Source organism: Manacus candei, unplaced genomic scaffold (genome assembly GCF_025592945.1).
Source record: "Manacus candei isolate 608988 ecotype Guabito, Panama unplaced genomic scaffold, ASM2559294v1 h1tg000034l, whole genome shotgun sequence".
Taxonomy (NCBI): Eukaryota; Metazoa; Chordata; class Aves; order Passeriformes; family Pipridae; genus Manacus; species Manacus candei.
The window spans coordinates 12,000,745-12,072,833 of record NW_026138082.1 but is presented as its reverse complement, the minus strand read 5'-3'; the positions used below and the strand labels follow the sequence as shown (position 1 = coordinate 12,072,833).

At 39.1% G+C, this 72,089-nt stretch overlaps 1 long non-coding RNA gene across 1 annotated transcript; it reads right to left on the bottom strand.

The window, feature by feature from the left end:
- Window positions 1–17,980: 17,980 nt before the first annotated feature.
- On the bottom strand, window positions 17,981–57,298 carry LOC127473091 (uncharacterized). Its single transcript, XR_007905270.1, has 6 exons — window positions 57,242–57,298; window positions 54,762–54,968; window positions 32,800–32,856; window positions 24,746–24,783; window positions 24,574–24,632; window positions 17,981–18,757 (listed from the first exon to the last, which is right to left on the bottom strand). It is a non-coding gene; the product is annotated as an uncharacterized LOC127473091 (long non-coding RNA).
- Window positions 57,299–72,089: the final 14,791 nt, after the last annotated feature.

Here is a 72,089-nt window from a genome sequence, read left to right as displayed (position 1 = left end):
TCCTTATTTGCCTTGCTACCATTGTCATCTCCTTGGACCCAAGGGGGAAACGATCACTGTGGCAGAGTGGCAAGCAAGCCTGAACGGGGAATCCAGAAGTGTCCATGTAGGTCTTAGATAATGCCAGCATATTCTTTCAGTTTACCCGGAGGCCAACATGAAAGCCTGTGGGATCAAATCACAGAGAGCTGAAAAACAGAGTGACGTCACTCGGTCAGCTGAAGATCAAAGCAGTGCAGGACAGCATCTCTTGCATCTATGTTTCCCATGCTGAGCTGCACACTTCTCAAACACTGGCTGGGTTGCTGTGTCCAGCAGTTGCCATAACCTCTGCCCAAACTCTTGACTTTGCCCCACCTCACCCAGGGAGAGCTCAGCTGACTCCAACTGCATTAGCTCCAACTAAGTTTTTTTTTGGGAAACTGCTTTCTCCCAGTATTTCCATTTGAACGCAGCTCATTTTCTCCACCCATATGGATGACTTCAGACATTTTCTTATTAGGTCTTCTCTTTATTGTTACATGACTATGGTGGAGTTTTTCCCTTAATCATCTATCTTTTTGAATATTGTCAGGTGTTCACGTTAGGACAAGTTTCCCTTCATATTCCTCAGAGCCTTTCCAATTGGTTCCTTTTCTACTTAACACAGAGCTGTAGCAGCTGGTTGCCAAAGCACTCCATCACCTTTGTTAATAATCAGATTTCACTGCCTCAGTAAAGAACAGACAAGAATGAGGATTTAAAAGAGATTAGCCTTTAACTGAACTAGAGGGGACTACAAATATCTTTAGTTTATGTGAAAGATTCAAAAGCTTTTTTGTCTCGAGAGTATCAGCATTTTCTTCTAATGACTTTATTAAACAAACATATTTAAGTTCCTGTACCATCTTTCTGATATTTTTCCTTAATCCCTGGGATTCTATTACATAGTATGATTGTCAAAAATTATGTTTGTTACAACACAACACGATGTTTAACTAAGAGCACTTGATATTTTTAGTAGAATTTTCTTTTGTTTTACTCTATTTAGGTAGTCATCTCACAAAATGTGCACAACTAAAGAGAAAAAGTGACAAATCAGCATACAGTATCAGGACTAATAATGTATTAATAATCTATTTGAGTTCTTGCTTTATGGTGAACGGTGAACTTGTCTCCAGATGCCGCAAGAGAGGAGCCCCGAAGAAAAGATACAAGGAAACCTTAAACAACATCTCAGCCTTGGCCATATTGATCACCATAGCTGGTCTACTCTGGCCTCAAATAAGGAGGCCTGGAGACACACCATCTACAACGCTGACATTTCCTTTGAGAACACACCCAGGATCACTCTCGAGGAGAAAAGACAACGCAGAAAGAATCGTATCCTGCTGAATACACCACCTAAGGAGTCTTTCTGCTGCACCTTTTGCAATCAGATGTGTCTGTCTCATATTGGCCTCATGTCACCAGCGTGCCTGTAACAAACATGGATAGAGCCTTCCTAAATCTTCGTTCACGAAGCCTAGCCATGAACCTATTTGAGTGGGATGTCACAGATATCACTGCACTCATGGCAAACAAGTCTCCCCAACCTTACTACTTCAAATTTAAACCATCTTCAATGTGGCAAAAGCCAGATAATGAAATAGCTCCACCTTCTCCTTCAGAACTGACTTCAAGAGGTGCAAGTAATTGATTTATTTATTTGCATTATTTATTTATTCACTTTTCTCTTAAATGGAAGATGCTGGTTTCAATCAGAATAAAGGGGAAACCTACACCCTCCAGCTCCAGGCAGTGCCCAAGGCAGAGGGCCTTAGATAAGGAGCTGCCAAACCCATAAGCGTTCATTAGTCTTGCTCTGCTGATGAAGATGTGGCCCAGCTAAGTGCCTGCAGATGCTGCTGCAGGAAGGAGACCCAGTTTCTCTTGGCCAGTAAAGAGCCAGGAACCAAAACCACTGACGTCTGCCACCTATCGCAGCCTGGTACAGGCAGTCTTGACTGTTCCCACTGCAGGTTCAGCAGGATCCAGCAGCATGGTAGGTAGCTCAGGGTGTGAGTCAGGAGGCCTTGGCTCTCAGGGTTTGTCCGTGGGATATGGGAGGCCTGCTGAAGTGCTCAGGAGCTCAGGTTTGCTCAGTTGTGTAAGGCAGTGATGTGCTTTTTTTCCATTACTGCATGCAGTAGCACAAGGCCTGTTGCCAGTCTTACCTTGGCTGCTATGGTGGATCATGTGTGGAGTGCCTGGTCCTATTACTTTAATAATTGAAGTTTGGGGAAAGGAACAAATGAAATTGCTCCCACAATCCCTCTCCTAACACACACGTGAACTGCCAGGGTTAGTTACCAATGCCTGCTCCAGTTACTTCAGATTTTTGGTGTTTAATTTGCTTTTTTTCCCCATTGAGGGCTGAAACCATTGTGCCAGGGAGGGATGTGCCCTTCCATTTATGCAATACCCTGTTAACCTATGTGCATCTGCTCTGCAAAGCCTAGATTGTGACTTATGCCTCATTTTTGATGAAAGCAAATAAAATTTAGGGTTAAATATTTCAAGCACTATTTCAGTGACCTGGATCCTCTCTTCCAGTTACGGTTCTAATTCCTTTTACATTTAATCCACCAAAAAAAGCACAGATGATGCTGGAAAGAAATCTCATTCTGTGCAGGCAGAAAAGACTAGAAATGCTGCAGGTGCCCTTGCTGCAAATTTCTAAAAAAGCTCACACATAAGGCCACTGAAGAAAAAGGCAATACTACTCCGAAAGATATTCATGGTCTTAAAAGAGAGAATGATGTAGTGCACTTGAAGTGCCCCAAATGTACTGCATCTAGAGTAGGACTCAAAGTTGTGAACCCCAGTATCCCACTGATGCTTAAACTGTCCATGACCGCATGTTGCCAGAGACTGCATAGTTGTTTTACAATACATGTTGAATGAAAATGAAGGACTAAACACATCAGTAGAGAATTTAGCTTCCACCAAATGATAGGATGTTTCCTGTTATATTAACAAGATCTGGGGCCCTGAAAGAACAATTTAAAAGGCACATTATCAGGTTTGTTTCAGGCTCTTACTGCTTCTTCAAATCCTACCTTTGGGTATCTCATCTCAAGGATAAAATTACTTTCAGAACGTTATCTGTCATTATCACTATTATGAGACATAATGTGCTTCATATTCTCACTAAAATTAAAGAGAAGATGGAAGTCAGATAGTAAAATGTAGTTCAACATCACTAAGAGATGAAATGGTATATATATGGGTACATGGGGAGAGTTTTGGCTAAATTTGTTTTTTGTTCATAGTACCCTGTAGACCAATCTATGAAATTGCATCTTTTACTGGCCCAGTGTAGTGCCAAGCAATTCTCTTTTCTGTTATCTTTACCTCATTTCCTAATGATTCCTCAAGTGTTCTCCTGAAATAAAGTCTAATACTCTATTCTTTTGTTAAATCTTTTTACAAAGCACATTTATAATATAAATCAATGAAATGAAACCAATGAATAATGAAGGCACAATATATAAAACTAGAGATTCACTTTTAAGTTCTGCAAATTCAAACAAAGAAAAGAAATGCAAATAAGGCTGTGGGTAGTCTTGTCTTTTATCTATGTGTATCTCACATATCTTCCTTTTATTTTCAGAGTATCTCATAGTGCTCAGTTTTTGGGTTTGCTTTTTTTCCGTCCTAAATTCAATCAAGCACATTGTGTTAAGAACAGGACTATCAGCAGATGATATTTAACTAGATCAGGGAAGATTTCTGATTTTTCCTGTTCTCCATGTAAGATTAATAGACTTAATTCAGATTATTTTTCTATGTTAAAAGTATGAAAGAAAGAGAAACAGCTATAAAATATTCAGAAAAGGCAACAGAAGAAAGATCTGATAAACTTGTGCAAGACACTGTAAGTGGAACAGAAGAGCAGAATCAAACACATTTTTTTATAAAAGAAAAAAAATAACAAGAAAAAAACCAGCACAGAAATCTAATGAAAAAATAAATTAACAAAGGTATCAGTAGACACTATGTAATTTATCTAAAAAAATAGATAAGTTTTATTTGGCTGTTTTGCAGCTGGAGGCTTTTGGAAGCAGAATGCAGATAGTCAGGCTGTTTATTTGGAGATCTAATAAACCATGCATTCAGGTCATGTATCTTCTTCAGCTCTATCATATTCTCAGTGGTTGTTGCCAATTCATTGAACTTTGTCACACATCCCATTATAATTAATATTTTTCTTAAACCTGATCTTCCTTGACCACCTGAAAAAAATCTCTTTTTAAAAAAAGAAATTTTCGAGCCTAAATGCTTCAAAAACAAATATTCAAAAGTTTTCAAATTGAATCTTATGGCTTTTACTGTAATTCTGTGGGATTTTTCAGAATTATTTTGGAACACGCGGCTTTGCCCATGCAATCTGTGTAAAATATGTAGAATACATATCACCAGTGGAGAATATATAAAAAGTTCTGTGAACTTAGATTCTCCATGGAGAGCCTCAGCTATATCGCAACAGCTTTCTGACTGGAGGACCTTCTATTCCAAGCCCACCTCTGTCCTACAGAGAACCTTCTACAACCCAAAGCTGCAAGAGCTATGTACTATAGAGCCCACAGTGTGCACACAGTATTTGGAGTGTCCTCATCTCCTTCTCAATTTCCATCATGATGAAACAGGAAGAAGTTTATAGCAATACCATATTTTTGGTTGGTTTACTCTACTTTTCTGTCTGAGATTAAGATAAGATTAATATAAATAATATTCTTTGATAAAGAAAACTGATTTTTTTTTTTAATCCCTGAAAGTTGCCTTGGTCTCTAGAGCTTTCTCTCATAATGTCACCTGTAACATTCCCTCTTTTCCATGACTGATGAATCATCTTTCCTCTGTGATGCTTTATGAATGTGTATCCAGTGTACTGTAGCAGTATATATGTACATGTTCCCACATCTCTAAAGGTAAAATGAAAATAACTGTAGTTAAAGCTGTCATATCAACTACAGAAAACATGTACTTAGAAAGTGAAAGAGATTTATTTTGTAAAGGAATGAAAGTCATTCCCTTACATATCAATTATGATTTCAGTGCTGGGTAACACATTAATAAGTCTTCCTTGGTGGAGACGAGCTGCCAGGAAGAGTTCAAGTCACCAGACATTAACAAGTATGCCTCAGGCTGTTAGAGCAGCAAAATTCTCCAAGCTACCAAGAATATGTTTACCACTGTTCAGGATTAAGACTAACAGTGTTAAAAATAATGTCTCAATTAAAGCAGGTCTCAGAAGATGAGAAAGACCCTCTGCAAAGCTGGGGATACATTTCTGCTTCATCATCCTCTGTGAGAAGTAAATCCTTCCCAAGGACAGCACTGACCCCCAGCTCCCCTTATTGAAATCCAGCTCAAAAATAATGATGCTGAAAAACTTATTTCTGAAAACAGCCATATCTAAACTAGAACTTTTCCCTTCTTTGTATTTATATCTTAAAATTACCAAAGGATAAATGTACTAGATAGTGTTTTTTAGGAAATCCCCAAAAGAAAAGCATAGTCCAAATATTTAAAGAATATCTGGTCAAACCATAAGCTGAATATAATTTCCTCCTTACTAGTATCAGGTGGACATAAAATTAAACTGGTTTGATTCTTATTTTACCTATAAAACTTGCCCCTCTGAATACATACATCATGAAAATTAATTTACTGGTAGATACTGATAAGCCAAAGTTAGATGTGAGTTTCTGAAAAACTGGAATGAGCATGTGTAGCAAAATGTGTGCATCACTGTACATAAGTTACTCAGATGGGTGTTCATAGGAAAGTGGTTCTTTTGCATGACAAGCGGTTAGACAATTTTATCTAGCTAGTTGTCTCTCAAGGGTGTATATACCAAATAGAATTAACGTGAGTTCTCATATGTTTAAAGTGCTACTTTAATCTACTCAAACTTCTGATAGGCAATGATTCTAAGAATTAACAATGGATAGCAGCAAGACAGGATTAGAATGGATATCTAAAGCTCAGCCTCCTCTTAGACAAAACATTATGTACTCTTGTTCATAAACCTGTAAAACTCCATCTTTTTTATCTCTGATAGTCTCTTGGAAGGCTGTTTCAAAAGGTCGCTTATTCTTTTGATGGCTGGAACTATCTTCACTTCACAGATAAATTTATTAACAGGAAGCTTATACTGAATTATTTTTGACTCAGTGCACAAAAATTTTATCTCTCAGATATTTCATCACCCTCCTCTTGCATCTATTGAGTTGTGAAGTATCCGCTTAACCTGAATTTTCTTAAACAAATAAAGATGACTTTTTGAGGACTTATTTAGTAAGTAAAGTGTAAATAGGTTCCTGATGTAGTAATTCATCTGCAGAGCAAGTAGACAATATTATGTTTCTTCATTATGCTTTTCATGTTGATAACTCTGAAAAGTGATTAGGAGACATTGAATACTTCAGCATGCTTCATAAAAACGAAGACACTGAAAACTCGTTTTTCTGTGTTATCAATAAATACGCTTCTCCAGCAGCAGGAAAAGGGCTGATGTTACTAATATTCATCAATGGCAATCTGAGTGGGTGAGATCTGTAGGTGAAATTGATTTCAATGAATGTAGATATCCTCAATACAGATACACAGATATGGGCTGGTTATTTCAGTTCCCATCACAGGACCCTATGATAAGTAAACCCTTTAGGGTTTGTCTTCTAGTTATTTCGTAAGTCTACTCGGAATTAAATGGTTTGCTCCTTAGAAGAACTTATGTTTCCTTATAGACCATAAAGGTAACCTTAGAAAGAAGTTGTCACCCGTTAACTGACACTCTTCTATCTATAGTATATAAGAATGACTTAAAACAGGGGAATTTCATCATTTCCACCTGATGTTGTCCTACAGACCTTTTATGCTCCCAATCTAATAAATGGAAGGGACAGGCACTTCCAAAGAACAATAATTGCACAAAGACCTGCCTCAACCTCTGTGAGTGTTAACTGTTCACCCTCAGTTGAAGAAAGAGGCTATATAGAATGCCTATGCATCTCACTTAGTCACCTTAGTTTACTGTTTAAAGTTACAAGGGACAAGTACGGGCCAGAAAATGTAAACACTTATCAGTTCATTTTACAAAGACAACCAAAGAGCATACCTCTGTTGTTCATGAATCTCTAGGATTAAAAATGTCAGTCAGCCCATCAGTGTACTGAAAAACTACCATAAAATTATTTACTATATGGTGGTGTATTCACACATTGTAAGTCAAGAAATGTGGTAACCTAAATAATAGTATTTGAGAGATTCAGCAAATCTTGGACCCATATAAAAATACATCAATATAAACCACTTGCCAAATGCTCACAGAGATGAGGACTGCATTGCAGACAACTCCTGAAAAGGAGGTGGGGCAGTGGGAGCGTAAATTCGTAACACAGATTATTTGCAATGAATAATTCAACTAGTTCTTTTTACAACACACTTCCACCAGCTGGCTTTTGTGTAAGAACTTCAAAGTATTTCAGTCTGAATTGATTAAGACTCTACACTACATTGATCTGGGCATTAGAAAAATTTGCTGTTCTCCAAAAAGCACTGCCACTTGAGCAATGCAGTTTTGTTCTACTTCTCTTGACAAGTTCATGAAAATATATCTTTGAAAATTTGAACATCTTTATTGATCTCAGATGCAGAAGTATTTTCATTTTGGCTTTCCTTTACAAGGAAAGTACTTGTTGAATCACAGAATTGCTGATATTTCCCTTATAATAGTTTCACCTTGGATCACTGAAATCTATCAGTTTTGTTTCTAGCTGCAGATGTGGACATTTCACAGCTAATGAAAAAAAGTTATGTGTGAGGAAAGTTCAACAAAAGCAGTCTTTTTTTTCTCCTCTCTTATTGAAAGCCCTTGTTAAGAAAAGTAAATCCCGTTTTTTCCCCCTTGGCACTAACATGCTGTAAGCAAGGACTATATTGATGCTAAATATTAGCAGCTGAGTTCCAGAGTGATGTATAAACAGAGTTCAAAGGCAGAAATAAATTTACATACGCATTGCTAACATAGTTTCTTTTACCACTGCAGTATTCTATACATTAATTTGAGTGCTGGAAAGCACTCTTTCTGTGGTTTGAATTTTAAAAACAAACTAAAACAGAAGAAATAATTTCTGAGGCCACAAATGGGACTTCGTGGAGACAGTACACGTTAGGACTGCGGGCCTGGAAACTGCTTCTTATTTCTTCCCTTATTTTACTGCTTATTTAGTCATCCTGTACTTGGGGGTCTGGCAATTTTTTTTCTGTTTTGTGAAAGCAGCTGGGGCATTACGTAATGCACCTCAGTGGGTACTTCACCGTACTCAAAAACACAAACATTCTTTTATCACCGTGGGAAAATTATGTCTCATCCTCACTCATATGAATAAATATCTAGCCCGCTTTATCATCATCATGACAAAGAATGCTATCCATTTTTTTGGATAAACATATATCAGTTCCACATAAAAAACAAGAATACCACATGTAATCATGATGGACTGAGAAATATCAAAATTTTAATTTGGTTTAGGTCATCATTTGAAAGCTTAGATATAGCTGGAATATCCCAGTTTCAAATCTTTCCAAATGCAGACAGTAAAGATATGTGTGAGACCTTTCCACTGTCTTCTACTTCTTCCCAGAAAAAGACTTATACATATTGGATTTTTAACTACTGATTTCCAGTAAAGCTGTGGCAAATTATGCTACCACCAGATGAGTACCCCTCTGGTTTGTAAAATGACGGTAACTGCAAGAGGTCACAGTGGCAGCTCCAAGAGTAAAGCAAAATGAAAATGAAAGAAATGTTTGGAGAATATAGTTGAATATTATACTCAGAAAATGAAGGAAAAAACTTAGAACCTCAAAGGAGTTTCTTTTTAGGCCTGAGTAAGGCTGATATATTGCATTCACATGAGCCTTGTGCCATTCCTGAAACTGTATAAACAAACCAAACATTTACAGTACAATCAATTTGTGCAAATTCTAGCTGAGAACTGGCCTTACTTCTGGTCACACGAATCTAGAAAATACCTGCTCAGGATGGAGCTATCCCTTATCCAATATGTTTAAAATTGTAAGTTCCTTATGAAGCCTTTCAATATTAGAGGCCAAAACCTCAGTTACTGTCTTTAGATACAGGGGAAGCCTTTTTGGAGCCTTGTAGAGAGTATGTAGATTTTTTCAATGCCAGAATGATGCCTGGGATGCTAACATATAGTCCTGGAAAGGAGGGAGTGCTCTTTCCAGCTCTTACTTCAAGTAGAAGCGATAGGGAGGAAGATCACAGCAACCACATTAGGAATACTGCGACTCTGCCTCTGCTGGCATCCCATGAAAAGCCTTGATGCTCAGACTGTACACAAGTATTGAGATCTGTGGTGTGTTTTATAAGGATATTTTGATAAAAGAGCAAGAACATTGCAAGCTGACAGCAATAGAGAACTCTCCCATTTAGAGGAAGACAGCAAATGATGATATTCAGTCTGGTGCAGGCACCAAATATAAATCCCTGACATTTAGTAGAACTTCTCTGTCTGCATGTGATTTCCATGTGCTCCTTTTGTAGGCAGTACTACAGAATGCCTTAGAAAAGAGTTAAGAAAATTGGAAAATTCCCCATGCCTATGCTTCAGAAGACCTTGGAATGGGTGAACAGCCTTGGGGGTAAGGTTTGATTTCAATAAATTCAGATTCCTGCCCCAGATTTAAATACCAGTAAAAAACTCCAGCGTACACTTGCACACCAAAGGTTAGTCCTTTGTACTGGTGCCAAAAACTATTCTGAAATTACTTTAAATATAGAGGATTTAGTTCTTTTCTGTATGTTCTCTCATAAGGTTAGATCATTTAAAATATTTATCCATATATGATTTAAGTTCTCTACAGGAAAAACTGATTTCTTAAAAGTTTCTTCCTCTTAATAAGGTATGTCATGTCATAAAAATTGCAAGTTTTTGCAAAGTATTTATGCTCCTTTGGGAGATTAAAAAATACAAGTGCAAGGAGCTGTTATTGTACATACACAAACACAGTCTCTGTGGAGGCATTACCCACTTATTAACATGGCATTTTAATGACATGCCCTCTTTCATCTGTTTCTCCCAGACATTTTCCTCAGACCCAGACCCAGACCCTCTGAGAGATGTTTTTTACCAGATGCTGTTGTTTTTCTCCAGATCCAGCTGTTTTGTGCCTTTTCTGTAAATGCCAAGTGTCTCCTGATTCAAGATCAGCCTTTGCACTTCTGGAAGAGTCTCCATGTTAAGTTTCAAATTCACAGCAGCTAGAAGAGGTAGAAACAAAAAATGCATCCCATTGCAAAAAGGAGTTTGATAGCTTTCCCACAGCACTTTCTTCTCCTAAACGTAAAAGCTACAAGATATCAGACTTAAAGCTAGTTGAAGTCATGTTTTGAAACATTCAGGAGTGCAGTAGCACTTCTGAGCCTTCATCTTTGCAGGCAGGAGGAGAAACGTACTAGACCAGCAACCTTCCATAAACTCTCTGAAACTTTGCCAAGATAAAAGGGGGAGTTGTCTGGATTTAAAGGTGGAGGGAACGAGAGGCAAAGGGCTACAAAATTTGGAGGCTGCAGAGAACATATGTTGATAGCTGCTCTCAGAATCCCCTCTGCTCTGATCCATGGCTTTTTGGCCAGATTTTCTTATTTGAGTCGACCTATAGAACAGAGTCTATGGCATGGACCCCTTGCACAGCAAGGAATAAATGACGCTCTTCGTGCGGTGGTGAGACAAGAAGAAAATTTATTCAAAATTCCCACTCTTAAATCCCTGTGTACCATGTGACTTCTTCAGCCAATAGAGTTATATGTGACTGCGCATGTCCCCTCGGGCCCATCGCCCTGGCACATCCCCTGTGCATCCAGACACGCCTCCCACATATCCCCTCTCTCTAATATCTTAAAGAAGTCACAAAAGACAGTAAAAAAAAAAAACAGTGCAAACAACCAGAACATTGTAAACTACCAAGCTTCGCAGTGACCCAGCGCATTGCTTCGCTTAGCTTCTTAACTCTAACATAAACCTTTTAAAACCTTATATTCCTATAGGGTAGTGCAACTTGGATAATTATTTTATTAACTTGGGGCCTTCAGCCCAACTGTGTATAAACTATAACCTTTATTAATCTGAGGGTTTTTTAATAACTGGGGATTTCAAACTTTATTCAAGAAACAGGGTAAGCATATCAAAACTCAATTCTTCCAAGGTGACCTTGTGGTGTAGGTAATGTGGTCTTGTGAGGTATTCTGTGTTTTTATGTTTTCCAATCACACAACTCTCTTATTCATTCACTCATCTCACACACGACGGCCGTCATCATTCACGCATACACATACACACACCAATATTTGCAGTTTGCTTGTCACCACATTGGTCATTAATATAAACTGAAACATAACAACTGTTTTTAAACTCCTGAGTTATCTGGTTCCTGCAGTTGTGATTGTGTATCCAAATAGGGTTTTACACACCTGGAGGGAATCCACTTTAGTTCTTTTCCTGTTGCCACACAAGCGTAACCTCTCCCCCAAGTCAGAAGATCTAAAGGTCCTGTCCATTGTCCCGAGATCAAATCTTTTACCATGACTAATGGCCTGGGAGAGGTAAAGGCCTGAGATTTGTGCTGCTTCTCATATCTGCTTCTTTCAGCACTGTCACAATTTAAAAAATTGATAACATATGTGGCTTTCCACAAACGTTCTTGCGGACTGTATAGCTTCTCCCCCCCCCTTTGTTTTATTAGCATCTCTTTCAGTGTGCGGTGTGCCCTTTCTACAATTGCTTGTCCCGTAGGTGAGTGTGGGATCCCTGTGATATGTGAAATTCCCCATTCTGATAGGAAATTCCTTACCTTTTCAGAGACGTATGCTGGTCCGTTATCGGTCTTAATCTGTTGTGGAGTGCCAAGGGTAGCAAAACAGCTTAGCCAGTGTCTTATTACATCCTTGGCTTTCTCACCTGTGTGTGCTGTAGCAGTGATGTACTGTGAATGTGTGTCTACAGTTACATGTACATATTTCAAGGAGCCAAATTCTGGGATGTGTGTAACATCTGTTTGCCATATCTGATTGGATAATAACCCTCTGGGGTTAACACCTTCCTGAGATGGCATGGGGGTAATTTTTTGACAGTCTGGACAAGTCAATATGATATCTCGGGCCTGATTGATAGTAATTTTGAATTGTCTCTTTAGAGAGCGTGCATTCTGGTGGAAAAACGAATGGGACAATTTTGCTTGCTCAAGGGTCCTAGGTACTGTGTTGAACATTGCTGCTTTGTCAGCTTCTCGGTTCCCTTCAGCTATTGGCCCTGGCATGTCAGTGTGAGACCTGATGTGCATTATATAAAAATCAAACCTTCTGTGATTGACAAGGAACCAAATACAACGCATTTCAAACAACAAATGAGGGTTAGAAACATCCCGAAGAAATGAACATTCTAGACGTGAAACTAGCCCTGCAGCATAACAAGAATCAGTGATAATATTAACAGGTTGTTCAGAAAACTTTTCCAAGGCAATACGAATGGCAGCCAGTTCCAGAACCTGCACAGAGCATTGGTTCATGGTCTGTACCTTTTGTTCCCATTGTCCGGTATCAGGATTTATCCAAGTTACTGCAGCTTTCTGTGATCGCCCAGATGCATCTGTAAAAACTGTGAGGCCTTTTACTGGCTCACTTCTGCATCTAGTCGTGGTTCTTAAAGGTAAATTACCGATTTCTGCCCAAAGTTTGTGCTTAGGGAGATTAACTGAAATGTTACCATCAAAACCTGCTAAGGCAGCTTGGAACTCGGTGTCCTCAGCCAGCATCCAAGCTAAATTGTCCTTCGTGGCTGGAATGTAGATGACCGCTGGATCTCTTCCATCTAGTTCCTGTAATCGAACTCTGCCTTTAATAACAAGCTTAGCAAACATTTCATTAATTGTCCATACTGTTTTAGGTGGGGTGTGGGGCAGAAATAGCCATTCTAGAACCAGCAGTGGGTCCTTTTCAGTCTGGTCCCACTGGAATAAGACTGCAAATGGCTGATACCTGCTGGGAATTAAGGCTAGGCAGATTTGCAGTTCAGGATCTCTCCTTCTGCTCTGCCTAGATTCTATCGCCTTGGCACAAATGTCTAACGCCTGTTTGGCCTCTGCTGTCAGAGCCCTATTAGACGTCAGATCAGAGTCCCCCTTTAGTAACACAAAGAGAGGGTGTAGCTCCTCTGTGGTTAAGCCTAGAACAGGCCTTAACCAATTAATAGCTCCCAGAAGTTTTTGCAACTCATGTAAGGTTAAAGTGTCTTTTACCTCGAGCTGCAGCGGTTGTGGGGAAATCTGTTGTTGCGTGATTCTCCATCCAAGATAGTTCCAGGGCTGCGATCGCTGGATTTTCTCTGCTGCAACCTGTAAGCCTGCTTCTTGGACAGCATCAGTTAAAGCAGTAACAACAATTTGCAGTTCATTTTCTGTGGCCATGCTTATTAAAATATCATCTATGTATTGGTAGATTATTGCAGAAGGAAAACGTTTTCTGACGGGTTGAATAGCATTTGCAACTACTGTTTGGCATATGGTTGGACTGTTCTTCATCCCCTGAGGGAGAACAACCCAATGATACCTTTGCATAGGCTGTGAGTTGTTTAATGCTGGAATGGAAAATGCAAACCTTGGGGCATCCTCGGGGTGCAGGAATATGGTGAAAAAGCAATCCTTTAAATCAATTATTGTCAGAGGCCAGTTTGCTGGGAGCATAGCAGGTGAGGGTAATCCTGGTTGCAATGCCCCCATAGATTCAATGACTGCGTTTACTGCTCTGAGATCCTGAATCATCCTCCATTTGCCAGTTTTTTTTTGGAATGCAAAATACAGGAGTGTTCCAGGGACTATTTGTTGGCACAATGTGTCCCGCTTCCAATTGTTCTTCTACAAGCATCTTTAAATGTTCAAGCCTTTCTTTTTTCATGGGCCATTGGTCTACCCAGACCGGCTGGTCACTTTTCCAGACCAGCTTAATCGGTGCTTGGGACAGCTGACCAATGGCCCCTATTGAAAAACCTGGTTGCTTGCAGGAGGAATTTGCATTACTGTGCCAAACTGTGAAAGTATATCACGTCCCCACAGAGAGCAAGGGATTGGGGCTATGAATGGAGCTACCTTTGCTACTTGCCCCTCTGGTCCCAAGACAGTGAGTACTTGAGCACTCTGTCTGGGTCTTTGTGTGCCTCCCACCCCTTGAATGGTTGCAGCTGGGCAAACAGTAGGCCAGTCAAGTGGCCATTCGGAGTCCTTTATTATGGAAACATCGGCTCCCGAATCCAAAAGGCCTGTAAATCGGTGCCCATTAACCTGGCACGTCATGAGCGGCTGTGCTGCTGTGATGGCTGCTGCCCAGTAAACCTGTGGTTGTCCCGTGCTGCCAAAGGCCCCTGAACCCCGCTCCCTCCCCCCCTCCCCTGCAGGCGACGCACTGTAGAAGGGGATTAACTGAGCAAGCTTCTGTCCTTTCGGAATGAAGCAGGGGGGTGAAGGGGTCCATGCCATTATCAGAATCTCGCTATGAGAATCCGAGTCTATTACACCTGGCAGCACAAACAAACCCATTCTGGTGGTAGAGGACCTTCCAATCAGCAGTGCATGTACCCCTGGATTAAGGGGACCCCGATGTCCAGTCGGGATTAGCACCACCTCAGTGGAAGTTATGAGAACTGTGTCCCTGTTGGATAAGTCCAGCCCAGCGCTGGCTGATGTGGCGGGGCACAGATCGCTGGCTGGGGTGCAGGGGCACAGAGCGCTGGCTGAGCTGGGGGGGCACAAATCGCCAGCCTGTTCCCCTGTGTCGCATGTGATTGCTGTACCGGGGCGTGCGACAGCGCCCCTCGCCTCCAGTTTTTTGGCATCCTCCTTGCTTTGGGTTGTTTTCGAGGTGCCAATGCTAGAGGTTTCTGAGGGCAGTCCCTTCGGAAATGGTCAGGGGCCCCACAAATGAAACAACCATCTTTGGGTCTGGCTCCCTGTTGTGTCCTTAACTGAGTACTCAGTGCTACTGCTAGCAAATCTGATTGATGTGTTAAAGAACCCACCTCTTGGCAGGCACGAACTAATTCTGAGATACTGCAAGTTTCCCTCTTAGGAAGGGTTTGCAGAACTCTTTTACAATCCACATTAGCATTTTCGAAAGCCAGTCTTCTGCTAAGGATCTCTCTGGCTTCCTCATTTTCAATCTGCCTATCCAGAGCAGATTGCAGCCGATCTAAGAATTTTGTGTAGGGTTCTGTTGGGCCCTGTATTATTTTGGTGAATGACAAGTTTGCATCTCTGTCTGATGTAGGCAATTTTCTTATTGCCCGCATGGCATGTTTTGCTATTACCTCGTATACCTCTCTAGTGTAACCGGTTTGAGCATCTATGGAACGATAGTTCCCATCCCCTGTGAGTTGGTGTGCTGATACCCCTGCTTGCGGGTCATTAGCGTAAGCAGAACAGATTTCTCTAAAATCGTTCAGCCATACATTGTATTGTGTGTTAGAAAGGCTTATTTGTAACAAGGTTCTCCAGTCATGAGGCATGAAGATGTATGTGGAACTTAGTGACTCTAAAAATGCAAGCGTGTTAGGGGATGATATGCCAGTTTCTCTCATTAACTGTCTTAGTTCTTTGGTTAGTTCATGTGGTAATGGTTGGAACCTGCGGCTTTGACGTGGACCAATAATTACTGGACATGCTTGTATAACTTGTAAGTCCCCAGTACGCAATGCCTCTTCTCTGCATAAAGCCCACCTATCAATTGTACCTTCTCGGTATGTTGCTTCATCCCTTGCCGGCGGAGCTATCCCGAAATCCCCCTCCTCCTCCCCCCATTCCTCCCATTCCCTCCCCCCCGCAGCTCCTGCGAAAGCGGCTGTCTGTGGGTGGGTGGTGGTGGTGGTTGGGGAGTACGGCGCGGGGGCGGGGAAGGACGGGTCGGTGTCCGAACCGCGTGGCAGGCGAGATGGTGGTGCCCGCTCCTGGGCGCGTACTCGGCGTTCATGCGCGGGATGGGTTGGCGAGTAAGCTGGGCTAGCCCCCCCACTCCCGTCACGGGACCCCCTGCTGCTGTCCCACTGACTGGAACCTCGCATCTGGGGCCCCGCTCCCTCCCGCCGGTCCGTGTCCCTTGGGCTCCCGGTTCCCTTCCCCGTATTAGAATCGTGAACGGCTCCACCCCCTCCTCCCGCCGAGCTTTGTGAGTTCAAACTGCGGCGCGTAAAAGTGGGGCTGCTGCTTGCAGCCTGAGTGGGGGTGTATGTGTTCGTCGTTCTTTGGTGGGATCTGCTTAATGCAGTCATTATAGCTTGCCAGGCTGGGTAAGCATTGTTTGCCTGGGAATCCCCTCCCTGAGCCTTGAGTTTGATAAGATTGCCTATTTTGTCCCATATGTGAATGTTGAGGGCTTCAACTAGAGGTAGTTCTGGTACGGCTGCTTTAATGAGCCGCACCAACTCTGATAGTTCAGCCCTTGTAACCTGAACATAGTAAGGATTCAGCAGAGCAGCCAGTGCTTCTGTGTCCCGTGATACTTCAGTAGGGAAAAAGTTCCCCATGTTACCTTTGTGTCTCGGCGCTGCTGGGGTGCGCTGCTGAAGAGGGTCTGTCGGTTTGTTGATTTGTGTTGGCTCACTGTCGGTTGGGCTGTGGTGTCCCGTCGGCGGCGGCTGATGTCCCGGTGCAGGCAGCAAGCGGCAAGCGGCGGCGGCAGGCACGGGCAGCTGTAGCGACAGACGTGGGGGCTGGCTGTAGAGGCGGCGGCTTGGGGCTGCGGCGATCGGCGTGTGCGGGCTGCGAAGCGGCGAACGAAGCGGCGGCGCTGGCGGCGGCGTCTCAGTCACGTGGCGGCGGCTCGGCGTGGTCCCGGCTCCGTCTCCGGTGAACGCGGCGTTCGCAGCGGCGGCAGCGGCGGCTCCGGGGCTCCCGCGGTTCGCTGGGCGGCGCGGGGGTCGGGGGTGCGCTGTGTCGGAAGGCGCGGCGCGGCGCCTCGGTGAAGCCCGCGCGGTCTGAATACGGTGCAGGGGCTTTTTGCTGGCAGTGCTTTTTAAGCACGCCGCAGGGTCAGTCTGCAGCGGTGAGCAGGCGGGGAGCCGCGGCCAGTTTCTGCTGGACAGAAAACTGGATCGGGGGCTCCGCGGGGGTCAGCGGTGGCTGGGGTTGCTAGGACGCGGCAGCGGCAAGCCGCTTTTTGCACGTGGTCCACACAGTCGGTAGCGAAGAGTCGCTTTACCAGATGACCGACCCTCAGGGGACTAACAGGCCTTTCCCTGACGATCTTAAGGTGCTCCGCGGCTCGTTCTCCGAGCTGCAGGCACGCTTTCGCCCAGGGAGCAGTCTTAGACGTGCGGGGTGCGTCCCAGTCACTCACCGCTTTCGATGTTGCGTTGACCCCCTCCGCTCTCTCCGGTGGCTGCTTTGACCTCTCGGTTTCTTCCTTAACTCTTTCTTCTCTTCTTCCGTGCACTATCTTACTATTATTGAGCTCACTAAACTAACTGTCCGTCTCTTAGATCCCACTAAGACCACGGGTTATTGACGTCAAAGTTTTTTGTGGTGAAGTCTCCCTTCTTCGAAAATGAAGAAGATCCCGGAGACACCAGCTGATCTCCTGATCCAGGATAGATATCTCACTTAATATAAGCTAAAGATGTCCCTGTTCGGGCGCCACTTATGGCATGGACCCCTTGCACAGCAAGGAATAAATGACGCTCTTCGTGCGGTGGTGAGACAAGAAGAAAATTTATTCAAAATTCCCACTCTTAAATCCCTGTGTACCATGTGACTTCTTCAGCCAATAGAGTTATATGTGACTGCGCATGTCCCCTCGGGCCCATCGCCCTGGCACATCCCCTGTGCATCCAGACACGCCTCCCACAAGAGTCTTTCTTTTACCATCATCATTGAATAACTTGTCGGTTCTTAGCCTCTCCATTCAGGAAGGCTATTGAGGTGCTGAAGAGAGTCCAAAGAAGGAAAATGAAGCTGGTGAAGGGTCTGGAGCACAAATCCTGTGAGGAGTGGCTAAGTGAATTGGAGTTGTTTAGCCTGGAGAAGAGGAGGGTCAGGTTCATGTCTCTCTACAGCTACCTGAAAGGAGATTGTAACAAGATGAACTTCTCCCAGGCAACTAGCAGTAGGATAAGAGGGCATAGTCTTAAGCTGTGTTAGGGGTGGTAGAAATGAGGAAGAAATTCTTCACAGAAAGGGATGATTACACATTGGAATGGACTGCCCAGGGAGCTGGTGGAGTCATCATCCCTGGAGGTGTTTAAGGAGAGACAGATTGTGGTACATATTGATCATCATCATTGGTCTGCTCTGGCCACCAATCAAGACACATGGAGACACACTATCTATGACGCTGTTGCTTCTTTTGAGAACACACACAGACTCATTCTTGAGAAGAAAAGACAACACAGAAAGAACCGTGTCCTGCCAATACCACCCAAGGAGACTTTCTGCTGTGCCTTTTGCAACCGGACTTGTCTATCTCGCATTGGCCTTTTTAACCATTAGCGTGTTTGTAGTAAGCATGGATAGAATCCTTCTCAAATCTTCATTCACGAAGCCTAGCCATGATGATGATGATGATTGTGGCACTTAGTGCCATGGTCTAGTTGATGTGGTGGTGTTTGGTCATAGACTGGACTCAATAATCTCAGAGGTCTTTTCCAACCAAGTTGATTCTGTGATTCTGTAACAAATGCATAAAAAAAAAAAAAGTCGCATTTCATGTTTCAAATGCAGAACTCAACCCCATTTTTAGACATCATCTGCTGGTAGCTATCCTGTATCCTACATTCATTATATTTAATAATTCTGAATTAATATAAAATAAAGGATTTTAAGGTTCTGAGAGGGAGAGAAACCAAACATATATTTTAGAAGAGAACAGTCATCAGGCAGGGGAAGTAAAGAATAATATTCTGATTTTGTTTTGAGGAACGTCCTTCCATAAATAACACTGCTACATGAGTATAAAACAGAAGTGCCATAATTCTGATGAAACCCCAGGAAACTTAAGCTCTCTGCTCATGGGAAATTAATCTCAATTAACTCAGTAACTCATGGATAGCTTACATGCTTTTCATTCAGAGAGGTACCCTGACTGCTGAAGGTTGATGTTCTCTCAGAAATGAAGATAATTAATGAATGAACTTCTGTTAAAATCCTAGTTGAAGTCCAGTTTGCACACCAGAGGATCTAATATTGTTCACTTATTCTGTGATTCTGTGGCCTATTTTCATCTGCAAGCTTCACTATAAACCATTTTTTCATGAAATATTTATTTCCTATTCAATATAATGTTTCACTTTTTAATCAAAGGAAGTGCTGGAATAATGGAAAGGCACTATATTTTAATTCATAAGAATGTTGAAGATTTATTTAAAATAAAGTGTTATTTTTGAATTTCTTTCTTTTAAATCTAGGGTATATTTTGGGAGATTTGGGAATTTTTTTTTTAGTTATTTCAGATAACAAAATATAAATGTTTGTGTGCCTTTTTTCATCCCCTGAACTCTTTCACAACGGACTGTGGTTCATGGAAAATAATGTAATGGTCTTCCCACAGGCAGAACTAGACCCAAGTAGCAGACAATAACTTCTTCTCTGCATGGAAAAAGGGACGGTAGAGGTTTAGTTTAAAGACAGGTTCTGTCCCACAGTGGAATCTGAAACTGTTGCCCTCCCTTTATTCTCACCAGAAAGGAGAAAGTAAAAGAAAAAAAAAAACGTAGAAAGAATAAAAGAAGACAGGGAAATAGTACATAAGACATATGTTTCAGAAAGAAATTGTTAAAGACAAAAGTCATGCGGTTAAATATGAGAATATAGTAGAGTGATCAGTCTTGTGTTTAGCACTGTGAACACAGGGCTTTACAAGCATAAAGGCTGTTTTGTTTTAAGAAAAAAGACCCAATTTTAGATATCTGGTGGAGAGGCTGGGGGATGGGATCTCACCATTAACTGGAACAACTGTTCAAAGCAAAGAAATGAAAAAGGGAACAGCAGAGGAATTTCTCTCCAAGTTGTCTACTGAAGCAGTTTCGGGTTTAATTTTCATGTCTGTTTTGCAATCCCTTGATAGTCAAAACTGGCTGACACAACACATGAGATATGCCAGTGCCAGTCCTCAGTATTTTGGGTTCCTGGAAACAGCACAAAGATCTGCGTTGACAAAAACTTTGCAGATGTGCCAGATTTTTTATTCAGAGTGAGAAGCAGAGGCCCCTCAAATAGGAATGCTGCTTCTACCAGGAGCAGACCTCTGAGATGCTGACTGGGCTGGGCCCTGGGTCACCCACATAGAGGGCATGTCACTGATGGACATCCAGTATGTCCTGTCTGACTGAAGCTAGGAAGGAGGGGTCATGAGAACAAGCTAACTTGTCAGGTGCAATACTACTTTCACAAGCATTCAACAAATATGAATAAGGTTCCCAGTTTACTGAATATCACCTTAAACCAGTTTTTAATAGTTTAAACAATAAATGGGAGCTTCTTTCACTCGCTTCTGTTGTGGGCTGATTTGAGATGTCCACAAACCACATTCTCAGTGAGAAGCCTCAAGGGGAATTCAGTTGAATTCTCACTGAGAATCATATACTGAAGCCTGTTTCTGGAACTATAGAGGGATTTTTTGTTTTATTGTTTGTTTGTTTTGATAATAAGATACTTGGCAGATGATGAGCTCTTGGAAAATACCCAAAACTTTGAGCAACCTATGACAACATTGCAGGACCTGGCAAGAAAGTTCAAGTAGGGAAGAAGAAGCAGAATTTGAAGCTTAGGATCCAAAAGAAGGGAAAGGAATCTGTGAAAGAACTGTGTCTGTTTGTTGTGGGAGAGGGTCAGAGAGGGTCGGAGAGGGTCAGAGAGGAGAGGATCAGAGAGGAGAGGATTTTTGGCTTCACTCCATAAAATCAGTATACATAAAGCCAAGATCTTAATTTCCAAGTGTTTTGGGTTGTTGATATTGGTCAGGTTTTCGAACTTTGAAAAGAATGTCCAGATGCAACTGGATAATTTTTCTGATTGTAAACTTCTGGTCAATTTAAGATATATATTTGTGGTCCTTGATATATATAACCCAGGAGACTTTTGTATTTAGTGTCCTCCATACTGCCTTAGCTCTGTAAAGTAAGGAGACACATCAGGATGCAGTACAGCTGAAGTCTTTAAATCTGAAGTCTTAAATCTAAATCTAAAGCCCTTAAATCTAAACAATAAATGCAACTCAGCACAGATAAAATGTATTGTTTACATATCAGAAAGCTGTGTCAAAGCTTGTGCAAAAAAAGTGTATTATGAAATACAAAAAAAAATTAATATAATCTTGAGGTAATTTGCATTGATTTTTGAATAATATTTAACAAAATGTCCTTTAAACATATTAAATTAACCAAGAAAATGTTATCTATTATCCACAACCCAAAATTTATTTGTTTTTATTCTAAATTCAATTGCACAGTCTTGCTCAAAAGAAAGGAAGTAAACTTAATTCAATACAAAAGAAACACAACTAAGAGAAAGATGTCTTATATTTCACCAGGTTAGTAAACAATTTCCTAAACTTTAGTGATGAAATCCTTTTATTTTACTAAGGGAATCTGACACACAAATGTTACATTTTGCTATATATGATTATAGTATTTAAACAAATATTGTGTTTTCTTTCCAGAGCATTTTATCTAGCAATTCAAATGTTTATATTGTGATTTCTTTTTGTCAATTGAACAGGATTATCACTAAAAAAAGTAAATCTTTCAAAAAAGATTTCTTTAAAAATGCTACTTCTTTATAGTGTTTTTATAAAGATAGTATTTTATGCAACAGTGAAGTCTTCAAATAATACACCTTCTCTAGATGCCTGTAATAAAATTACATCTTATGCCTTATGTGTTGACAACAACAGTGACATTCTCAGATGTCCCATGAGCATGGCACAAACCAAAGGAAAATTATTTACAGACCAGACCAAAGGTTATTTACTAGTATTAATACTGTAAGATGCTTTTGGCTTTTTTCTGTTTCTGGTGTTCTTCTGGGACATTGCACAGAGGCACCACAGTTAAAGACATCTTTAAGGCAAAACAAGACAAATCCTCAAGCCTTTCTGTAATATGTGCAGTAAAGAAAAGTTAGGTGACAGCTAACCAGCAATCCACAGTCCCAAAGGTAGGCTGTGTGTCAAAGTAACTGTCAGCACTCTCAGGATAAGGCCCACATCAAGACCAAGACATTTCTTTCATTCAGATTGAGTGTTTTGAGCAAATTTAGCAATCTTCTGAAGTGTATCTCCAAATCCAAGCACCAAGGTACTCGCTTTGAAGCTAATGTTCTTACAGATTAAAGTACTTAAAAAGCTTGTAGAATCAGCTCTGTTATTGCACAGGTGAAGAGATTGCTTTAGAAACTAATATGCATCTGCAGTGCTGAAAGACGTCAGGAAGAAAAGACTCTCTAAGACTTGGAGCACTCCTACACAGGTCTGACACAGGTAGAAAGCTGTAGAATTAAGCACTTCTGACTGAGGAGCAAATAAAACCAGAATCAAACACAGTTGGCTTCAGGTGAAACAGTGGAAATTGAGCTGGTGGCACTCAGCTGGTGGCAGATAAATATTATTTCAATGTTTATATTCTGTATTTCATTTCTTTTTTATTTTATTTTATTTTTTACATGGAACAAGAGAGAGCCAGAGAATTTCACCTTGCATTACAGAACCATACTCCATGAGTTAGGTCCCATGTTGGCCTCACTTTGGTGTTCTAGGGATGCTGCCTTACGCTTTGGTGGAGTGGAAAAAAAAGTCTTTTGTTTTCCTTTTATTAGAACACAGATTTCTTTACTTTCTGCATATGCTGTCTGTATACTTCTCAAGTGTCCCCGTTGAATCTCCATTTATTGTACTGCTTTCACCATCTGGATTACATTTGGCAACTCATGTTTTCAGAATACATTGCACTTTGAGTGTGTTTTCCTTGCACCCCTTTTCAAAGATGTTTCTTTCAGAATAAATACCTCTTTGAACAGACTTTGAATCAGCCATAAGAATTTCTCTTCCCAGCTGTTTGCCCTCAGGTTGCCTGCCCCAAGGACTTATATTCATAGAGGTTTAACTTTCATGATCCTATTAGCAAGAATGTGCTTCCTCATTGTAAGGTCCTACACCTTTGCAAAGTCCACACAAACTATGCTGCCTATCATTAAACTACTGTTGAAGTGGAAAAATATGTTATTCTGGAGTTGTTTCTTTAGGTAACATACAAGTGTTAGCTTGAGATCTAGTTCAGAGTAAAACCTGGGTCTCTGAAGAGAGATTTTTTTTTAGAGACTCATCAGTGAACATAGGTTCTTCTCTCAAATTTTGATCCATAAAGAAAGTTTTAATACTCATGGTTACTTTACAAAGCTTTAAATTTAAACCAGACCTTGTAGAGTACATCAGGTGGCATAGAAACATAAGTGGTAGAAGAAATAGGCCTCTCCAATCTCTTTGTGGTGGGATAACCAGAAAGAGCAATGGTCTCTTTGGGACTGTAGTCTCTCAACACTGTCTGAATCAGGCTGTTAAGTGTTGGAAGAGTAAGAAAGAGAAAGAGAAAGATGAGCAGGATTAAAAGGACCTCCGGAGGCTCTGGGTTCCTTGGCACAAAATGGCTATTGAAGTTGTGAAGTGAGAAAAGCTAAATATCATTACAATCATTACAAGAATTAGCCATCTGCTGTGGGTTTTCTTAGCTTTCTTCAGCACAGAATTTGAAACACAGTCCTTCCAGTTATGCCTCACTTCTTTACAGGTATTCTCCTCAAAACAAATGATTGCACTTCTTAAAATTATGTTCTGCTTATGCAGTGCCACAGAAAGGTTGCCTAGACGTTGGCATGCGTGTTGCTAAAATGGATCTTCAAAACCAGACACCAGGTCTTTAACTCTGCAGAGTTTGAATCTTAGGCAGCTGGATTTCCCAGCGCAGTTTTTTGAAACTCTCTTCATGAAAAACTTGACTTTTCAGTTTTTCTTAGGCATTGTACTTACTACCACACTGTAAATTACAATTCATTTCTATAAAATCAAGTAATGGGGACAGGAAGGATTTAAGTCCCTGAGTTTTGTTTACTTTTATCTGTGCCTAAATTTCGTCTTTAGAATACTGATTAAAAGAAGAGTTAATATTCTTGATACCTTTTGTAGAAATTTATCTTTAAAATACAAACATGACTAACTAATATGATGCAAATAAGAATCCTCAGTGATTTATTGCAAATAAAAATCAAACATACAGTTATAAAGATTGCTGTTATTGTTTCCAGATAACTGGGAAAAGCACACTAAACTTGACAAATATTTTGATGCTTCTTTTTAACAATATTTCTGACACACAGAAACAGAAAGCAAGTCATTAATGGAATCATTCATATTTTTCTAATTAACTTGATATCAACAATTTCAGAAACTGTAGGTATAATTTTATTTTCCTAGTTCAGGTTTATCTTTATACTTACAAGAACACTGTATCCCAGGCACTGGATTCTTTCCTGTTCATGAAAGACCTTGCTAAATACTGCTTGAAAAATAAAAAATGATGTTATAGAGTACAGACAGTGCAATTCAGTGCATAACATACTTTTATAATATGTTTGGTGATGCAAAGAATGCAAAATATCAAGTACTTACAAAATTTTACAATGCTGGGAAAAATGGAGACATTCCTCCTAATGGATTCAAAATAAAGAGATATGTCAGTGGTAGTTCTGACCTACAATTCTAAGAAAAACCTTTTAGTATAACATCAATAAAGATTAAGTTACCATATTAAACAGCCAGCCAAATAAAATCTAATACTAGAATACTAATTAGTATATAAAGTAATATTAATTCTAATACTAGAATTCTAATACTAATAACTATGATGTGTAAAGAGAAGATACTTGACTAGGAGTCAAGTACTATCTCCAGCACTGGTCGGTTGAAGTGGCCTCAGAAAAGTTAAGTCATTTCTTAGTAAATCTATTTCCTATTCTCTGCCAAAACCATGAATTTAAACTAACTAGGGCAGTATTCACTAGGTGAACATCTACCCAGGACCTTATTATTTAGACTCTTCTCATTGTTTCTGAAGAGAAAATAGCATGTTTTAGAATATGATTCATCTGAGCAGAGGATATATCTTTCCAATTGATAAATCACATATTTGAAGTCATTATTTCTTTCTAATGGTTACAGATGCCTGGATCAAATATACACACACACGTATACATACATAAGACATCTAAAGTTAGATGAAGAGTTATACTCCATTTGGTCTTACAATAACAAGTGATATGGTCCAGAAGGAGCAGCTCTGCTGAGCAAAACACTTGTTCGTGAGGGTCCAACACCCATGCTAAATGTGCTTCAGGGATTTTACTTCAAATGAGAAGTAAAAGACATTAGAGGAGCACATATTTTAGTTTCATTTCACCCCAAAGGAATGCATTTTACAATCTCCAAGGCAGTTCCATGATGAGAACCAAAGTGTAATAGGTGAGAACAAATAGAATATGCTCTTCCAAGGTTCATGTCTTCTCTGAATTATAATACTAGTATAGATATGCCCATTCTCTTACTAACTATAACCAGAAGAATATAGAGTCAAGACTCAGAATTATTTCACAGAATTGCAATAACAGAAATTAATAATCATGATTATTAATTAATAATAGTGATCCTCCAAAAATTCTCTTCCGAGGTTGGGCTGATGCTCATGAGAAGTCTGATACTAATGAATCTGTCTCCTTCCAACATAAAATGTCTTATTTTGTTCAACATGCATAGCATCTTCCCTATTGTGTATTCCTCCACAAACTCACTTTATCTTTGCTAATTGGCTTTCTCAAGGGTGGGGATGAGGGAGGAGCATTTGAAGATCACTTTCCAAGTGACTCACTATCCTGTGACTTTTTGCACTCTTTGATGCTTTTGGTCAGACTCAGCATCTCAAGTTCTCTGTTTGAAACTATAAAAAGGACATGGACTTGATCTTTTATCACCTATCACTCAACACTATTTAATATGCCTGTGTGAATTCACCTGTCTTTCAATAACAGTTTTGCTTTGTAACTTTTAACTTATATTTTGCCACCCCAGCTCTGTGTGGGAATATTTTTAATAATTTCAAAACCCTATTTGAGATTTTCTTTCTTCTGTATTATGTATGAGGCTGATGGAACTCAGATTTTCTTTTCCTTATTTTTCCTTAGGACCATAATTCCAAAAGTAACTGAAGGATTTAAGCATTGCTGCGAAGTTAGTGTAGAACTGTATTACAAGGCATACATATAAAAAACAAAAATAAAAAAGCCTCACCAAACTCCCATTTTCAAAACAGACCAACTAAGCTTCTCTTTTTTTTTCCAGTGTGGACCTAGTTGGTGCTAGTTATCTGCATCGCTTTGCCACAACTGATCCCTAGCTAAAGGTATGAAGTTGCTGAATTCCTGAAGTTGTTTGGATTGTTTGTGATGCTATCAACGTTTTAAAGTTAATCAGTGAACTCTAGATTCAAGTTGTGGCAAGAATGGTACAAGAGAGATTGATTTTCATGTGTGGTGGGATTTTTTTTTTCAGTTAAATTTTTTTAAGTCCTCTTCAAGTCTGCACGTAGCCTGAGCTGCAATAACTGCAGCCTAGGGCAGTGTCAGTGAGGCAATCAACACCTTATCTGGGTAGCTTTCATTTCCTGCTGAAAGAGGTTGCTGAGGTATGCACTGAATCCACATCTCCCCCCACAAACTACTTTATCCTCTGTTCTATCTCTCCAGTGATCTTCCTTCCCACAGCAGAGGAAGAAGGCTGGGCCTCCTCACGCCGCTGCAAACACCTTCCTTCTTAATCCCCACTGTTTGGATTCACTGTGAGCGTGAGGCTTAGGGGATACTGACCTCCCACAGGGCAATTCATGGTCCTCCCAAAGGGATCTACCAGCTTTGGAGGCACCAGGATATGGCCTTCATAACACAGAACAGCACAGGAATTTTCTGGTTTTCTTCAACTTTTACTGAAATGTTTCAGTTCCTACTTTTAGGGAGCTGATTTGAAATGTATGTTGCAGTCCCCTAAAATCCATGGTTTCATAACAAAAGTATTAGCATGTGCTATGCAAGAAATTTCATTCTTAATAAAACAAAATAACTTAATAGTATGATAACCAGCCAATTTCGGTCATCCTTCCCTCTGCTTGCTAATGAGATTAAATGCCAAACTGATGTGAGGCAAATTATTTTTTAATACTATAAAATTGTATTTTTAGAGCTTGATCTAAAATCAGTTTCATATATAGTTAGAATAGGTTAATAAATGGTTAAAGGTTCCTGAATGGACTTTTAGACATTCTTGTTTGCTTGGGTTTTTTTCTCTTTTTGGTTCTGCAGACTGGATTCATCTAGGCCAATAGAAAATAATTTGCCCTATAAAATTTACCCTCCCTGAAGCAATGAAGCAAACTCAGCAAGATTGTTTTCTCTTAAGTCACTTAGAAAGGGCAGGGTGGGTTGGGAAACCAGCTCCTATTCAAGTAAGACTGGAAAGCAGCAGAATAATACATTTAGATAACGATCTGAGACCAAATTCATCATTAGTGATATCATTAAGACCTCTGTTCTATATTTCAGGAGGGGTGAGAGACGTAAAACTGACATAACATAGCAAATTTTCTAACATTCACTAATCCATCAGGGGTTAGAAAAAAGTTGGAAATTTCTCTTTCCCTCTAAATCTACCACATATCCTAACAAAGCCAAGCAGCAAATCCTCTGTGGGGGAAAAAAAAAGGGGGAAAACTCAGAACGCCTTCCCCTGCAAATCCACACCACTGGAAAAATCAGAGATAATATCTGAACATACTCGAATGTCATAATGTCCACTATGAATTCTGATTTCTTCCAGTGACTTTAACTCGGTACCTCAGATTGCTTCCAGAAACCAAAACCAAAAGTCATTTTGAAGCTGGATATGTCTGGGTTTTTTAATTGTAACACTGACGCTGTTAAGGTCATGCTACATCTTTCCTCTCAGATCTAGCTGCAGCCTTTGGCTGTGGACTGTTTTACTAACAGTTATTTCATTTTCAGGTATTATTGCTTGCTCTTACCACAGCTGAAGCTATAGTCTTTCCTGGAAATGTCAAAATGGTAACAAGGCATTGCCTCAAACTGTCATCTGCAAAAAGGTGGAAATTTTGACCACTGCCATCAATTTCCAGAAAGAGCAGGCATGCCCAGTGTACAGTACCCTTGTGTACAGCTAAGCTTTGCAAAAGTTACTCCTTAGTGCTTTTGCCTTCTTGCAAGAATACTTCTACGTAAATTATTCACAACAATCATTAATTCACAGACTCAGTTGAATAGACTTGAATGGCACAAGGGACCATTTTGGTAATGTATCCTGCTTAATAGACACCACAGGACCTCCCCCAACAAGCAATTCCTGACTTGCATCCAGACCTTCTGATTTACTAAAGGAACTTTGCCAAGAGACATGTTCTTCATTGCTTCACTCTTTGTGAGCTGCTCTTTTCCAAAGTGCAGATTTTGCAGCTTAAATTGTATATAATCACACAATGAGTTAGGTTGGAAGTGGCCCTTAAAGATCATCTAGTTCGACACCGCTTCCCTGGTCAGGGACACCTTGCACTAGACCAGGTTTCTCACTGCCAGGGATGGGGCATCCATAGCCACTCTGGGCAGCCTGTTCCAGTGCCTCACTACCCTCACTGCAGAAAAATTCTTACTTATATCAAATCTAAACCCTTTTTCAGTTTCTTTGTTCTGGCTGGATAATTAACTCAGCCACATGCTACCATTTCCTTCCCTTGGAAGTATGAGTCAGGTAAGTAATCGACAAAGGAAAATGCAACTACATACACAGGCAGGATCCTCTGTTGATATCCGTCACTGAAATCATATTCAAGTCAAACAGTTTGCCATTGTAGATCACCTGAGAATCTGTCCCCTAGGTAGTAGAAATAATATGATATGGCCTTTATGATGATGATAATCAGTAAGCACGTGAACTAGATTTGTTTGCAACTTCACGAATTCATTTTTTAATAAACTGAGCTAAACCATTGCATTAGGATTTGCAATAGGAGAAAAAAGGATGCTGGCTTATAAATAGAATATGATTATTGAAGAGTATTTATTGTGGTTAAAATATAATTAACTTTGCATTCAAACACTGAGGAAACTGAGATGGTGATAAGGAGTCATAACTTCCTGGTTTGGATTCAGTTTTGATTTTTCTTAAAGTCCAAGTGACAAATGACGCCATGTAACTTTTGCAGAGAAGGGGTGTCATGAATTGGATTGTCTTGTTGTCAATGCATCCTATGAAATAGGATTTGCTGGTTACATTGCAGTCTTTTTGTTTACCAGATCAAGAGTAGTCTGATAAACGAGATACTCTGAGTCTGACATAGAAAGTGGAGGTTTATCAGAACTTCAAATAAGCTTTGAAATTTTCTGTCCAAGTATTTGCTACTTGACTACGTGAACTCTTTAATCTCTGGTACTGTGTTGGCACTGTATGTAACTTTCTGCAATTAACATCACTTCTTTGCATCAGATGACGCATTTGTAAAGACAGTGGTACAATATACAATGAAGATGGTGAAAGGTCTAGAGGATAGGTCCCAGGAGGAGCAGCTGAGGGAACTGAAGCTATGAGTTCTCCAGGTTGAGGGAGCCTGGAGAAGAGGAGGACCAGGGGTGACTTTATTACTTTCTACAGCTACCAGAAAGGAGGCCGTAGCCAGATGGGGGTCATCCTTTTCTCCTCATCAACTAGCAACAGGGTGAGAGAACATAGTCTTAAGCTGCATCAGGGGAGTTTTAAGTTGGAAAATAGAGGGAATTTCTTCACAGAAAGGGTGATTAAATATTGGAATGGACTGCCCCCAGGAAGTCATGGAGTCACTGTTTCTGGAGGTGTTTAAGAAAAGACTTCATGTGGCACTTAGTCCATGGTCTAGTTGACATGGTCGTGTTTGGTCATAGGTTGGACTAGATGATCTCAGAGGTCTTTTCCAGTCTAATTGATTCCGTGATTCTGTGTGATATACAGTGGCATTAACTGGTCATGTTGCTCTGGTGCAAGGGCACCACACCCTTAATAAGTGCTCATTTTATCAGAGGGAAGGTCCCAACAGAAATCCTCTGCTTAATTATGGTGTCACTTCATAAAGCATCTACTAAGGAAAGCAATGTTTAATCACCTATTTAGATGTGTTTGAATTATGAGCTTCGTGAGGCAATTTACTGTTCCTGTTGGTAGACAGCCAATATAACAGGGCAGAGCACTTGGTAAAATTCTGTGGCTTGTAACAATGACAATAATTATGTAGCACATTTTGCACAATCTCAATCTTAGTAATAACATTAATGCTTTGCTCTTTGCAATGCTATAAATGATCTATAAACTCTAAATTTCTAAAGTACATTCATGTACATTCTACCTTATGTTTAATTCTTGACATAATAGAAAATAACTGTTCAAACCTTTTTACCAAACTTACCACTATTACCAGGAGATCAGTAGTTTCTTATTTGTTTTATTCTTATGTTGTCATTTCTAAATATGTCTTTAATGCAATTTACTTTTACTTGTATTTTAACATTCCCAGATACTGACATAATGAAAAAATTGAATTAATCTTACTTCTTTCTTCCTATGCATTAAAAAGTATGTTTTATCTAGTAGAATTACTGCAACCTACTTTTGAACCTCTTCCTAATATACAGGTAGCTGTCATCATTCATAATTCAGCAGATTACACAAACTATTTCTCAGCACTTTCACAGCACCAGGAATACTGGCTTTCTGTAGAGCACAGCAGGCTGCACAGATTTTTTTGGCCATGTGTATCAAGACATCTTTTAGTTCATACAGTTTACCCTGTTCAGCCACCCAACTATTAAAAGATGGAGGTCATTTAAGTGATTTTCTCTTGCATTTCTTGAGTCTGGTGCAGACCTTTACCTACTTTCTCAGTTCTGGATGTGTAAGCTGCTCAAGTGCATCTAGATTGTAATTTGACTCATCTTTGTTAGCAATTCTCTCACTCATGGCAAAATTGTGTTAGATATATGATTGCTTCACATTACTAATCAGAGAGTCACAGAATGACAGAATATAGGGCTTCAAGGGGTGCCACAAGAGAACTTCATGGTACACCTTTCACTGACAGCTAAAGACCCCATTGTGCCCTGAGCAAAGAATTCCCCACTTCCTCTGGATAACCTCCCCCACTGCCACATGATCCTGACTGCAGAGAAAATGTGAGGAGTGAGGAATAAGTAATACTGTAAAAAGTCAAGGATCTGGAAAAATGTGCCAGTTCTTAAGTAACAGCTACGTGACCATCTCAGTAGTAATATCTACCTTGTCTCAATCCATCTCAATCCTGATGAAAAGGTAGGTAGCTGATGAGGTTTTTTAAACATAGCTGGTCCTAGGAGGGAAGTGTTAACTGAGTATACCCTGCATTGCCTGCGCTGGCATTTTTAATGAAGCCGAAAAATGAACTAAGAAATCAATTCAGGCTGTCTCAGCTGTGGTGCATGAGAGAAAAAGAATAGTGACTATAAGCAGGAGAAAAATATGTTTTTCTCCAAATGCAAGACTTCTGACCAGAGGATGTAATTTGCTGAACAAGAAATGTTATTTTCAGGGTGTTTTTCCAAATGGAATTTATTTAAAAAGTGAATCACTAATGAAAATATTTCCTTCAAAAATTAGTTTTCTTGTGCTCTCATTGAATTGAAACAAATATATAAATACTATTCTTTTAAATTGTAATTTTTTTTCTGTCTTTCATCTCCCATTTATATGCCAGATATGCTCAACATGCGTTATCTTGGTAGCTTTTAAAAGAAATACAGAAGTTGGTATTATTTTTCTACTTCTACTTTCTACAAGCATAAACTTGTTATCCAAACATTTTAGCACTAAATATGAACTGACAACTTCTATCATAAAAAAAACTAACACTTACTTCTTTTGAGGGATTCTAATAGAAAATAGAAGAAACCTTGAAAATTCCCTCAAGAATAGTTTTATATTACAGTAAATTAAAATATTTTCCCTCTTTATTCTGCTTTTGGGAATATCTCTCTCTATTTTGTATGAGACTAAGTGTATCCTGAAGTACATTTCTGGAGTGGAAAAAAAAAATGGATCCATTAAAAATAAATAGGAAGAATTGATTATTTTTTGTCAGTTAAAGTGTCCCTGCATATTCCATGGGTGTTTTGTAAGACATTTTTAGGACAATGACAAAATTCTGCAGGATTTGACTAAATATAGGTGTATCAAGACACTTATGAGTCTTCAGTGACAAATAAAAACATGAGGCACAAATTTTTTCTACCAAATATTTTACCAATCATGAAACAGCTAATATTTTTCTGTGGTTTATTGCTGAGAAAATATAGTTGCACAGGACCTGTTTTTTCTCCCTTGAGTAATGAGAGATAATTTACTAATACCTTCAATTTTTTATTTTATTCACCTCCACCTCTTAAAAACTAATAAGCTGCTTTCAAAGCTCTGCAAACATTTATTTACTTCTTCCCAATTCTATGTTTACTCTCCTCACCACCTCATTTATCAGTGATGTTCATCCTGGCCTTGATAGACTGATGGTTATCTTTTTTTCCTGCTGATTTTATTGCGTTGGGAGTTATCAAGCTTACCAAGGACTGTGTCGTCAGTGGCATACACAACATCACATGGATCACGAGATCAGGTGTCTGAAAAAAAGTGAACAAAACAGGTTGATTTGTAGCTGGAGGGGGAATTTCTACAATGTATCTGGTATCTCACGGAGTTTATTCAATTGTGGCTTAGGGCAGAATTTGTAAAGGGTTTTTTTGTTCCCTTAAGTCCTCCCTTTCATGGCTGGTGTGAGACACAACCTTTTCTCCAGCCATTCTTGTGATGCAACGTCTACAGAACCTAAAATATCCTGGTTTGTTTATTTATTTTGTGTTTTGGAACAGGATGGATCCTTGAGATACTGTATCTTCTCATCAGAGTCCTGGGAAGCAGCCAAAGCAGTCAAACTATCATTACCCTTACTCCAGAGCTGGCACAGCAGAGCCCACTCTCCATGGACCAGGAGCTCAAACACAACACATTTGCCATTGTGCTCACACCACTTGCCACATCACCCATCTCAGTGTGTCACCTGGGAATGGCCTCCCAGGGTGGCCACACTGGCAAGAAAGGTTCTTGAGCATTGCTCAGCTTGGCGTAGCACAAGCTGTAAATAAAGGGATCAAGCCAGGAATCCTTCTGCTTTGGAAGCAGGCTGTTATTCATTTTATAACAAATCCATGGTCAGGAGGATGTTACTGCTTTCCTAAAAATCAGTTTTATTGCAAGTCTCAAATAATTAAATCCAGGATGATGTTGCTGCCTGGGTGGAAGTGAGAGCAGGGGCTGGAAACACACACAGAGCAGGAGTGAGAGTGTGTGTGCACAGTCCTGTCAAAGTGCTATGGTCTTCCCTGCCTGAAGCATCTCAGCTATGCCAGCCCTTCTTGTCTCTGAACTAGAGCTGCCAACTGGGCTAAATCACATGGTGACTTTGTGAGGCTGACAAATGTAGGTTAAAATGCACCGGCCAAGCTCATTTCCATTTGGATTTTACCCAAAGTCTCAGATAAAGGGCCTGAGCAATAATTTGATGCACTAATTAGCCCATTAAAAAAGATTGTTATTTTTGGGTGCCTGTAGTTTTGTTTCAGATGAGAAAAAGTCTTTGGTATATTTTGAAGAATTTTGTGGAGAAGCTTGTTGCAAGCAAAAATAAACAAACAAGCTCTTTCAAATTCCTGGAAATGACTGAGAGACATGTCGTAAATTCTTTGAATTAGTAAAATAGACTGGAAGTGACCAAGCATGCAAAAGCAGGGTTAACATATCACAGAGTACCTCAGTTGGCTAAGGTGACTACTGCATTTTAACTTTAAGTTTTCTAAATTTATTTTATAATTTAATATTTAATTCATAATACGGTACAATAAAGGACCACTGTACCTCTTATTATAAAAAACCTACATTGAAAGAATACTAAAACTGCAGAATAAAGTGGTGAAAACTTAAGAAAACATTAGCTGTCCAAATTTCATTTACTTCCATTAATATGGCTTTAAGAACATTTAAAAACATATTTAGAAATACTGTATTTTGGTACTCATTCCATGTGTGATCTCACACCTTGTTTACTGAACATCATCCAAATTTGCACTGAATAGTTGATTGTTAATTCTGAATAATTAATAGTGTTACAGTATGTTATCCAAAGTTTCCTGGAATAATTGCCTAGAGTTAGGTTTCCAAGCCCTTATTGGTTAATTTAAAACAGTGAGACAGCAAATCTTACTGGAATCATTAAAAACACAAAACTTTTGAAGCACTAATTGCTTATTTAGATATCTGCACTAAGTCTGCAGTGCTCAAAAAACACATGCTTTGGATGAGCTGAGAAAATAACCTTCCAAGTTTTTAGGATTTAGTTCAGATCATGACAGTTTTTCTCTTTGTGAAGTGCCATCCATTCTTCATGTTCACCCTCATTCTGAGTTGCAGAAGTATAAAATTGACTGCCAGTGAAGTCAGCACGTCATAGGAAGCGCCAACATGGGTTTAATGCTGCTACAAGGACACAGCACTTGAGATGAACACATTCATCTGCCAACACTGACCATGCAGTGAGTCTCAAACACTTGTATTGCTCAAAAGAGCAACAAAGAGAAGCAGATTAGGAAAACACTGCTCATCAGTTATAATTGCATCCACAAGTTCAGTCCTGGCCTTGTTTGACTTTCCTTCATACCCATGTGAAGGAGTAACTTGGCTTCAGTCAATGCAGTAAAACTGTTGTCAAAACAGCATATGTGGAGAACTCAAAACTCGTTTGAGGATGGGTAGGTAAAGAAAACAGGGCAGTAACATGCAAGGACCTTATTGATTATCTACATAGTATTAGCAGTGCCTCATAAGTTTGGGGGTTTTGTCTAACTTTTCCTTACTATTAGTTGTTTACTCCTCAGAATTGCACACAGAGCTACTTAACCATGTAAATTTAGGAGCAGCTATTGGAGTTCCAACTACCACAGAGACACTGAAATAGTCACTAGCTATTTACTGTTTATTACTGATTCATCTTCAACTGTGTCCTTGGTTTATCTCGACTCCTCTCCTGTCTAAGAGGGTGAAAAACAATACTTTCCTCTGTTTTGAGTCCAGTGACTGCAAGGACACTCAGTAGGAGTCACAGGAAAGGACATGGCATTCCCTAACTACATCCTAGCTAACCAGAGATTTGTCTTTTCCAGTCTTTGAAAGACTCTGAGAATACAAAAAAAAAAAAAAAAGGAAACGTTTCAATTGCTTTTTACTTCATTCTCCTCTCATAAATACAGGGAAACAAGACTTTATTAGACATCCTTAATTTTATTGCTACTCTTACATGACTGAAGCACCTGCAGATCCCAAGTGAGGTAGGAGTCAGCTGTGCAAGGTGCTGTACAGATAAAAATCTCTTGAAAGTGTCTGCTCCAAGTGATCACCAGCTAACTGGATATGCGATATAGGAGGGAAGCAGGCAGCAAAGAGGCAGAGGTGCTTGCTCAGAGTCACTCAGCAGAGCAGTGGCATAGCTGTGAATAAACTCCAGGTATCCAGATGCTCAGAACTCTGCTCGGGCCAATACACTGAGCAGCCTTGCCAGCTAAAACAAACATATATTTTTTCATCTGTTGACAAACTGCCAACTACAGTGAAATGTGTTAACAAGATGTATAAAAACAGGTTTCACTCTTGAAATCTGCTTGAAAACAAAACAAAACACAACACCCTTTTTTCTCGTTGTTCAGTGTCACATAAATATTTCAGATTTTTAGGATGTTGGACAAATTCATTTGAAAAACAAAAAGAAGCAAATCATTACTTTTTATTAGCATCTGACCTTTGGAAAGAGAATACAATTCTCAAGGTTTGTCTCTACCACTTTTTTAAAGTGCACATAAACTAACACTGCTCATCAAATGGTAGATTTTAACAATTAGTATGGATACCTTGAAAGAACCCTGTACCAAATAAAGTGTTTGTTCGAGGGGAAAGCATCTTGTTCAAATGATATTCACAACAATACCTAACTAGTTTATTGCAGCAGCTACCTTCTGACATTCACCAAGTTTTACACCAGCTGTAAAACATATTGCAAAACTTCCTCGTATTAAATCCTGTCAGCAAGACTCTGTTTCAGCTCCAAATCTGCTGGGCAGAAATAAAAAGTCAGCACAGCAGAAAAATACTTCCTTGTGCTTGACCAAAACCGAAACGAAAAAAAAAAGAAAACAGAGGAAAAATAAAAGAAGAAAGCCAGAAGATCTTTTTTTTTTTTAGTATTATTTCTAATTGTAGCTTCAAGAACAGAATAGAGAACCACCTTAAGACTCTGAGTTGGAGTGCAGGGGAGGGGGGGTTTATGTCAGTTCTTTATAGCTTTAAATCATCACGACCATTGGATGCTGATTCACAGCTATAAACTACTTCCAGTGTTTACATTAGGGTTTCTGAAAGAAATGCATATCTCGGGCCAGCAGATCAAATACATCACTGTCTACAGGAACTGAAGTAAGGCAAGTATATATTGTATCCAAATGAGGCCTGCAGGAATCCAAGGCAAGAAAACTTTGATAAATTACACCCAAAAAAACTGCAGACAAAGACAACAATGAGGATGGAGAAAAGGTATATAGTGAGCTTTTTTGTACACAGAAATGAATGTGACAGGACTACAGGACTACATCTCTCTCTCTCTTTATGAAAGTGAAGGTCTATTTTGTGGTGGAAAGGAGAGGCATTTTTCTTTTCTTCTCTTTAAATTCCATAGAGCACAAGTGAATTTCAGAACTGTGTGTGCTGGGGTCAGGAGGTGAAGTCAGATTTTCCCAAGAGAGGAGAACTTTGGGATACTGCTAGGTTCAGTGTTGCTAGGTTTGGTGTGATGGTCCTCTCTATGCTATTGAACTCAAACATCAGCTGCTGTGCCCAGATTCAGTCCTTATGGGGGTTGCAGGGCAGGAGGGCACAGAGCCAAGAGAAGCAAGCTTCCCTCTCAGGAAGGCAGCAAGTGCCAGGCAATTGCCTGCTGTATCCCGGCAGCTGAAATAACCTGCGTGTTCTCATAGGTGGAAAGACTTTTTCACCAGTCCTCAGGTTTGCTCCCCCTCCTCTTGTCTCACTTGTGTGCCTCTTGCTCAAATAGCTTCCTGCTTCCACCACCAAATGACACTCATTCCATTGCAAATGGCTCCTTTGAAGTCGAAGAGGAGTGGCCTGGATTTTATCCATGGCACAGAATCCTAGCATAACTTTAACCCTCCTTTTTTTTTTTTTTTTTGGTGGGGGTGGAGAAGGGGAGAAGCAGCAGTTACTGAAAACAAAAGGAAGGAAAAATACAAAAATAAAATTTTTCAATCTGCAGTCATCAATTAACATGTTAATAAAGGGCTTTCCAGAAAAAAAGTAGTTACTACTGCATCTGCTCACCCTTGTATACAATTGTCTCATCAACTTGAGATTTCCAGAGCTATATCACCATTTAGTCAAAGGCTCTTGCTTTCAAGGTCAATTAGCCCGTGGTTATGTCACAGAGAGTTCTGAACGAACTCCTTAGGTCTGACACCTACATTTCATGCCTACCCATGGAGGAAAGGGAAGTGAAACTGTTAATTGGTTGTCAGGCAGGATGAAAACATTATTCCCATGGCTTACTAGATGTTTGCAGATAAGAAAGCTTAAATGTTCCCGTTTAGATTTTTTTTTAATTTAACAAATAAAAAAAAAGTTCTTGTGAAATTCCTTGAAGACCAGAAAATCAGAGTATCTTGGTTTGGGTTTGAGGCTATATTTTTTTCTAACGATAATAAATGAAATAAAATATTTTGCTGAAATGACAAATCATTCCAGTTCTCAATTGGCAACATATAATTTTAAAAATGTGTCAAAGTCAGTCAAGGGGAATTTTTGGAATGTTTACATTTGTTAAGGAAAGATTTGGTAAAATGCATTCTTGAAATGTTTTGATTTCACTCAATCTACCTCTTTACACAAAACAAAGAAAAAAAAAAGAAAAAAGATTGGTGAAAGAAACTTTCACTGAGCTCAGATTATAGATGGTTTTGGGGTTATGAAGTTTACATTAAATGAAGAAAAGCCCTTAAACTGTAGTTCAGGTCTTTGTTTAGTCTACATGTTTGTTGGTGTCCTTTTAACACCTGCCACATTTCTCAGATTCATAAGAGTGGACTCTTCCATTCAAAACACAACACAAATTCTACCTCAGGTCCAGGTTTTTAACTGCAAACTGGAGTTAAAAAGTTATATCTGCTCCTAACATGTCTCTTTCAGTGCGCATAAACGTTTTAATTTTATAAATTTTTTAATATATGTAAAGTGGTTCGCTGGGACCGTAACAAGAAGTCTTTGCAAAGAAAATTGCACACAATCTGTAAATCCATAATTAGTAATTAACACTGTGAAGGTGCAGGCTGGTATATTCTTATAAGAGCAGATATTTGTGTTGTGAGGCTATCAAAAAAACCCAAACCAAAAAACCCAAACCAAATAAACTCCAAACACCAAGTATAAATAAAGCATGAAAACAAGGGAAATACAAACTGAAAGATTACAATATATAGTACTAGAGACCTGTTTTTCAATTAATGAGAAAACCAAAAAAAACACATTATGAGCCTCCTTAAGAAAACACTTTATGTACACTCCTAAATACACTAAAAACAGTATAAAACAAGGTCTCTCCAGTGTGTTACACATTTGAGACCCTTGACATTTCTCTTACAGTTTCATGTAATTTATTTCTTATAAACTAATCTCCTACTTCCTCTTCCAGCATGGAAAAATGTTTTATTGCTATGCTGTTTGATTTAGCAATGACAACATGAGGTAGACAATACTCTAGTAAGTATACAAAAGAAATTTAATATTTTCACATCCAAAATATTAAATTGTTTTGGGCTGCACACACAGTCTTTTTTTCACATGAACTTACCACTGTCCTTTCCCAGTGATATTGTCTCATCGCTATTGATCAGAAGCACAATCAATTTTTTCTGCAATCTGTTTGTTACACATTCATACTCTATGCATTACCTGGCAGGTTATTTTCTTATCTACATGGCCTAAGTAAACTATTCCAAGCATGTCAAAAGATCATCAAGAAGCTAGTGACAATGCTAACTATTTTTTTGTTTGCTCTGGCTCTTTGAACTAGATTGGAACACTAATCCCTTCCTCAGTGGACACTGCACATGAAGGAGGTTCAGCCAAAGTGGAAATATGGAGTGTAGCAAACAGCAATGGCACCCGGACATAACAAGGATAAAACCAGGACTGTCAGAAAGAAGGTGGCAGAAAGCTTTAGGACAAAATCATAAACCCTCAGTGGTGTTTTTGGGGATCTCCTAAGTCAGGAGTTTAGAACCAACTGCAGTATTAAAATTCTCCAGCATATTAATCTATGAGACCCAATGAAATGCAGCACAGAGTCCTGAGGGAATTGGCTGATGTAGTTGTGAAGTCACTCTCCATGATATTTGAAAAGTCATGGTAGTCGGGTGAAGTCCCAGGTGCCTGGAAAAGATAAATGTTGTACCCATCTTTAAAAAGGGTAGAAAGGAGGATCCTGGGAACTACCAATCTGTCAGCCTCCGTTTTATGCCTGGGAAGATCATGGAACAGATCTTCCTAGAAGCTGTGCTAAGGCACATGAAGAACGGAGAGGTGAGCTGGGACAGCTAGCATGGCTTTACCAAGGACAAGACCTGACTATCAACCAAGTGGGTTTCTATGATGAGGTGACTACATCAGTGGACAGGAGTTACAGATGCCATTTATATGGACTTCTGTAAAGCCTTTGACACAGTACCTCGCAACATCCTTCTCTACAATTTGGAAAGATATGGATTTGATGAGTGGGTTGTTAGATGGGTAAGAAAGTGGTTGGATGGCCACATCCAGAAGGTAGCAGTCAACAGCTCAGAGTCCCAAAGGACATCAGGTACAAGTGGTGTCTCTCAGGGGTCCATACTGGGACCAGTGTTATTTAATTATCTTCATTAATGACACTGACAAAGAGATTGAGTGCAATTTGAAGGATTGCAATGCCATAGAGAGAAACCTGGAAAAGCCAGAGAAGTGTGCCCATGGGAATCTCATGAGGCTTAACAAGACCAAGTGCAAGGTGCTGCACCTGGGTCAGGGCAACCCCCAATATCAGTACAGGCTGCAGGGTGAACAGATCAAGAGCAGCCCTGCCGAGAAGGACTTGGCGGTGCTGGACATGAGACAGCAATATGCACTTGTAGACCAGAAAGCCAATTGTATTCTGGACTGCACCAAAAGCAGCATGGTCAACAGGTTGAGGAAGGGGATTCTGGCCCTCTGCTCTGGTGAGACCCCACCTGGAGTACTGTGTTCGCTTCTGTGGACCTCAGCACATGAGCGATATTAGCCTGTTGGAGTGAGTCCAGAGCAACTTCACTAAAATGATTAGAGGGATTGAGCACCTCTCTTACAAGGAAAAGCTGAGAGAACTGGGCTTATTCAGCCTGGAAAAGAGTTGGCTTAGGGGTGATCTAGTTATAGCCTTTCACTATAGGGAAAGGCTATAACTATAGGGATCCTATAGGATCCCTATAGGATCCCTTTCACTATAGGGATCCTATAGGAAAGACAGAAAGGGACGTTTACAAGACCATACAGTGACAGAACGTCAGGGAATGGATTCAAACTAAGAGACAGTAGGTTTAGATTAAATATTAGGAGAAAGTTCTTTGCTGTGAGGGTGTTGAGACACTGGAACAAGTTGTCCAGAGATGTGGATGCCCCATCTCTGACAGTGTTCAAAGTCAGGTTGGATGGACCTCTGAGCGACATGGTCTAGTGAAAAGTGTCCCTGTCCATGGCAGAGGAGTTGGAACTTGATGACCTTTAAGGTTGCTTCCAACCCAAACCATTCTATGATTCTATGATTCTATGTTTAATGTGAAAAATAAATGCAAAATACTCATTGCAGAGAATCATAATATGGATCAGAAAACAGTATAACCTAAGCATTTAGGCACACTCATTTCTATTAGAACTAAAATAATTCAATGGTAAAATATTTTAAATGGTTAAAAAGAAAAGAAAATCTTTATAATTTTTACTTTATCTGAGACAATAATCTTTCAGACATGATGTTCATGCTGTAATTCAGGATTGTAAGTAATGTATGCATCCTTAAGTGCCAGTCTGAGCAACCTAATGCAGAAATTGTAGCTTTTCATTTAAGAATCAGTGGCTCAATAATTTCTCTAAACTGCACAGTTAACAAGAGAATTTAACCCTCCTGTTTAATATTTTTAATAACTTTCTAACTTTTAACTGTAAGTCAAAGATTATTTAGTATTTTGACCACTACTGTACTAGATAGTAATTTCTACTGTGTGAGTTTCACTTCAGATTTAAGATCTTTGAGATAGGAAACCCTCATTTTGGTAAGACTTTCCAATTGGTATGATGATATGTAATAAATATTGTTATGACATTTTTTAGCAGCCATTTTTCTATTTCCTTTAGGAAAGAAATTTTAGATGAAAGAAGAAAGAAAAGTCTCACTCCTGTTTGTCATTCATTTTCACAATATGTTTTTTGATTTATTGATGTGGCATCATGCTCTCCTATTAATTTTCTTCTCATCACTTAAGATAACAATGGTATATTGAAATTTGGAGAAATCTTAGTGACTGAGAAAATTCAAGTATCACTGAAGAAGAGCTGTTTCAGTTTGCACAAGTACTCTAAAATTTAGCTAGAGAGAACAAAACTTTTGATTTTATCAGAACTAATGATCTATCCCTACGTATCAGAAGTGATGACCTCTAATCTCACTTATGAAACATTTGTTTATAGAAAAGTTATTTACAGGATTTAACATAATTGATCACAGTATTTACAGTGAAAAGAATTTATGTTTAATTTAGAAAACTCACAGATAACTCTTCTGGCAACATAGGCAGTTTAAGCCTTTAATCTCCAACAAGCATGTTTTCAACAGACTAACCTATAAACTGTGGGCTTTAAGAGCCCTGGTGTTTGTTTACATGTCCAGAACCACACAGTTCTTGACATGCAAGTCCATATGGACAGAGGAGGTGTCAGCCTGGTGTCAGAGGAAGTTTGCTGAATAGGTTTCCATCAGAAGCAGAGGTAGAGTATGTTTACCCTCCTCTGGCCTGCCTGCATGCCCTGCCCTTGCCCTGCAGGGATTGATCAGATCCCTAGCTGCAAGGAGCAATTCAGACTGCCCACCCAGCCAGCAGTCATGTAGGTATTCCCACAGGTGATAGGTTTGGTACAATATGTTAGTGATTTCCGTTTCCATATCAAATTAAGGCCAATTCAAACCAGTAGTTTGGAGGAGCTGGTGTCCTACAATTAAGAAACCCCTCAGCCCTTCACACCCCAAGCACTCTTTAGCTGAGGAGTTTGTATGAAAGCTCAGAAAAGTGAAATTGTCCTGACCTGTAATGCATCGTAGGCAGAAATAACCACACAGAATGTGTCAGGTGCTACACTAACTGTTGGATTCAATGATCTAAGAGGTCTTCTCCAATGATTCTATGATTCATTTTTGTGTGATTATTATAGCACCATAAAATGGTTTGGGTTGGAAAGGACCTTAAGACCATCCAGTTCTAACCCTCCTACCATGAGCGAGGACACCTTGCACTAGACTAGGTTTCTCAGTGACCCATCCAACCTGGTCTTGGACACTTATGTAGACTTGCTTTAAAATTCAGAGCTTGAGTAAGAGCTGGTTTCTCTTTCTTTTGGCCAGACTACTTCTGTTTTAACATTCTTGGTTTCCTGATAAGAAATGTTTTCAGTATCCTTACTGTAAATTGAGATTTAGTTCACATCCTACATTCTATCTTCTGTGTGCTAAGAATTAAAGACTTGTAGTATTTTAACTATATGTGTAAGGCTGAAGAACAAAAAAACAATATTTGAATGTTTATTTTCAAACAATGCATATCTATGCATAAACATGCATATCTATCTAAATTTAATCTTTTTCTATTTGTAATAGTGACCTCAACATTAATTTTGTCCACCGGTAATAAAAAAAAATTACTTTATTAGATGGATCAATTATTCTAAATGTGCTTTTACAAAATAAAAGTCAAAGGAAACTTCTGCATTCTACAAACCAAGTTCTGCCCACTTGAGATTCAAAAATGAGAAGCCATTCAATACAGATTATGCAATTAGTCCTGGTAAAAGAAATCTTCTAATTTCTTGTGCTCGTAAACCAAAAGAAAATACTTGATGGTTCTCTGAGCTGGATCATGAAGTGATTCCTATAGCCCCAAACTTTCTTCTAAACTTTGAAGAAATTTGGTCAGACATCAGCTACATTAAACTTCATTTCTAGAGGTGTTGTAGCCCAGAAAAGTGAGTCACTTTCAGAAACTTTCACATTTATATCTCAAACTGGAATGATGGTTTTCAGACAGGAAAAAAGCATTAGCTTTCAATTTTTCCTTATTCAAGCAGGAAAAAAATAGTATAATATGACTTTTTATTGTGATTCAAGTTCTAAAAACTACCAGCAAAGTGAAAGACCACTAAATATTATTTTATTATTGCATCTTTGCTAAAATGTTCAAATAATATCAGCCATTTAGAGATTAAATGAAGCTTTCAAGGTCTCCAGTCACGAGCAGGTAGTCTTCAGACCCTAACACATTTAGTGTAAAAACTCTGCACAGAGCACAGGCTGACAAGGGGGCTTGAGGTTCTTTCTGAATGCAGGTGTGAAAGCTCACCACAACACCTCATCATTCCAAGGTGAGTTAAGTAAACTGTCTTATGTCAGAAGAGATCTGCTGTAATTCATTGTCACACATTTGTTTTGGTTTATTTGTCTGTCTGTGCAATTTAGTATTTTTTTACCAGGAAATGGGTATGGGGCCACAGTAACTTTTTTGCAAAGGGAAGACTGCTCACAGCTGTTCTTCCTGCCCACTGCAACTGGACAGTAGAGACCCCACTAGTGCACAGAGGTCCCCAGCTGGTGGGTTTGACAGAGGCCCATCTCAGGCTCCATGACCATCTGGCCCCCAACCCTGCAAAAAACAGCCCTCCCTCAGCATGAGGAGCTGGCACAGGATTTGAGGAAAATCCTCACAAAGAGAACCTGCCTTTCCCAGGGCCTTGAGTGAGACCCTGAAATGATGCAAGCAAGGCTGATTCACTGATTTAAACCAGATTTTGAGAATCAGTAGTTAGCACTGACCTGAGAGGAAAGAAATTTTATTTTGCATTTGAGGAAATGCAACTTATGTTGGTTCTTTGTGAGAGTACGTAATTTTAAAGTAAACAGATCAGAATGGTCTGAGAAATAAGGTGAGAACATGCTTTCTCAATAAATAGAGTAGTAGGGGTATGACTTGACATGACTTTTCCTAATGAAATGTGATTTTGACTCTAAACAGTGAATTGGACTTGTCAGATGATAAAGGTTAGCCTTGTCATTAAATACTATTGCTATTTTGGCTAATGTTAAATATATCTGCTGCATAAAGCAAACTATGTAACATGGATAAGAAAAAGTATTGAGACTACTCTCAAGCTGTCTTCTCATTTTTTTTAGGAACCTGAATACCTCCAAGCACTCCACTGTGATGTGGAAACAAAGAGCCAGTCTTTGTGGCAACATTAAATCCTCGTTGGGTTTTCTGAGTCTTGTGAATCTCAAATAAGTTGTTTTATTAGAAAGGAGAGTGAACCTTTCTATGTCAATGTTTTAAGTAATAGTTCTGACAGTATTGCCAAACACACCTTTCAAAAAATGAGTCACTAAGTACACCAGAGGCTGGTTCCTGTAGAACAAAAGGGGAACTGTGACATTTTAACTGTTTTACTTCTTCCTTTGGGCTAGACCCATGCCTGATCACAAAACACTTTCACATCTAGCATTCAAATTTTCTTTCTCACCACGATTCCAAGCAATATAAATTATAGTTGTTTACATCAAGCTTCCACACTCTTTTGAACTTCTCTTGACTTGGCTAGCAGAGAGCCCACAATGTAACCAATAAACTTCATTGCTTAAGCTGTACTGACATCATCCTGGCTAAAAAAAAACAAGGAAGTAAGCTAATCAGAGATCTCCTGATTTATATTCTGTAATGAATACAAAGGGGCAGAAACCAAGGTCTTTTAAATGGAAACTGTCAGCAAAAAAGAAAACAGAAGAGAATTATTTTGGGAGGTGGCCAAGAAAGTGCAAAAGGGTCATGGGGGAAGAGGGGATACTAGAAAATGAGGGAATGGTGTGGGAGATAATATATACTACTACAATAATGTCCCACCTGGTAATGTTATGAGCTCAAAATATCATGCCAGTCAGACTTGTGAAATGAACAGTGAAAAAGCATAAAAAACTGATTTTTGATTATGGGTCCAAATATTGAAACATATTGTTTTGGCCCGAGAATATTCACTTAGAGAAAATATTAACCAAATTAAAAAAAAATTACTAGCTTCAAGTTAAAGAAGACTTTTCCATCTATTGGGCATTCTTTTTCAAACTCTGTAAATATATTTATGAGTAATTTCAAAATTAACTTCAAAAGGCCAGAATCTTATCTGCTTTCAAATTTTTTTCTCTTTTGTTCTGCTTTGGGGGTTTTTTTGATGGTTGGTTGGGGTTTGGTGGGGTTTTTTTGTTTGTTTGTTTTTTTAATTTATTTTCAGAAAAATAATTTAGTTGAATCACCTTGAAAACTCAGCTCAACATCCTGGTGTTGCCAAAACTTTTTTCTCCATAAAAGGGTCACATCCATAGTCATTAAGGGTAGGATTACCTGAAGGGAAATTGAAATCCTTTGTTTCTGATGCAGGTTGAAACTCTCCCCTCAGGAATAGCCCCACCGTGAATCTGGCCCAGAGCTGAGTGCAGGTACACAGCTCAGGAGTTCCCTTTTCTCCTGCTGGGACAGTTCACTGCTCCTCACACCTCTGTGCCAGGATCCTGCCATTAACTTTTTCTGTTCAAGTGCAAACCTTGAAGAGGTGTGGTATACTGAAGCTGGAGCCATCTTCTCTCAGTTGTGGAGGAGGAGGTTATTCCTTAAGAGAGGTATTTCTGTGTGACCAGCAGTGTGTCTAGGGGGTGCATGAGGTGGGAGAGATAGAAATTTCACTGGGAAGAGAATCACAGAGTCACAGAACAGGTCAGGTTGAAAGGAACCACAGTGGATCACCTGGCTAAACCTTCCTGCTCAAGCAGGGTCATCCCAGAGGACATTGCACGGAATTGTATTCAGACAGTTCTTGAATATCTCCAGTGAGGAGATTTCATGACCTCTGTGGGTAATCTGTTCCAGTGCATGGCCACCTGTGCAGGAAAGAAGTTCTTCATCATATTCAGGTGGAACTTCCTGTGCATCAGTTTCTGCCCACTGCCTCTTGTCCTATTGCTGGGCACCACCAAGAAGAGCCTAGCTCCATCCTTTTGGCACCCTCCCTTCAATTACTTTTATACATTGGTGAGGTCTCCTCTCAGTCGCCTCTTCTCAAGGCTGAGCAGGCCCAACTCTCTCTGCCTTTTGTCATAAGTGAGATGCTCTAGTCCCTTAATTGTCTTTATCACCCTCCGCTGGACCCACTCCAGGAGCTCCATGTCTCTCTTGTACTGTGGAGCCCAGACCTGGACACAGCACTCCAGATGTGGCCTCACTAGGGCTGAATAGAGGGGCAAGTTCACCTTTCTTGTACAGCTTATTTTCCACCAGGACCCCCAGGTCCTTCTCCAAAATAAGATCACTTCCTTCTTCAAAGGATTTCAGAGATGCTGAAGGGGGCATCAGTTCCGGGGGCATCAGTTCCAGGGTCATAGCATTTAAATGGTGCAGATTTTGAGTCTCAGACTTGTTCAAGCCCAGAATAAGTGTACAAAGGCATCTGTATCACGTGAATCCAAGAGTTAGGATTTTTACAAAATTCTTTTAACTTGATAAAATAAAGAGAACTAGTTCCTCTTGATGCTGATACCTTTTGCAAAGTTTGTCTCCTGATGTCAGCTGCATTAACTGGCCTGCTGTAAAGTATAGTCTCCCATCCTTTTCCTTCATGTCCTTGATGAACTGGAGAAAAACAGCTCTGCTATTCTTTCTTAGGATACTCTGTTCACAGTGGTGCTTCCCAAGATGAAAACAGTGGATCAAACAGCATCTTTCCTTTGTAGGTAATTGGTACAGGTCTCAACTAGCCCTTTTGTTGGACTTTTGCTTTGTTATCTTAGCTTTGGCATGATAAAGGAAGATCAAACCAAATTTGAGAACCTCAACAACCCCTTTGGAGAACAATATATTTTTCAGCAAGGTGAGTAGGTCTACTAGCATTGAGAATAATTCCATTGAGCCTTCTCATGCCAATAGGTGGGTTGAGCTGCTGGAGGAAGACTGGCATGTACAAGGGTACAGACTGGTAAGCATTACTCTTATGTCCCTAACTAGAAGGGTTGCCTTCTCTGACAGTATGTGAAGCAAGAAAAAGGAAGAATTAGTCGTATACATCCTTAAACACATCACACACACTTTTGGCATTGAATCTGGAGCAAACTGCTAATACAGGAGTACAAAGAAGAACTCTACTTTCAGAGGAAAAGGGAAAGGCAAGGGAAGAAAAATGCAAGCTAAATGAGCCGCGGGAAGACACAAAAAGAAATATCAATCCTTTTTTTTTTTAGTCACATAATTATATTTGAGGCAGAAAACAGTGGCATCAATTATAAGTGTTCAACTGTAACAGAAAAAAGTATTAAAGCAAATCAGCTGATCCAACAAAAAATAGTAAAACGGCTAGTGCAGGGAGTTTTAATACATTTTGCTCTGGCCTGAAATCAATAATCATTTGTGGAGGAGGTTTATTTCTGACCTGGCTCACTCTAACAGTTAGGTTCAGAAGGCAGGTCTGCAAACAGTTGTAACAGCTGAAGGGCTAAGCGTTTTGCAGCATGCTATGGAAGACTTAAATGTACACATAATCATACATGTTCAACAACTGGAAGTACAGTTTCCACACAAATCAACAATAACTGTGGATTGTAGTAGAGAAACTGACTGGACAATGAAGTTGGATATGCAGTATGATGCAAAGTGTTAAGTGACTCATTTTTATAATGGTTCCACCCACAGGAGTTACTGATTTGAGGCTGATAAAAATCCTCTTTCACACTTGTGCTGTGTTACAGCAAGTGCAATCATTGCTAAGATACTCACACGCTATCTGCCAAGAACACTTGTGACCTGACTTCCAAAATTGCAAGCAAATTCAGAGGACTGATTTGAGGAGAACTCTAGTAAACGATCGCATGTTCATATGCATCATGTTTTGCATATTAAACTGTTTTGCCTGTTTTACTAATGGAAACATTTGTTTAGTTTTACAAGCAGTCAGTCTCCAATTCTTATTTCCTGGCTTTGGGCACCATGATGCTTGATGTTTATGTCTCTTCAGTGTCATTTTAAAAAGTCTCATCTACTTACAGTGAGTAGGAAAAAAATGCACCTCATAGCACTGCCTTTTGTGAAAAACACCCTCCAGCCAAACAGTGACTGATACCAGTTCAAATGTTCTATGAAAGAATTTACTTCCTGACTTATTCTCTAACACAAAGACAAAAACAAAACCAGTCACCACTGGAAAGTTGAATTATTAGTTCGATGTACCCTTTACACCCTCTACAGATCAAACAACTCGCCTAACAAAGCCTTTCTCATTATTCATGTATTTGTCCCTAGCAAAACTTCCTTATGATGATAAACTTTAGTCAGGCAAAGGCTTTCTGCCTTGCTACAAAGTTGCTTTAATTTATCTGTCAAGAAGGAACAGAAATCCTATTCAGAAGTCTTTAAATGTCTGTCTATTTTTGTGACCACTTTATTGCCTCCAAATTTCTTGAATGCCATAATCTGCAGGTACTGTCATGTTAAACTTGTGCCTAAGACATAGCCAGGGAAAGGGCTTTTCTGTACTGTCACTGATACAATTGCTGTCTTGCTCTGGGGGGTTTGTGCATGAGGGCTTCTGGCTCAGATCACATTTAGTCACCCATTCATCTACTGTATAAACCCACTGAATGCAGCTATACCAGACATCTACAATTTAAAGTTATAGAATTTTTACTTCCTACTTACATGAAAGGATATAAGGATGGCCAAAGAAAAATGCTCAAATAAAGGTAACAACAAGGCAAATAACATCTGGACGGACCTGCATTATAGAATTTTTATGTTAAAATTAGCAGTGTTTGAAGCATGTCTTGAATGACATCAGTCAGACTTCTCTCACCAACCTTTCAAAAAATAAAACAAAGTTAAGTCATAAAGCATCATCTTGGCCTAGTTATGACATTACTGATGTCCAGCTGATGGAACTTTTATGTATTGCATCAAATCAGACAATGAACTCAGAATGTCAGTTTGCAACATGACATTATACGTGGCAGTCCTTCATTCTGAGTAGTCAGAAAGAGATAAGTGGATTCCAGTAACATTTGCTGCACTACCGTATGGTTCAAAAGAAGTTCCATATGAACAGGTTGGCTGCAGTGGGACGTACTAAGGCTGAGAAGACCTTTATTTTTCTGATCCCATGAGTCAGACTTGTCCATTATTACTGAATTTGTGTTCTCTGTGTCTCACTTCTTTCTGTTCAGTTTGACATCTTGCTCTTGTCAGTTGGAGACCTCTTGATTCATTGAATGTTAGTATTAGTCCTGTATGTTGCTGACTGCCTTCATTCCACATCAACAGATCACAAATGAGATGATAAGACCTGAACAGTTGGGTGCTTGGGTACTGCAGTACTTGGAATATGCAAGTATGCTGATTTTTCACTGTATTTGTCAAGCTGGACTTGCACCTGCTCTTGCTTTGTATACAAAACTATAAGTGCTGTTGCATAAGTCCTTTTTCCCAAGCTCTTTCTTGGGAGAATATTTGAACTTACAGCCCCTGTATATTAATTCCTTTCCTGTTTGGTGCAAGCGAGGTAACTCTTTTTCCAATCCATTTCATTTGTATCTCAGTTGTACCAACAATGCCTCGTTTATGCCATTCAGAAAAGAGCAATTTATTTATCAATGATTACGGTTTAGGGGAGAGAGGCAGCTGCATATACTGTACACTTTGAGAAGAATTCTGTACATATCCATCAGATATTTTTGTTGTCACATATCAATGATGTCAGTGCAGGAAATATGGTCCTATCTGATTTTGTTTCATTCATATGGGAATGGATCTCAGCAATTTCCGTTTTTTAAAATATCATACTGTCCCTGTCCTTCCATGTTATTTATTTGACTCCCAGCCATGTGGCACCATGTTCAGTGCCCTAATCTTTAGATGAGCACCTTGAAACTTCAGGTCCATTTTTAAGCTGGACCAGGGAAAAGAATCACACAGGATAAGAAAATTTACTTTCTTTGAATGTTAGTTGACTATGCTAATAGAATGCCTTTACACTTTCTGAACTTTTCTTTAGGTCTCATTTTTCTTGTTTGCTTCTTGCTCACATAGGCCTAATAAAAGATGATTATTTTTAAGAGCAATCTGAGACACTTCAATAGTAGGTTCTCAGCAGGGATCAGTGGTTTCTGAGTAATTCCTTGCAGCTTTGGCTGACATGACAGGGATGTGACTGGCAGAAATTAATGCAGTTGCTAGATAAGTAAACTGCTGGATAAATAAAAAAAAGAGAAGATGGGTTCTTTTTGGACAGGAAATTGAGATGTCTGTAGTCATGTCAAAGAAAAAAAAAAAAGAAAACACTCTCATAAGTTCTATTCCACAAGCAATGAAGATGATCAGCCGACTGGCTAGTATGTGTATTTCTTACATCACTGCATTACAATTCTAGTAAATGTTCCCTCTCATATCTTTCTCTTGTATCTTTTATCTTTTACATCAGTCTTGAGGTGCAGGAGGTTCCTTTTACATGGCTTCTTAATATACATGTTTTCCATCCCTACCACCAATAATTGATGGGTGATCTCTGTTTTTACCTTTACATTTAATTCTCATTAATTTTAATTACACTAAAACTAAGCTCAAACTCTTCAGCACAGTTTATAAGAAAAAGGAAAAGAAATATAGCATGACTGCCAGATGAATTTTCCCAGAGCTCTCACAGCTCTAATTTACACTACAGACACACCAGGATGTGGTTGGAAGAAGCCTTGCGTTTCCTGCTTGTGCATGCTTTGGATGAATGACCTCAAGATGTCAAAAAGTCAGTGGGTCATGGGGACAAGTCCGGCTTTGTGGGTTATGCTTTCTGGCTTGTAGATATGAAGCACGTAAACAACTTTTGAAGATACAAGATTTAGCTTTAGCAGCTCAAGATAAGTCACTGGGTTAGCTTCTCTGCTCTGAAAAAGATGTATATTTCAGACTAAAACTTCTCGATTTGTTCATCTTTTCATTATGCAAATTTACCAACAAGGAAAGTGTGTAATGAAATGACATACTAAAATCCAGAAAAAGAATTCATCAGCATTTGATTTTTTTTAAAATATGCCTGGCTGGTGAACACTCCTCATGCCTATTTTTTAGCTTCCTCCTTACTCTTCATTACATATCACAAAAAACTGACTTCTGCTCAGTTTCTAAAATGTATCGAGCTCTACAGTGGTTAGCATCCTTGGTCAGATTTAAACTTGGTGGCCTGCTATCCAGAATAGAGAGAGCAATCTTAATGGGTTGCAGGTGCAGCTAAACTGCATCACTGATGTGGTGGAAAAGACCCTCAGGGGCTCCTAAAAGCCCCTTCAAAAATCCCCCATCACATTAAAGGGCTGAGATGATTTCCTTGCCTTGTGGAATCACTTTTTCAGTGACTAGAGGTGCCTCACTGCAACACTTCCGGAAAGCAGGGTCCTTTGTGCTTATCAATGATTTGATAAAATACCTCAAACACAGTTTCTTTGCATCTGTTGGAATCAAAGAATCATTTCTTTAAGATCATCTAGTCAAATCATTATATAGGGACATTTTCATAGGGGCATGTCTGTAGCCCCAACAAAAAAACCCACGCTCTCCTGCACATAAGAACTGAAGTAAGCAATAGGATGTGAGACAAAGATGAGGGAACATTTATTGGAATTGCAATGCAGTGATGTAAGAGTAACAAATACTAGCAAATCAGTTGATCATCTTTGCTGTTCAGGATAGGATAAGCACATGTTCTTGCTTGCAGAATGGGACTTATGAGAGCGTCTTATTTTGACAGGACTACAGACATCTCCCTATGGAAATGTCCCAATGAAGCAGGACATTTCTGTCTTTCCTAGCCTGTCTTAAAAGTTATATCAGATTGAAATATGACTCCAAAAATAACCCACCCAGCAGGATAAAGATATTACAGGAGAAGAGACCTCTAAGGAGGTCTGATGGACAAAACATATGACCTCTTTGACCCCAAGCATCGTTCCAAAAGGGCTTTTTTTCTCTTACATAGAAACCAAATTAAATGTCTTTCCTGTGTTTTCACTGTTCACTGAATTACACTTGTAGTTTGGAGACTAAAATAGAAATTGTCAGAGAGACATAGTTTTTGAAATGGTGATAGCATGTCATACTTATGCCCCAATCTCAACTAGTAGTGACCTGGCACCTTTTTCTTAGTGAATAGGAAATTACCATATGGAATTTCCAAAAGATTGAGGTTTACTGAACCTCACAGTCTGTTACTCTTTTGACTGCTTGCATCAGTTGCTATAATCAGGTAGCCCTGAAAAATATGCTGTAGGCTTGATCGTGTTAAGTATCATCTTTCATACACAGATTCCTTTTAGCCATGTCTGACATATACTTGGAGTAGGTAAATATTTACCCAAGTGTTCTTTCAGCCAAAGGTGAAGGCCACCAGCTGTATTCGTATTCCATAGTACTTGGCCCTTGGTCTCTCCTGGGCCATTAGATGGTTATTATTTTCTCTGTATTTTATTCAATTCAAAGGGTCTGAAACAGTGTGAGGACTGTGATGGAGCATATGAGCATTATGATTTTATATTGTTGAGCCCTACATGCCCTGCATGCACTAGAAATGCCCAAGAGTGTAAAATTTCCTGAAAGACAGTGCAAGTGAAAGACCGTACAGTCTTAGTCACAGTGCTTATTTGTTAGCAGTCCCTGGAGATTCCCCCAGAACTGCACCTAGCAGGTTGCTTTAGAAGAGGTGTAGCTGATTGACTCTAAATGGAAGCTCAAGAATGAGTAAGATTTCTGCAATGCAGGCAGACAGTGATCAGGACCAGAAAACAAACTGCAGACCAAAGCACTACCTGGCAGTAGCACACGCACACACACAGACACACAGACGCACATGCACATACATGAACACACACACACACACACAAATACATATTGAAGTCCTGATACTGACTGGGCTTTTTAGCACTCATCAAAGTTATGCACTGTTTATGCTCTTCAAAATGAATACTAATCAAAAAGTTACAAAGGAAAGCCTTAGGGACAAAATCCGTTCTCACAGATACTGGATGGCTGCATTGGACTTGCTTTTCAGTGAACAACACTGTCATTGACTTGAATGCAAAGGATAAGCTTGAGCCAATTTTCAGAGAAGTAATTTTCCTCCTCGGCAGGCTAGTCAATGATTAATTGCTGATAATGGACTAAGATGCTTCTGATATTCCTTTTGGATAATACTATGAGTGTCAATACATGCATGAATTAAAAAAATAAAACAAACCCACACCTAGAATCAGCAATTAACACCACCCAATCCAGCCTTATCATTTATCTCTTCTTTTATTTTTATTGTTTACAAACAATAAAACTGTAGCTGCTTAAATGACTACCGAATTTTTGTTTGGTTGGTTTTGGTTTTTGTTTATTTTTTTTTCAAAATGGTCAGCTTCATTTGATTTAAAAAGGACAGTGGGAGCGAGTTACATATTTATTTATTTTTCCATCTAAGTGGCTCCTGGTAGGTAAAAAACCTTCAATTTACTACTAGTATTCACATGCACAGATTTTGCCTCCATCTGCAGTCTCATGTTCAGGTTGCCTGGGTGGTCAGTACTATTATTACTGCTTACTGGTGTCAACCATCAGGAATACAAGGGGGGGATGATGTCAGTCAATATCGGGTAATGAGACTATTCAGTTAGCTCTGCACTCATCAGAACAAATGAATTTGCTTCATCACCACCTGGGTCCTCTAACCATTGAGGTCTCCAGGAGTTTTGCCACTGACATCAGCAACAGAGTAAGACTCCAGTATAAGCTGCCTGGTTTACAACACCTGTCGATATATTATTTTGCATACTGGCAAGGCATTAGTAATTGTCCCATTGCTTTAGGGCCTCTCACATTAATGATACTCCAAGTCTTTAAGCCATTTGGGTTCTTTATACACTGCCCATGTAACATATGTTTTCATAAAGAGTCACACATTATTTATAAAACATTCTGGCAGGCTCAACATAGATCCAGTGCCTTTTTTTATTTTTAACTTCCTTTTTTTCCAGTTTGGGTCTTACCTGTTTCAAACTGAAGTGGACTGTGATGTGGTAGCCAACCTGACAGCCAAAATCAGAGTGTGGGATCTCATCTAAAATTCACTGTAGTCAAGGTCAAACTTGCCACTGATTTGGTAGGATTTGGACCAGACAGCCTTGAATCAACTCAACAATCCTCAAGTTTTGCATCTCTGTAATGCCTTTGGCTTCTTTGGAAGGTACCCTGATCTGCAGGAGGGAAAAGAGAAAAATGTTTCCTTTTGTATTTATTTTCTTTAAACATTTTCTCTTACATTGTTTCAAATCCTTTTGATTTATAGATTAGCACACACCCAAAAACAGTCCCTGGAAGCGACAAGGATTCAGAGGCTTGTTTGCACAGCTTTAGACCAAAGTCTGCTTAACTGTGAAAAATAACATTTTTGTAGGCTGTTACTTCTTAAAGAGCTGCTGGTGCCTTCTGGAAATCTTTGAGGAATAGTTTGTTTAGGAGTGAATCTGCTTAGATCAATATACAATCTTATTTTCCTGGTCTCTATCTGCTAAAAGTCTCAAACAAAGCAAGCAGAAAAGGTACGCAAAATCACAATGAGAAAAGCACAAAGAACAAAAGTCTTATTTCATTATTAGAATCCATTCATGGAGCAGAGCCAAACACTCATACAAATGATGTAGATTTAATGATCTGTTTTTCGAAAGAGACCAGATCTCTGAGAGCTTTTCAACTGGAGTGGAAAGCTATTCAGATTATTTTTTTAATTTAAAGAAACAACACTTTTCTGTTCATGTAAATAGTGCATACACAGGTATCAACCAATGGTATATAGACCAGCAGAAAATTTGGCAAAGGGGCCCTATTTCTTCTAACAGTGTTCTCTTTAGGAAACTCAGACTTCACATTACCCTTAATCAGAATTAAGATGTAACAGGGTCATAATACAAGGAGCTAATTCTGCCAGACAATGAAGCGTTTCCACATGTGAGGAAATATTTCTTGAAATATTTCTTGTTGCCAATGCTTTTATTGGTGTCCTGACACTTCTTCAAGTGGCTTGGTAGGGACAGGAGCAGACTTCATTGGTGTCAGCTGCCACTTGATGAGCTGGGACATGTGCATGTGGAGTAGAGGAGAATAGTCTTGAAACTGCCTTACGCTAAACTTAGAGCAGTTTGACATTCATATTCTGCTTCTCAGGTGTTTTACCACAGCTACTCTTATGCTGAGTCAATTTCAGTATAGATATAGACCAATATTCTCAGCAGTGGAATTTCTTTTCCATTTCACTCACTCCCTATTGAATTTAAAACACAACCCTGTTTAATTTTTTCCTGATTTCCTTCTGAAAATTATTATATTTAATAATGAAATTACAAATTGCACCAAGACAATAAGAACATCTCTGAGAATCACAACAATTAGCCAGTTTCATGTTCTTTCACCACCTGCCCAGATCAAGACACTGAGAGCACCAAGAGTTTTACAAATTCCTGCCAATAGTTTAAACTGCCACAGTTTTTCAGTCACAAGTGGATATTCAAAAGCTACGCAGGGAAACAATCTCTTACTATGCATTGTAGAAAATGAAAGCAATTACTCTAATGCATCTATGTAACTTTCTCTTAACCCTTATTCAATGATACATCAACTTTTAGCATTACATTTTATGAGAGTTAATGAACTCCATTGCTCTAAGGACGTGGGAAAAGTCAGTATCTTAGCTGGGTCCTGATGTTTCTCCTTAGTTTAATTCAGCTCTTACCAACCAAAACTCTTGTTGAAGTCAATGAATATTTAACTCAAAAAACAATTGAATAAAGACAGAGAACTAAATTCAACATTCATTTGATTAAATGTCTTTTGGCACAAGAACAGCAGAATTTGGCCTCAGGCAACATTTTCACAATTAGACCAATGCTCTTATATCCCAGGAAAAAAAAAAAAAACTAAAAGAAAGTCAAAAGCAGAATTCACAAATTTCCTATATTAACCAAACAATGTATTTTTACTGATGTCAGTTTCCTATGGGAAAGTTTGCAACCACTGCTCTTCATGGTGGGGGGGAGGAACACTGCACAGAGTCACATACATCCAACATAATCTACATGAATGTTCCCATTTTTTCCTTAACCACTGTTAAATTAAACTGTGAAAGAGAGCAATTTTATAGAAGCTTTCTATCAGTTTTATCAGTTTCCAGAATCTCTTCTCAGAACACATCCCTGTCTGACTTTGTGTCATTTAGGCACATCTGCCTTGTTTCACCATTCACATCAATATGCTACTATAGGACAAATCTTTAAGTTAATCAGTGCCTTCAGGCTCATCTTAGCCTCCAAATTATGTAAATACTTCCTATTCAAAGCCTGTCTTTATTTCCCTGAGAAAAGCTGAAGATAACAGTAGTGATACCTAATCTGTCCTTTCTATTCAGTTGTGAATAAAAATAACAAAAATACCCCACACCCTGAGGAAACAAAATGTCAGCCATAGGCTTGTTTACCTTGAAATAACTGTCATTTTTGCTTCCATAAGATGAACATGTTTTGCCTGCTTGACAGGAAACAGTTAACTGAAACATTGAGTCCTGTCCCAGCATTTTTCAGATGAGCAAAGCTCAGACCAAAGTCCATATGGTATTCACCCATAACACAGACACACAACAGGAGAAATGCATTTTAAGTCTGTGTGCTGTGTGTTTTGGAAGAAGTTTGTCAAACAATTATGAAAAGAATTCGGCTTCCTCATAGCGCCCTGTGAATGTACTCAGACCCTGCATTGATTCTCATTTGGTTTCAAAGAAACACTTGAATAAGTTCCATTTTTACAGAATAATATTTATAATGTAATTTTACTTCTCATTAGGGATGCCTTTTTTTGCCAGTGTTACTTTTAAATAGGATGATTAATATTTAAAGTCACTTAATTATCACATGTTAACCCACTTCCAAAACTGGTTACAGCTATCCTTTGATGTATAATGGAATCAAACAGCATTCTCCTGAAATGAAGGTGTTTGGAACATGAAAAGAAAAGTTTTCTTCTCTCTTATTCTCCCCTTTTTGAACAAGCAACTTAAATTCCTCAGCATTGTTAGATTCATGCCCGAGCACCTAGTTTTTGAAGTACTTAATTTCACTTTGTCTGAGCCACTTTTTTGCAGCAAGGTGTCAGTTGTGTTAAACTTTTGAATCAGTCATGCTGGGAATTTCCACATGCAGGGAACAATATTGTGCAGAGGCTGCCTGCCATTTGCCAAGCTAAACTTCCAGTTGTTTGCAAAAGTCATGTTACATTATAGTTCCCACTATTAACTTTAAAAAAAATCATTATGCAAACAGGTGCATTTCTCCTCTTGGTTTCACACCTAGCTCCCAAAAGCATTAGCGTATAGGTGAGAAAGTGTCAAATGGAAAGGCTTGTTAGGAGAAAGAAGATTTTACTAAGCCTCTCTAGATGAAACAGCTGAATCATCCCAGCTCTCTCTGGATACAAATGGATTGAGTGGCTGCAGATTGCCAATCCCACTGTGTTGCACTGTGATGGAGGATTAAGAAAAAAAACTGGGGGGTAGGCACCCCCAGTACCACTGAATTACAAAATCTGTATATGATGAGGTGGGCAGATTGGATTAAAAGGTATTCAAACTGCCTGCAAGCTATAGATCTGAAAAATTCAATTAATTTAATGGGTAGAGCTAGCTTCAGTTTTCTGAGACTCTCTTTTCTTTCATTCACACATCTACAAAAGACAGACACTTGCAAAACTAACTACTGTGAAGTGCTTTAGCTGCTGTGAATGGAAACATCAGAAGAAAAACATTCCTAAAAACATTCTTTGCAATACCAAAAGAGATAAGGTTTAAGGGTAGTCTAAGACAACCTACCTAAGCCTTGTAAGATAGGCTACAATTTATTGATGTTTGCAGCCTATATTAAAGTGCTTTCATGGACTGAAATCATACTACCAAGGAATGTTTTAGATACCAAATGATATCTAAAGATGTGATTTCTAGAGCACACATATTGAGTACTATGACGCATTAGTGGCCCAGTCAAAAATTTTGAGGAATTGAGTCTCAAAGTCTTTCAAACACATGAGCTTCAATATAAGGCATAAGTGCCATTCTTAAATCAGGCACCAGACCCTGGTATCCATCTCAAATGCTGTGACATGAAGTTCTTTCTAGACATATGACTAGGCACTCAGATAATCTCTACACTAGAAAATTGACTAGGGCTTGACTAACCCCACTGACCTTGACACAGGCTTGGCCACTAGCCCAAAATTTTGTCTTACTGTCAAGTTGGGAGAGTAGGTATAACATATGGATGAGCTAGAGCTCTTCCAAATAGTGCCAAAGTACAATGCAGCAGACAGCAGTCCTGCAGAATGCAGGACCAGTATGGCATGCCAGACATCCTGCTCTCCTGCAACCCTGTCCCAATGGCCTTTTCAACTGCTAGCTCTCCCCAATGCTCCCACATAGCCTACATATCATCCCACAAGGTAGGGAGTGGATGCGCAGTAGTTTCTTACTATAAAGACATCATTTTCCTGAGATGCAAGACCACAGATATTATTTCAGATACATTAAACTCAAACACATGATACCTTGAGTTTATAAGGGCCACGTGTTTTACCAGGGCTGGATGATAACTGGTATAAATTGTATTTTATCTGTGTTCATCAGTATAAATGTAAGTCCAGGTCCAGGTACCTTTATTAGGGAGGGTTTGAGACATACTGAAACTTGAAACCATGACACCGTTAAGAACCGATATTTATTACCAAGAGGTGGCCAACAAAATGAACAAACCCAAAAGGGAGGAAGGAGGAGAGAAATAAGCCTCCAGCACGACCTCCCGAGCTCCCCAGCTGTTGCCCATAAAGTTATCTTACCGACCTAGCATGCCTATAATTACCCATCGCAGAAGCTGCATCCTTGGGGAGTTAGTAAGTTCACAAACTGGCAGGCGTCCCCGCCAAAAGGCAATGTTGTCCTTGAAGTAAAGCTAGCTCCCCTCCAAGAAAGCACTATCTGCTTTTATACAATTAACTGAGTGACCACAACGTCCCAGGAGTGGCCATCACCGCCCAGCCAGAGGCTCTCAGTTCCACCTCCTGGTTATGCAAGTGCATCTTCTGCACATGCGTGAGAACTTTGGAAATCCCCTCACGCACGTGCAGTATGCTTTGGGGGTCTTTCTTAATTGAGTCTGGGGGCGTTGCTTCATCCTCCTCCTCCTCAGTTTCTCCTTCAAGCGACCTTGGAGGACAATTAGCCAATTAAAACAGTTTATACAAGAAGCTCTCTTCAAGGACAACTTTCCCGTTTATCAGTGCTTGTTTTCCCATAACTTGGCAGGGAAGGAGCAAAACTTTCACAGGTGGCAGGGCCAAACACAGACCAAAAGTATCAGCATAATTAACTCCTGATAGAGTACCCCAGGGACAAATGGATAGGTTTCTTGATGGTTAGTCCAGACAATGCAAGAGTACATTTTGTAAAAGAGATTAATCATTCTCAAGATACATAAAAAGTTTTTTCTACAGACTATAGCAACTTAACTAGATATTTATTCACCTATGTGTTATTCAGTATTCACTCTGGAGACTTCTTGCACTGAATTCATGACGGTATAGCTGAGAAATACAGTAGAAAGTGAATTAATATGAAAACACATGATAACAAAATGCTTTTATTGTAATGACAATGTTAAGAGGCAAAGACTATTTCTATAAAGATTTATCCATTAAATGCGTCTTGATGCTGCAAGATGTTCATAATGAATTATTCTAAATAAAAAGTTCTCCTACACAAGGCATTGGGCAGTTGTCATCCTGAGATACTGAATTTTTCTCCTTTCATATAAAAGCAGTACAGAAAAGACATGGAAAGTAATAGCATTCTTCTGCTTGGACTATATCTTACCTGTCACCCGCCAAGAACTGAGATGTTGGAGAAAAATAGGACAGTGCCAAATAAAATTTTCCCAAAAACTAGAAATGAAACCCGATTACAGGTCCTTGTTTCACATTCTGTCAACTTTCCTGTAAATCAATAATTACATTTGAAGAAAAAATGCTGTACTTTGTGCCTTACGACTACTAGAAGAAAACATCCAGAGCATATCTGAAACTTTATTAACACAAGTGTAAAGGAATAGCATTTCATATTTCTTTAATATTAGCTGAGATTTAGTTGCATCTATACAGGAAAAAAGTAAAAAAATACAGGAGTACTGGACCCCTTTACTTATAGGCTGACTTTTAATAGGCAAATCCCATTATGCTAATTACAAAGCAGAAATTCTTTTACACTTCTTCAGTGAAAAAAGATAGTGTAGCAAATACCTGCTTTCTGTACTTTTGAGTGCTGTAGCACCATGAGATGGTAAAGTAAGTTGAAAAAAAGCAACAGTTTTTAAAACCATCCGAAAACTAGCATCAGGTACAAAACTGCATGGATGTACAGCACAGAGTATTCCACCAGTAAAAAATTACTCTGCCACTTCAGCTTGATTCAAGCAATGCTAAATAGGTACATTTTTCCTAGTAAACCTGACATTACATCAGGTATTGTCTGTATGTGCTGCTCTGTGTTTATACTGGGCTAGAAATGTTCTGCTGTCCTGCACCCAGTGTAAACCAGCCTAAAAGAATAAAGCCAGCACGCATACCACATTCTCCAGTTAACTTCGCAAAGTTGGGATCACGCATCCATTCCAGATCTGGATTAAATCTGCGCAATCTTGTCAATTGTATTAAGGAACACGGATTGTCCAAATAGTTAATTTGACTGAAAGACATTATAGCCTGATCATGGGGCAGCTCAGACAGCATGGCCAAGGAGCTGTGAGGAGCAGAGAGAAAAAGCTGGTGGGTACTAAGCTGTTTTCTCTTTTCTCTGTACCTGAAGTGCTCTAAAATCCATCTACTTTTTTGTATTTTGATGTGCTCACTAGAGGCAAGGTTCTGACTTATGAGTTAAAGTCATGGCTTGGGATCACTGTGAATCCTTCCCATGCCCACTTGTCAGCCTCTCCTTTACCCATGAGTTTCCCCCTCCCCACAGGGAGCGCTCAGGTTCTTATCAGCAACAGCAGCACCCAGAAGTGTGTTTATCATTCATTAGGCAGGGGATACCACAAGATCAGCTAAGATAGATCTGCAGTCAGAGAAATGTCCATGAAAGTAGTAAGTGAAAAACAGATATGCAAAGTTTCACAGTTTTATTGTTGTCTCATTTGAGCCTTGAATTTGTGGATCGGGACTCCTAGTGATTCAAATCCATGGATGCTTCTGGTAAGGATTTCCATCACGTGTTCTCCTGAACATATCAAATTGAAGTTGAAAACAGACCTCTTTAATGACAATTTTTTACAAACTTCTCTATTTTTCCTTCTCAGTGACTTCCATTGTGTTTTAAGTCCTAAACATTCATTCAGCTGGTTCCTAATATTTACTAACCTTTTTACAGAAATGACAGAATAAGGCTCATGACGAGGAGTAGAGGACTGCTGATAGGAGATCAGCAAGATCTGTAGCTAAGGAATATGTGATATACCTTAGGGTCAATAATGAGTCTTTGATGAATGTCTCATGAATCTCTAATATCCTACCTTTGGTGTTAAAATCAGATGGATCAGGAATGGGAAAAGAGGCTACCTCTGTGTGGCAGTGTAGTTGATGACCCTTTCTGTACCTCCTACTTTTCCCTTTCTAACTCTTCGGCCTTCTCTTGGATTTGAGCCCCTGGGATAGTCTTATTGTTCTTTCTCTCTTCCTGCAAAGATACACGATATACACCTTTTAAATCAATAAACAACTTCAGATCTTTGAAAACAATAAGAATAATAAATTAAGGTGAAGACTGTCCCTATGTATAATAGAGGAGATGGAGGTTGAATTGTAGGAGAAGGCATGAGAACTAGTTCAGTAATCCAGGAACACGTCAAGGCAGAGAAGTGGCACTGGTTTATGCAACAGAAGTAGCCCTTGTCAGGTGGGTGTAATATGGGTGTAGGACTTAGTCTGAAACACACAAAAGCGTGCAGGGCTCCTGCAGTGGTTTGTGGCATAATTTTCTTACCAGATGGGACAGCAAAAAGCAATTTTCTAAACACAGTGACTTAATGTGATGAGAATGGAGCTGAAAAGGAAGAAGCATCAGTACAAGGTATACACTGAGGAGATGAGTAATATATGAACAGAGAGTGAAATACTCCCTTTCTCAAAAGCATTAAGCTACTGTAGCCACCACAATATGGAAATAGTTTTGGGACAGAGAATGTCTCCATCTCTTACCAACCCTGTAAGCTATCCACTCTGAAGAGCAACCTGAAACTGTCCTGCCTTAGAACACCACATATAGAACAGGATACAATGGTTTCATCCTTTAGAAAAACTCTCTTTCAAGCACAACAGTATTAACAACAAAACTGAAATTAACAAGATGTTAAAGTCTATTCTCTGCCTTCTCTTCTTACAGTGAGTTCTGTACGCTCACAACACACATATAGACACTGCCTGAAAACTACACTGAACAGATGGTCCTTATGCCAGCCCAAAAATTAAACCTGTAGCTTAATCCCTAGAAAGAATCTGAGATACCACAGCTCAGTGCTGATTGATGTTGTTCTTAGAAAGGAGAAACCACGGAGGCAGGAACACTTACAAAAATATCTGCACCAAAAAGAGGCTGTATCTAGTGGACTGCAAAGCCTTTATGCTAAAGTTTGTTTTTTCCTCATTCTTCTTTAGTCCCTTTGCCATTAGCACATGATATCATCTCTTGCTGTCCTTCCTTTGCCTAGCATTAAGCTAGCAGATCACACTCGTCTTCACCTGGTTTCTGACAATTCTAATGGCAAAAAAAATCCGCATCACAGTTTTGAATGGAGGCTTGCTGGAGAGACATACATTTCATTGCTTCAAAATACACACATGATGAAAACATCAGGAGGATGGACATGTCTTACCCAGATGACCTCATTTACAACCAGAGTTCCAGCAGTTTGCTGCAACTAAACTACTCTCTACAGCCAGAAAGAAGACAGGTAATTCAGCCAGAGGCCTTGCAGATTTTTTGCTGGCACTACCAAGAGCAGGTAGGCAAGATTAAAGTTATCCAGAGGGGTCCATAACAATGGGACTCTGTCTTTGCTCTTCAATGAATGCTGAATTGAACCCATACACATTTTCGAATCTAAAAATTATTAAATTACCTTTTACCAGGTTATTTTTGGATAGGAACTGAGCTGATTTGCTTTGGCTAACAGTTTAAAATTGAGGTTTATTAGGATGAGAGAAAACAGTAAGAAAATATTGAGAATGTTAAAGGCTGAAAAAAGCCAAAGCATTAGCTGAGGTATTTTTAGACTTTAAGCTCTCCAGAGCAGTGATTGTCTGCTGTTCAGTATTGTACAAAGCTGAGTAAACTCTTAGCTCTAAACTGGCACAACATCTCTACCACTGAGCAATCAGCACAAGCAATCAGTTTGTCATATGGTCTACTTACTGCAGACCAAAGCAAGCAAACTTCCAGGAAACAACTGCCAAAGTGTACAAGTTTCTGACTCAAGCTACACTAAATTACATCAACTAGAAAATGCCAAAATTGAAAAAAAAAAAAGAAATTATTAGCTGAAATTTCTTTTGAAAAGGCAAAAAAGTCCTAATTAAAAACATGATTTTTCATTCCTTTGCACCACAGGACTTCACAACTGTGAAAACTGTGCAGCTTGGAAGATACTACAATTATACACCATCATTCTTTACTCATTTAAATTAAAATTCCATTTTTCATTTGCCATATGCAAATGTAAATAACTTCACAAGATGTAATCATGCTCCCGGTGTTTTCTAAAACAGTAATAGTCCATTCTTATAGTAGTTTAAAACCCCAGGCATTGCAAAACCCAAACGGGATAAGAGAATGTATTGTTCAAACTAAGAAAACAAGGGAAGTTAATCAAGGTCCTTACTTGACTACAGCTGTCTTCAGACATCAGCCTTGAGAGGTATTTCTTAACCACTGATTAGTGAGAAGACACCCGAAAAAACTCTCAAATTGTGACTCGTTTGCTTACACAGCACAAAAGCACAAAAAATAAGCTATTATCATAGTATTTATGCAAAATGACAGCTCTTCAAGAGAGAAGAGCTACTTTCCTCTTTTAACTCTGTAGACAAGATGGTTAGAAAAGTATTGGTCAGAAAAAGCATTCAGGGGTACTATAAGATAAATAATGACAGGATTTGAGTTCTAGAGAAATCTGAAATACATATTTATATTTTCAGTAATTTTTTCAAGACATTTAAAAATAATTGCAATGAAAAATACAGGAAAGGAAAAATCAACAGCTATGAGATACAGGATTCACAGGACAAATACAGGGATCATCAGACAACAGAAGTATTCCCTGAAGTAGCTGGGAAGATGCTAGAACTCAGAAGATTTAGTGTTTTTACTCTAATTACCATGCATCTTCTTGTAGAGAATAAGGAGAATGACTTATGTTAGTTTTGAGAACTAACCCATTTCTTTGTGAAGAAATGTCATCCCATCAAGTTCACTCCAAAGATTCTGAGATTTGCTCTGGGGAGGAAAAACGGGGAAATGGATGATTTCTCCACTCTCTTCAGCAGCTTCTTAGTCACCATTTGGTTCAGGCTGTATTACATATATGTATGCACAGACACAAACAAATCCACTTTGGACAAACACCTCAAGAAGGTCCATTAGCTGCAAAAAACTAGACCAGTTTCATCTCTGTTGTCGCAGAGCACATAAAGGAGCAGAAACCTTCAGCTGGAGAGTGTTTCAAAGCTTGAACAGGCTTGTATGTGGTGGCATGAGGTGCAAACCTCCCCTACTCTCTAGAAACAAATAGCACTGCAACAGTGCTCAGCATGGCTAAAAAATTACTCCTGGCAACTCTGATTATAGGCAATGCTATCTCAAATAGAAGAAATTTATATTCCTTTTGCTATCAGAAGAGGTGATTTAACAGCTAAAAAAAAACCCCAAATGACTGTATTAGAAGCCAGGAGAAAATTGAAGTGACTTGCATTGCCACAGTTGCTTCTTGTGGTATTTACTACCACTTGTGTGTATGCAATAGAACCTACTAAAGAGGATCTAGCAAGTCTGTGTGTGGAAGAGGAAAAATGGTGTTACTGACCACACAACAAAAATACCCTTTACCTGAAATGAGCTAATTCTTTTAGACCACAGTCTTACAGTTAATTCTTTGGAGGTTACAATTTAAATATCTTTTCTTTCACAATCTGTGTGTGCACATCCCTTGGAAAGGATGCAGAGAAAGGCTGGTAAAAGGCAGACTCAGAAACTGTAGCTTAGTTTTTCCAGGAACCTCTTCTTCCCTTTTGTGTGCCTGAGCCTTCATTAACCAAAATGACTGCAAAGCAATCCTTAAAAGCTGACCAATGGTGCAAACCTAGACCTTTCGGAGAGAACTGGAAAAATTAGGTGATGAAGAATGATGCAGCAATTATACAAAAAGAAAAAAAAAATGAGAGAGAGAGGAATTATCTAGAGGAATCTGAAAAGGTTAAAATGGATGTGATGAAGTAAAAATGAACAATCTCTGCATGAATAATCTCTAACTTCTATGTTAGAGTATAAATCTTTTTTAAAAAGTATTAGAAATGTGGTAGGCTACAATGAGACAGGACATAGAAATGGATTTATTACCCTTTATTACTATTTCTTCCCTACTACTTGTTTTAGATGTGACCGAACAGCTAATTACTTGCATTGCTGCCTTGGCAAGCAAACAGAGAACAATAAACTTGAAGTTTCTCCAAATTCTTCTGTTTAGCATGTGATTATTTGCTTGTATAAAGAGCCTTTGCCATGAGACTCAGGTATAGTTTTGTTAAGTATGTCACAGTTTGGTTTGTCTGATTTAGCAATGCATGCTGTGAAATTTCTTCTACAGATTTAATTACACTTGGTAGTAATATAATAAAAGCACAAGAGTTGCACCCAAGCTACAGAATATTTCAAATTAATCCATGAAGCTTAAGATGACTTTACTTTAATGCTCTCTATCAGTCATTGTGATCTGATGTAAATGCTGCACACCATCAGAAAGGATGGTCCTATGTTCCCCCAACTTGCCTGTTCCCACCATCATCAGCTGTACCAGAACTAACATTTGTAGGGTGAGTCAGATCACCATGCAGCTGCACAAATGCTCATGCCTACCCAAAGGAGGAAGGAGAACATCCAATTGGGGGTGGCAGGTCATATTTATGTCAGATTAAAGTGACTAGTATCACCACAGGCTAGAAAAATGTGCAGGATATTGCACTCAGCCTGCAGGCAGAAACCTCAAACAATAGAAAACTTCAGCTGAGAGCACTGTGTGACCTTTCAAGTTAGCATGCTGGCAATTAAGTGTTTTGAAATGTGACCATCTGTTTTTGAATAGATAACTGGAAATTCAATTTATCATTCCCAAGTTCCTTGACTCATTAAGCACCAAGTAAGTCATTACTTGCCCATTCTAAGACCATAATGCATATACCCCACTATACAGTAATGTCCCTTGCTTTTTGTCTGTAACTAGGCACCACCTCTGACAGTGAAAGAATGCCTCAGTTACTACCTGCATTCCTGAACATCTAACCCAGCACGTGAGGAAGTACAGCAAATCAAAGACCCCTATACCGACTTCGCTCAGTTTTTCTTATCTTTTCTTTAATTTTTGACCCACAGCGAGATACGAAGACCACGGATGATCCAAGCTGAGATCTGTTTCTGTATTTAAGTTCTTAATTATAGATGTTGGGTTTTGGTGATGCTGAAATCCCACAAATACTATTAATATAATAATTTCTGTTTATGAAAATAGAAAATTCCCTTTTTTAAATGTACACGGAAATGTTGGGGTGTTTTTTTACTACAAATGGAACAGGTATGCCCCATATCCTCTGAAAGAATTAGTAACAATAATACATTATTATGGATCAGAAAATAAACTGAATCAAAATAAAAACCATACAAAAGACAAGAGAAAATAAGAGAGATCACTGCCCATAAGAGAGAAAAAATAATTAGGAAATAGCAAGATCATGGTAAGAATTTTGCCAGAATGAATCCAAAAAGATTTTCACGAGCGATTCAAAATTGAGTATTATGTGTAAGGATTAAATTTCTTAGAGCATTATTAAAATCTGTAGCTCAAACTCTATTATTTTCAAGCAGAAACTGGAGATTTTCATAATTTCTCAAAATTGCATCTGTTTAACATACACTGTGTATGTATCTTTGTCTATTACTAGCAAGAGACCTTATAATGAAAAATCTGAAGCACAACCTTCTATAATTTAATTTTTATTCATTTCCACATAATGAATTTTGTCAAATCAAATCACTTTCTCTGATATTTATTATGTGAATATGTGTCTACTAGTGCCTAAAATACAAATAATGTCAATTTTTCAGTGCCCAAGGTCCACTCTGATCTACTTCTAAAATCTATCATCATAGATTTGTTACATGTCCTTTCTGTTGCTAATAGTGAATACTCAACCAGGGTCTGTTTACAAGCTGCAGGATCCCCTAGCCAGCAGAATATTGCTGTAAGAGAGCAGGCAGGGAATTTGAGGGGTAAGTTGGGGTAGGTTGAGCAAGTATCCAAACAGTATGAAAACAATAGCCAGAAAGTTTACAAGTCCTATCCACCTCATCCCAAGTGATGAAGGGGTCATAAGCAGAGCTCTCTCCAGTTTCTTCCCCCTGGAGCATTTCTTATGGGTTGTAATTACCAGAGCAGGATAAAGAACTATGGATACAAAAAATCCAAGACAGAAAGGAAATATGTTTCAGACTTGAAAGAGACAGTCCAGGCCTAAGGAACTGGCTTTCTATTTTGATTCCTTCTGCCATCTGAAATAGCCATTCCCATTAATTCTCTTCAAATTCCTTCCAGGAGTCATCTGCTCAGTGGGCAGAGCCTCTTCAACTGCCTAAAAAAAGTGTATTTTCATTTCATGAACTTCCCAGATTTCCAGCACTCAATCATTCTCCTGAAACTTGGCCATTGTTTCCATCTTCACCCCTGCCCTGCAACATGCACAGATGCTTCCTGTAAAACCAAGCATTTTAGTTGCACCATTCAGGAATGTGTAGATAAACTGGCTTTGAAGAATTTCATACATGTTTGTATGAAAGGTGATGCATAAAAATAAAGTGTTTTTATTATGTGATCGAACCAAAGAGATCTTGTCTCTTCACTTGTTATCACTGGAGTAGACAAAGTCTCCTATTAGTGATGGTTGTTCATAAGTAAGTATACACACACTCACATATATTTGCATATATCTATGTGCCTATAGGTGTGAGCTGAGAATTACTGTATCTGAATAACATACCGGTGATTTTCCTGATGCACCAGATAGAGAACCCAGGACTGTTCCTTTTGTGTTGTCTTTTCTCTGGGGGAAAAAAACAAAGAAATGTGACTATACTGTCATTATCACCTCTTTTCCACAGCTATAGTATTTCTCAGAATGTGTTCAAATTTCAAAATATGAGATAAACAGGGGTACTGTTTGCAAAATATTTTTATTCTTTTCAGCACTCCTGCATATTTTTCTGGGTTTGCTCACTGCTCTTAGACCTCTGCTCGTATGAATTCACCAAAGAATGATGCAAGTATGTTGAATAGCAGAGTTGATGACATTTTAGAAGCATGCCAAATATTTATTTGCCAAACCATTTCTTTTCCCATGTGCAATATTTAAAAACTGCTTTTTAATACAAAATATTGACTGTCCTGTCAGCTTCAGGAATGTTTCCAACAAGCTGAAGAACCATTGTGAAAAAACAATTGAGTGAAAGAATGAAGAAATGGATCATCCAAACTCTTAGACTGCCCTCATTACAATAGCAGGTCCCAGGCCTTGCAGCTTTCTTTTTAAACAAACACAGTTCCACAATGATTTTTCTTTTTTACAGAAGACCACAGTTTTCCTTTTCCCATCTTAGTGGGAAAGTAATATCAAGCAAATCTACATTTCATCAAAACAAACATTTGAAGAAGGAGGAATATTCTTACCTATCTAATGCAAACAAAGAGTTTACAAAGTAAGAATGATTTTGTACTGGAAAGAAAAAGAAAAGTACATTTTTGACAGTACATCAAAGTGACAGTGAGATGAGTTTTCAACTCAGTAAAGTAGCTACAGCACTGTAAAACCACTTATGTCGAGGTTAAATAAGTTTATGGAATGCAGAGTTCTTTCCAGGTTGATACAGAGAAGGTTGGTATCTAATAATTCCCTGCCATCAGTGATATGATACTATTATGGATACACCCACAGCACCTGCATAAGCTCTAGCACAGCAGGATACCCACTCACAGTGACCTTTTAATAATATTACACTGTATTTGCAGCCATTAACCATGTTAGTGTTTTTATGCAGCTGCTATGCTGCTGTCTTGCGTGGGTGGCTTTCTAATGCTGTCTTTTTTAAGGGTCCTTGAAACCATAACAGGATAAATCTTCTTCAGGGAGAAAGTTCAACCACATTCTTCCAGCAAAAAGAAAGCCTTTCCTATCATGCTGTCCTTGAACTCACAATTCCCTGTTCTTCTACCCCTGCCCTAGCTGACCCACAACAAGCACAAAAAGTGAAATCTCAGGTTTTCAGAACATTTCCTATATGCAACAGGAAGGGTTTTAAACTCTCTTGCACATTCCCTAGTTTCATCACTGCTGCAAGAAGAGGAGGTGGTTCAGCACAGCAGTGAGGAAACAGACACACCGAGCCAAGCTGAAGCCACCCGTTTCATCCTGTGTGAACAGCCTGTGTGGCCAACAGGAATTTTACACCTGAAAAAACATCTGTGACACCAGCACTCCCCAGATCTGGACTGGAGGCAGGCCCGTGACTCCTTCACAATAACAGGAAACGCTGTTGTCAACAGAGAGCAGGCCATGCCAGAAAGAACTTTTCTGTACATACTCAACAGGGAATGTAATACAAAGTTTATTTGGACAGCAAAGGGTGTGGGAGGGCTGTGACAGACTCTCACGAGAAGCAAGGTGTTTTCAAAGATTGCTGTTGAAGAATGAAATTCTTTCTGTCTCTTTTAAAATGTTTGGGCAAAAAGAAGAAGGAAAAAAAATAAGTGTTTTGTGGTTTCTTTAGCATTTCATCCATGCTTGGTATGAAGCTGTGCTGGCCCATTATAAAGACTGTATCACACATCCCTTTGCCCCCAGCCCCCCTCCTTTATGGATCTTTTCTTTTTACTTCTTCCCTCATCCATCTTAGCATGTTGGTTCTGCAGATCCAAGCAGAGTGGCTGTACATCAATCCAGCCTTTCCCCAAACCATCTCTTCCATGTTGTCCTTTGGGACAACAGGTAGCACAAGCCGTCCCTCAGCATGACGCCAGAGCAGCAGAACAATTGACAGGAGAACTGCTTACCCTGGGAGCTTGGGGTCTGTGTGGACACAAAAATCTGAAAAGATATGTTTCCAGAGGCAACACATTTGAAGGTGTTCAAGGCAGTCTTCTCATCATGGAAGGATCAAATAAAGATACTGATAGAATTAATGTCTCTCTTCAATTTCTGTTCATACATCCACATTCTTCAATCTTATCAAAAGATAAAAAAAGTAAGAATTTCTCTTAATGAAGATTAAGCATATTTTGCTTTGGGTAGTCCTTTTTTTTATAATTAAGGGACTTTCTTCAATTATTTACATTTATTAACAACACTAGGAAATATGAGTTATTATTTATTTCATGGTTTTTATGAATAAAGTAGTTTAGCTGTCTTTTCTGCATGTGTTTGGGTATTGGCAGTTTGAGGAAAACTATCAGTGTGCTATACAGCCTTGTTTAATATTTAACATTGTTGAACGGAACTGCTTTAGGAGGTGTTGAAGTGTCTAACTAGATGCACAGTACACATGTCCCACTGAATTCTGGAATAAACTTTTATACAGGGGTATATTTGGAAATAGAAATTCTCACAATGAGATAACAGTGAAATGAAATTGGAAATAATAAAGTTTCTATTTCCAGAATCCTTGAAGTTCTATGTTATTGGTTTGGCTACATATCAGTGCAAAATTTACTTTTAGAGTATTCTGGAATAAGTGACATCTCTAATTGTTATTCCCTTCACATTAGTCCTCAGTGGTGATATTTTTTTCTGTAGAGTTCTCTACTGTCCAAGCAAACTCAAATATGTTTTGGACCATGATGTAGAAGTCTATGAGCAAAGAAGAGGTAAGGAATTGCTGGAGTGCGACTTCTCTCTTGTTATATCTATCTCCTACTGGGATCCTAATTGTG